The sequence below is a fragment of the Benincasa hispida genome, chromosome 12 (genome assembly GCF_027475165.1).
Source record: "Benincasa hispida cultivar pf3 chromosome 12, pf3_genome.v1.1, whole genome shotgun sequence".
NCBI classification, from domain to species: Eukaryota; Viridiplantae; Streptophyta; class Magnoliopsida; order Cucurbitales; family Cucurbitaceae; genus Benincasa; species Benincasa hispida.
The window spans coordinates 30,451,765-30,523,853 of NC_143489.1; the positions used below are offsets into that span (position 1 = coordinate 30,451,765).

General features: G+C 35.7%; 2 protein-coding genes across 7 annotated transcripts; one reads left to right on the top strand and one right to left on the bottom strand.

Annotated features, from left to right (window-relative positions):
- The first annotated feature begins 36,748 nt into the window (after window positions 1–36,748).
- LOC120067331 (Ankyrin repeat family protein) lies at window positions 36,749–40,848 on the top strand. Its single transcript, XM_039018896.2, has 3 exons — window positions 36,749–37,540; window positions 38,990–39,399; window positions 39,645–40,848. The coding sequence occupies exons 1-3, from the start codon at window positions 37,228–37,230 to the stop codon at window positions 40,515–40,517; spliced, it is 1,596 nt and encodes a 531-aa protein (XP_038874824.1). The 5' UTR covers window positions 36,749–37,227; the 3' UTR covers window positions 40,518–40,848.
- Window positions 40,849–43,751: 2,903 nt separating this feature from the next.
- Window positions 43,752–53,939, bottom strand: LOC120067287 (Zinc finger, C3HC4 type (RING finger) family protein). 6 transcript variants are annotated; one of them, XM_039018826.2, is made up of 6 exons: window positions 53,135–53,922; window positions 52,185–52,304; window positions 50,818–50,950; window positions 50,556–50,705; window positions 50,418–50,462; window positions 43,752–44,199 (listed from the first exon to the last, which is right to left on the bottom strand). In XM_039018826.2, exons 1-5 carry the CDS (start codon window positions 53,635–53,637, stop codon window positions 50,457–50,459), a joined length of 912 nt encoding a protein of 303 aa, XP_038874754.1. In that variant the 5' UTR covers window positions 53,638–53,922; the 3' UTR covers window positions 43,752–44,199; window positions 50,418–50,456. The 6 variants fall into 6 exon arrangements, with proteins under 6 accessions (XP_038874754.1, XP_038874755.1, XP_090164112.1 ...); XM_039018827.2 differs by having other exon boundaries at window positions 50,414–50,462; XM_090307986.1 differs by having other exon boundaries at window positions 52,185–52,292; window positions 53,135–53,913.
- Window positions 53,940–72,089: the final 18,150 nt, after the last annotated feature.

Below are 72,089 nucleotides of genomic sequence, written 5' to 3' on the forward strand. Positions count from 1 at the left end.
TTGTTGGATTGTATACAAATACATCCTTGACCTATTTGTCATGTTGATCTTCTTGTTGGTCAATCACCTTGAGTAACCATGCTACATCATGTTCTATTCCGTCCACCTTGGCTTCCAACTCGTCATATTTGTCCTTCGCGGGCTACTTTTCTAATTGAGGTCGAAGAGCCTTTTCCTTTCGGACTCGCCAATGGTGGCATTCTTGGTTCGACTCATCTACATGAAATTTATGTTTGTGAACCTCTGACTCATTTTGAAAAGATTTTCTAGGCTTGCTTTTGAGTATTCTTCCCCACAGATGGCACCAACTATCAATGCCAAATTTTTTACCAAGTGAGTGTACCTGATCTCCACGGGGTAACAATGGTAAATTTGTTATTTTAGGGAAGAGAGCTCACTTACAAACAAAGAAGAACCTGGACACTGGTGTGGTGTAAGCCACAGCTACTCCGATGCTTAAGTCAGAAGGAGAAGAAAGAATTTGATACTGGTTTTTTAGAACTTCCCCCTTGTTTATGTTCTTTTCTATGTTATTTATAGGTTTTGTCCCTCCCACTATTCCTAATCCGATTAGGGTTTTTTATTGGGCTGCCTGTCTAGGAATTCCCTTTGGGCTGAGACTGACCAATCCAACATTCTTATCTGGTATTTTTAGGGTTTCATCCCTTTATGGCCAAGCATATGCTGGGCCAAACATCCTTAGGTTGTTCCTAATTGGCTTAGCCTTGGCTGCGATGAGGCTGACTAGACCCATTTAGTCTTATTCTTCTCCTCTTCATTTGTTGTATGTTGAGTATCCATGGTTCTAGAATCCACCCACAACACTGGCTCAACCAAATTTTTATATGTCTTAAGTGGGATCTCTCTTTAGATTAGATTAGATTAAAGATTGGGTGCATATTGTTTTGATATTTTTGAGAACCATAGCTCTAAGGTCTCTTTATGTTGGGGTTGATGTCCTAAATCTCGTAGGGTTCTATAGTTTGTAATTATATTGTACAAACATTTTATTTATATAATAAAATATATGATGTTTTATTTCAAAATTAGTTGCATTAACCAAAATCAATAAACTAACATCCAAGGTTATCTTGTAGCTTAAACATATATGTAGAGACATACGGGTGGATCATGTTTAAGTGATAAGCTAAATGGTTTGTAGTAAATGGAGAAGGTTGGATACCTTATTTTGGTGACACTACGGTATGACCCGCTTTGTAGATGTTACAATTGTAGTAAAGTGCTACAAATAATTTGATTCTGATCATTCATGTGAAGACATGTGAGTGGGAATATTCTATACAAAGGAGTTCGTATAAGACTGGACCATGAAATGTTTAGTCTCATTATATAACACCGTTCATAATAGAGACTTACATTTCACCAGGATGGTCATAGGTAGCATGACCTGAATCCTGAGTGAGTTGTGAACTCCTGTCTATAAAGATGGTCCTTTGATTTGTATGGGTAAGAGTGACCAGATCGTCGACTCAATAAGCCTACCATTTCGGGGATCGTTTGATTGGGGAGATAAAACTATAAGGGCAAACGGTAATTTTGGCCCAGCTATACTTATGAGCAATTTGTAAAGGGTTGTTGTACTGTTGATTGGTTATATCCAATGGACATAGAAATATATCTGTAGTGCGTAAAGTGCAGTTGTCGGTCTTTAGTGGAATGTCCGACAGTTAACAGATGGCGAATAATTTAATTAAAGAGTTTAATTAATTATTCACGTACCGTTGGAGCTTTAAGCTACAGGTCCATGAGGTCTCTTTGACAGCTCAACGAGATTTAATGAGAATTAGTTTTTGGATTAATTTGAATTGTTCAAATTAAATGAGGGAATTAATTAAATTTTAATTATATATGATATAATTACTACAATGTATTTGATGCATTATAATATTAACTATTTATTTCAGAGAAATTACATATTTGAATATGATTCAAATATTAATTACGTGAATTGGATTCATATAATTAAATTTAACATAAATGAGATTTATATTAAATATCGTTGTTGAGAGAATTGAACTATAGGTTATATTGTATGAGATACAATATCAAACTATAGGTTATATGTTATATTTGATATAACATATAGTTTAATATATATTATATGATAAACTAGTTATCATATATATATATATTAAAGATTTTTTATTAAAATTAATTTTACTAATTTTATTTTCATAAAAAAAAAAACTAATTATGGGAGGGAGTTGTAACTCCCTTTCCACCTTTTACTCTCTCAGACGTGAGAGTGGGGGAATCCTTCATTCTCTGCAGTTTTTGTGAAAACTGAATACAGAGGTTTTCTTGAAACGCAGAAAAGTTTTGTGATAATCTCCTTCCTTCTTCCTCTAGATTCTCTCAATCAATCCTTTCCTTCTCTAAATCTAACATAGCCAGAGCCATCTCCTCTTGGGTTCTCATCCCAGAGAATATCGCGGAAACCTTTGTGGTGGTGTTCTTCAGTTCGAGTGTTTTTCAATGGAATAATCATTCTTCAAAGGTAAGGTTTTGAACCCAATTTATTTTATGTAATTTTGTTAAAGGCATGCTGTAATTTCTGTTAAATGCATATTTTTGTTTCTGTCTTTGTAAAATTTTACGTTATGTAGAATTTGAAAAAAATTGGGAAGATGCGCTTCCGTTTATGGTCCCTTCACAGGGTTTCTTCAATTGGTATTAGACCGGCGTTTTAATGGCCCATTTTTCCAAAATTTTCAGAATTAATTTTACAGTTTGTGTGGGTTACTACATTCATCATGTTCATGTGATATACTCTGTTGAATGTGGCATGAAATTGTTGGATAATTTTAGAATTGACACTTTTTATTTACTTTGCTATCTTTTGGTATATAAAGGCCCATGTTTCTTGGTATTTTTTTGTTATCGAGCCTGTATTTTTCTATCCTTGTGTCGTTCATGATGTCTCTGCCCGGATTCTGGAGAAAACGGGTGAAAATGGTGGAGTTTCGAAGCTGTTTGAAACTATACAATGGGTGACGAAGGAAGACTTTGACGCTAGAGCATGATGTCTCAGCCCCGATTCGCGCATGGTTCGTGGTCTGCTGGTCCGATTCGGTTCATGGGTTCTCTAGTTCGAGTGGTTTCGGTTAATTTGGATTGGTTCCTGGTTTGGTTCGAGCGGTTCAAGGCCTGGTTCACTTGTTTCGAACCGGATAGATATTATTCTTGTAATAGTTAGATTCTTTGGTTAATTAAATTAATATCAGAGTTATATTAATTTAATTACTCTTTTTAGTATCCAATCTCGGTCTAATAATTTCTGTTTATGAATTATGCATGTAATGTATGATTTTTATTTATATTATTATATGTCATATAGTATAAAAATACCACCATAGGCTATGCATTTAATTTTATGATTCATATTATAAATGTTATAATTTTATATGCATGATTTAATTTTACAGCCTGCTCATGCATCATATAATATAAATGTTATAATATATGCATGGATGAACTAATAGAATATTCATGCATCATTTATATTATAATTGTTATAATATATGGTTCAATGAATGTATAGATGTATGCTATAGCATGTTTCATTACATTATTATATAAATGTTATATATGTTAGTAATGAAATAAAATTGCATGAAGCATGACACTACCTCAGTTAATTTATAGATGTTATAATTTACTGAAGTATGGCAAAGCATGTAATGTATGTTTTGATTTTTTTTTTTTTTATAATTGTTATAACATAATGAAATTAGAAATTAAAATCTATAATGTAGAGTTGCATGCAAACCTTAGGTTAAAATATCTTTTAAAATAATTTTAAAACATGATTCAGATAGACCTAAGATCACATTTCTAATGAGATTAGAAATATAAGTTAATCTTTTAATCGGTTTAATAGGATTAAATTGATTCTTAATAAAAGATTCTCTATATAACAAATGTATCTATAAGGTGTTGGAATAAGGAAGCATGCAACGAAAGAAAACAGGATCATTAAACATTCTAATTCATTAATTTTGGCTTCAAATTCAGCATGCTCATAAACTAAAAATAGAGTTTCAACACTAACCTTTGAAGTATGTCTTGAATCACGATCTTCAGCTGCAATCTCCTTTTGCTTTGGTAGTGAACTATCACAAGGACTTCTCTACTATTCTCTTAGAGCTTTAGATTGTATTGTGGGACTCAAAACAAGCTTAAATTGGGGAAAATTGAGGTGAAGAACTGGTTTTTCAGCAGTATGAAGAACACTTCTTCAAATAGATTTTTCGATAAAAATATCTTCAATGCATCATCAATTTCCACTTCAAAACTGAAGTTTATATTGCATTACATTCAAGCAACAAACCTTCTGCATGAATTCCAGCTCAAGCTTGAGAATTTGAGCTGTAAAACTAGTGGAACCATGAATGAACTGCTAGGTTGAAGAAGTGGAAAATTCCCATTTTTCCAATTTTCTAATTTTTCAATTTTTATTTCAATTTTGAAACTTTTTCAAAATTAAAATTAAAAATTAACTTTTCAATTTTAATTCTTTAACTAAAATTGAGTTTTTATTAATTTTACAAAAATTAATTCAATAATTAATTTTTCTAATAAAATTAATCATTATTAATTAATTAAAAATTTTAATTAATTATAATTAATTTAATATCAAATATCAAATTAATTAATCATCAATTCCACTATCATGAATCCCTATTCATGAATTTAATATTTAAATCATATTTAAATATTAACCAATTCTCTAATTTCGTTTAATTCCGATATTAAACATGTAATTATATCACATATAATTACTAATTCTCTTAATCGTATTTGAACGATTCAAATCAACTTATCACGCTACTTTAAGGCTAATCCGTTTGTGAGCTAGTAAGGAGACATAATGGACCTACAAATCATGGGCTCCAACAATCTGAGATTAATCGGTTAAATTCTTTACACCGAATTAACCCCCATTCGTTAACCACTGGGTCACTCCACTAAAGCCTAGAGTTGAACTCCCCTCACTGTAGATATATTATGTCCACTCGATATAACCATGATTAGTAAGTTAACCCTTCACAGGTTGTTCGTAATAACAGTTAGGTCAAAAGGTTGTTTTACCCTCGAGATTACCTCTTATTCCTTAAGTCCCACTAATCCTCTAACGAATAATTGGTTTATGATCCGATCATCAAACTGAGTCCCTCTCAGGCCAATGAGAGGATGGGGCTCCTTGTTCAAGACCCGAAGTCAGCATTTAAGGGAACAACCTCTCTACTATCCCTTAAATCAGGTAGGTGTGAATTCCATCTTGCACCCTATATCCACAGCTATCTATCGGGTCTTACCCTTGAAATGGGAGGCTTATTGAGCCAGCGCTATTAAGCCAACCTTCACCTATGCAAATCTAAGGATAATCCTGAATAAACAGGAGTTCATAGTTAGCTCAGGATTAAGGTCAAGTTACCTTGGTCATTGTTTTGAAATAGTCAGTCTTAAACAGTAAACAACATTATAAAGTAAGATTGACTTACTTCTTGGTCCGATCTTGTGCAAACTTATTGCACAGGACGCCTCCACTCCTCAGGTCATTACATATACGAATCAGGATCAATTCGTCTGTAGCACTTTACAACTCCTTATAACAACTACAGAGTGGGCCATATCCGATAGTGTTACCAGAATAAAGCACCCAACCTTGTTCATATACTATAGATCATTTAGACTATTTACTCGAACCTGATCCACTCTTATGTCTCGACATAAAGTTCAAGTATTCATGTAATAGTAACGGATCTTTTAGTTTATTGGATTTATTTCTAAAACGAAATAAGCAATTCATATATTCAATACAACTTTATTGAATCAAACTTCAATAACAACTTTATTGATTTACAAAATGAGTTTATTGTTTACAAACCACGAGTTTTAGGACATAAAACCCAACAAACTCCTACTTGGACTAAAACTCCAGTGGTAACATACATATGAATATATAATACTGAGTATTGAGATTTACGAAGAAATGCAGTAAATTAGGGCATCAAATACCCACGGTTTTTATTTTAGGTATCACATACCCATGGGTTTTTCTCCCACTTTCCCTGGGTTATTTTAACTCGTAATCCCAGTCACACTAGGTATCCTCAAATACTTTAGCCGAGAGGATTGCTATAAACACTTTAGTATGATATGGATTTTTCATTAAACTATATAGGGAATGCATCTTATTTTCACAACTCTTTGTTTCTCGATACCGTCACCGAGATTTGATGACTGGAGTTTCCACTCAAATTATGGCTAGGCTGTCATACATTCCTCCTACTACATCAAGGTACCCTAAACTCTTTGAGTAAGATGCATCTAACCTGTCTAAACAGCTTTTGTTACAATATCAACTTTGATCAATAACGCTTATTGATATATACTTGCTTTTATGGAATACAAATAATACATGGTAATCTCGTATATTTTTCTAGAAATTTTAGTATTTTGTCAACACAAATACTTGATTTTCATCTTCTTGAAAAAATATACTACTTTTGGGTTGCCTACAAACAGACATGCTATTTGAACAATATTCCAATACTTAAGGTTTCGACACTAACACATGTGTCGATCTCTTTCAGATTTCTGAACTATGTAAACATTTTTTACATATCATAAACAAATTTTATGAGCTTTCCATATCTTATATGGAGTTTCAAAGAAAGCCTTAAAATTGGAACGATGTTCAAAACAATTAAGGCAACTAGGTGTAGAGATTTTTCACTGGATTTCATGTTCTATTAAAATAGCCCTATAAATCTCAAACTATTTATTTTCTCTACTTTGCTCCAATCGAAGTATTTCAAATTTATTTTACCTAACAAGTTTTTTACACCTTGAACTCCTCAAGTGTTCTAAACTTATTACTTAGGTTAAATAACTATTAACTTGGTTGGTTTCTAGTCGGTTTTTAAATTTCTAAATATTTGCAAATGACTTTTAACTTGGTTGGTTTTAACAGGAGTTTCTTTAGAATGGAACAAATACAACTTTTGCTAATGAACATTTCATTTATAAAAAAAAAAAAAAAAAAAATTATACAATATATTCTTTACAACAGATAAAATAACCTTCATTACAATAACAAAAGTAAACAAATTTATCTTTCAACAGCAATTTCATCTCTCCGAAGCAAGTTTTCAAGAAACAGCTCGAGTTTTAGCAAAAGCCGCTGCTCTGGTGCTCAATCTTGGGTCTTAGATGTGGGTCGGATCATGATAAAGAAAGATCAGTCTATTGCAACTCGAAGACTGACTTCCCTTCCAACAAGCCTATTGTGCCGATGTCTGCCCTTTAGAGAAAGACGAAGGGCCCTAGTTGTTCTGAGAAATTATCCTCCGTTCAAAACTTGGAGTTTACAAGGAACTAGTTTCCTTGTCTTGCTTTCTCTGCTCTTTTCTCCGCAAGGTATTGTGGGCAGTTTCTCTTCTAGTGCCCTTCTTCACTACAGTGAAAACATTTTCCTTTATCTGCAATATCTGCCTTGCCCTCTCTACTAGTAAGTTTCTTTTTCCCTTTCTCTTTGTTCTTATTTACTGGAAAGTTTCTTTTTCCCTTTCTCTTTGTTCTTATTTACTGGAATACTCTTATTCTTTTAAGAAGAAGCAATATCAGGCCCTTTAAAGGATGATCCTCTTTTTTCTGTAGTAGTAACATTTACCTCTGATTCCAATCCTTTTGCTCTCATCATGGTCTGGTAAGCCTAAAGCTCATTGAGAAGCATAGTCAAGTTATACTCTATTTTATTCATCAGTGTGTTCGTACATAACTATAGGAAACTCTTTGGAAGAGATTCAAGAATAAAACCAACTTGACTCTTCTCATCAACGATAGCACCGTTTACTTCTACCACGTTGAAATTGACCATCATGTCCAGGACATGTTCTCTGACAGAGGCCTTTTCTTTCATACGGCAGTTGTAAACATATTTGATAGCATCATGCCTCAGGGAGAATAACGATTGGTAGGTAGTACTCATGCTCTCATGTTTCTTGGCCAATACATCAGATATACTGGCAAGAATATAGCTATATGCTTTCTCGTTAGCCCTGATCCATCTATCGTATGCATCCCGAACATTTTGGTTTACATTAAAGCTATGAACGGGAGAACACTCCTCTGTTAAAAGGAACCTTAGGTCATCTATCACCGTATTGTATTTAAGTTTGATTTCCACGTAGCATAGTTATCCCCAGTAATTTTATCAGAAGCCAATAGTTGTACTAAAGAACTCGTCACTATGAAAATATAAACAAACTTTATCAGTGAATTGCTTTTAAACTCAATCATGTTTTAGCAGAGTAATAATGTACCCAAAATTCATTATTTTTGCAATGATACTATAGCGAGTCAGAATAAGTGCTACTGAGGGGCAATCAAATACTCTTCCACTAAAGCAAGACATTCTTGACTAAATACTATCTCTAGAATAACTCATATTCTGATAGTCATTTAACTACCGTTTTTTGTCAGAACTTACTAACACTTCCGTAATTCCATAAGTATATCCCTTCATTTCTAGACCTCAGAGGTCAGCCCCAATGATGCTACCGAATTGGAAAGTCAAGGTTAGAAAACGACCTAAGAAATCCTATCCATTTCTGGAGTTTGAGTTGTTCCAAATCCTATGTTACAACCCTCCGAGGGGATAGCTATCGTTAAATGACTAGCAAGGCTGACTTAAAGACGACAAGTAGGTGCAACATAGGAATCTCATGGTCTAAACAAATGGAAGAGACTGAAAGACATGTTGACACATATCCTTCACCCACTTACTATAAACTACTTCCCCCATTCACCTAGATCATGACCCATACAAACACTTTCCAAATGGAAGTCACTCCTAGGGTGACACGAAGCGTCATATGAATCTCACGATGTGAACTTTCTAGCGACGTGAGAGTTGAAATCAATATATCGTATATTTGATTTTACATTGAACAACTTCCTTTCATTCGCCTTGATCTTGACTCATGCAAACATTTCCAAATGGAGGTCACTCTCAGGGTGACACGAAGCGTCACAAGAATCTCATGGTGTGAAACTCTTAGGACATGAGAATGAAAATCAAAACATCACTTTTGATTTTACTGTGAACTGTTGGGATTGGTATCAAAACTCTTAGGACATGAGAATGAAAATCAAAACATCATTTTGTAAACATTTTGTAAACATGTTGTTATTAATAAAATAAATGTTATTTTATAAGCATTTACTCGAATCTAATAAACTAAGATCCGTGGTTATTTCATGTAACTTAAGCATGTATGTAGAGACATACAAGTGGATCATGCCTTAAGTAATAACCTAAATGGTCTGTAGTAGATGGATAAAGGAGGGATACCTTATCCTGATGACACTATAGATACGGTCCGCTTTGTAGATGTTACAAGTGTTGTAAAGTGCTACAAATGGTCTGATCCTAACTATTCATGTGGATACATGCGAGCAGGGGTATCCTATACAAAGAGTTTGTATAAGACTAGACCACGAGATGATTAGTCTCTTTATGTAATGTCGTTGATAATTAAGACTTACATCTCACTAAAATGACCATTGGCGACATGACCTTAATCCTAAGTGAGCTGGAAACTCTTGCCTATGAGGGCGGTCCTTTGATTTGTATGGATGAGAGTGGCCAGATTGCCAACTCAACAAGCCTATCGTTTTGGGGATTCGTCTAATTGGGGAGTTGGGAACTCAGCTACACAAGACAAAATTCACTCCTTCCCCAAAGTAGGGGAAGTAGATAAATTGCTCCCTTTGATTCCGGGTCTTGAACATAGTGGCCACACCCTCTCCTGACTCAAGAGGACTTAGTCATAGTAAGACTATGATTTATTGTTCATTAGAGGAATCAGTGGTACTTAAGGAGTTAGATGTAACTACACTGGGCAAAAAGGTGATTTGGCCTAGTTGTACTTACGAGCGATTTACGAAGGGTCATCGCACTGTTGATTGGTCATATGGACACAGAAATATATCTATAATGTGAAGAGTGCAGCTGTCGGTCTTTAGTGGAGTGACCAACAGTTAACGGATGGTGGATCTCGTAATTAAAGAGTTTAATCAGTTATTCACATATCGTTGAAGCTTCAAGCTATAGGTCCATTATGTCCCCTTGGTAGCTCAATGAGTTCATGTTGAGAATCAGATTTTGGGTTAATTTGAAGTGCTCAAATTAACAAGAGAAAATTCAATTATATCAAATACATTGAATCAATTATATGTGATATAATTGATTCAATGTATTTGATACATTATCATTGGAGGAATTAATATAAATATGATTTATATTAAATACCATAAAATCGAAAAAGAACTATGGTTTATATGTTTCATATGATGAAATATTAAAACTATAGGTTATAAATATAATATGATAAGTTGGTTGTTATATTTATTTATAACATATTAATTATATGATAATTAATTGTTCTTTTTATCTAATAACCGAATTGAGTTGGAGGTTATTGAAAGTTTTATGGTAACTGTGAGATTAAAAGGAAAATAGTTTTCCAAAATTCAATGGATGAATCATTCGGAATAATCTCACAAAAAGGCTATCAAGTAAAAGTGTTTTACTAACGATAGCGTAGAGACCATACACAATTGAAATATGAGTTTACAATACGATAGTTACTCATTTATGATGGCACACGAGACGTACGTAGCAGAATTAGGACCTAATTACACTCTAATTACTTTTAATTTAAAGGAAAAAATGCATGCAATTGAAGGAAAATAGTAATTAAAAATTACCTTTGAAGCTCCCGAAACCCGCTTTTCCTCGCTGAATCTCGACCCGAACACGAACGGACCACCATTAGAGTTGACCTACTATCCTCTGGACTCAGAACCGGGTTGTGGGACCCGTTGGATGAAGAAAACCGAGAAAGAGAAAGAGATGGAAATTTGGGTTAGGTTTGGGTTTTGGACTTCATTCAAAAAAATGATTTTTCCAACCCAAATTTAGAAAAAAAAAATTTGCAAAAAAATGGCCAAAATTTTTTAATCTAAAATTGAAAGCCCAATTTATAGAAAAAAGTCATGCAACAATTGCATAAAACAAATCCATAAAAATCCAACACCTATAATCCTCTATCTTAGTGGGCTTAATGTCTCTACTATAAGCCAACACCTAGCCCACTATTTTGTTAGTAGAATTATCCAACAAAAGTTTGGATTTTCCCACTAACTTTAATCAAAAGGCAAAATAGTCATTTTGTCAAAGTCAAACTTTGACCAAAAAGTCAACATTTTGACTTTTTATGATTTTTTCCCTGTTGACTAATTTTGACCTCCCGAGCATGAATCCGCATTCATTTTCTCAAAATTCAAATCACATTTGAATATAAGTTCGGTCAAAGTTTGACTTTTCAAAGTCAAAAGTCAACTCTTTGACTTTTTACATCTTTGACCATTTCCATTATTTCCGAGCTTCCGAATATGAATGTATTCATATTATTGATATTTAAATCACATTTAAATATTAAAGCTGTATCTCTTAACTGAAAAACCCGACCACTATATCACATATACTTGTCAGTTTCTCTCTATTCACCGAATTCAAACAATTCGAATTATTCTATCAAACTGTTCTAAGTTTATTCCATATGAGCTAGTAGGGGAACCTAATAGACCTATAGATCATGGGCTCCAATGATCCGAGATTAGCTGGCTAAACTCTTTAGACGAAGCTAATCAACATTCGTTAACTAACGGGTCATTCCACTATAGTCCCGTAGTTGAACTCCCCTCACTATAGATATATTTGTGTCCATTTGATATAACCATGGTTAGTAAGCTAATCCTTCACAGGTTGTTCATAAAAACCATTTTACCCCCAAGACTACATCTTGTTCCTTAAGTTTCACTGATCCTCTAATGAACAATTGGTTTAAGGTCTAACCTATAAACCGAATCCCTCTCGGGCCAAGGAGAGGGTGGGGCCCCTTGTTCAATACCTGGATTCAGTACTAAAGAGAACAACCTATCTACTATCCCTATAATGGGTAGGAGTGAATTCCATCTTGCACCCTATGTTCCCAGCTATCCACCTGATCTTACCCCTGAAATGGGAGTCTTATTGGGCTAGCGATGATGAGTTGCCCTCACCTATGCAGATCTAAGGATAATTCTGAGTGAACAGGAGTTCATAGTTAGCTCAGGATTAAGATTAAGTTACCTAGGTCTTCAATTAAAGAATAGTCAGTTTTATACATAAAACGGCATTTAGAACGTAAAAAGTGACTATTTTATGGTCATCCATAGTGTCCCCAGAATAAGGCACCCAACCTCATTCATATACTATAGACCATTTTGGCTATATATTTGAACTTTATGTCACTACATAAAGTTCAAACTACATTAAATAGCCTCAGGACCTTAGTTTATTGGATTCAAGATTACAATTTCAAAAACAGCTTTATCGAAAAAAAAACAGAATATGTTTATTAATTTACAAACTACGAGTTTTAGGACATAAAATCCAACAGTTTACTCGTTGCTACTCGATCGAGTAAAGTCTATACGATAGGCTTCATCTTTCTAAACGATCGAGTATTTCGTCTATACGATAGACAACATTCATCTCTCACTTACTCGATCGTGTACCTCCTGCTTTTCTCAATCCAAAACCATATAGAGCCTACAGCTCATGGATTCTCACACCAAGAATACCATGGTAACCATTATAGTGGTGTTTCTATTCCGTTTGAGGATCGAAATGGATCGACTGGGATCGAGGTTCATTCAGACGTTCGTTGAGATCGTGTTCTGATTGTTGTGTTCAAGTTCATGTTGGTTGAATGAGTTGCTGAACGATCGAGGGATACTTAAAGAAGTGTTCTTCAAAGGTTTGCATACTCAATCCCTTGTATCTTCATATTAAGTAGCATGTTGTAATTTCTGATTATGCATAATCGTTTTTGTGTGGACTGTACTTGTTGTGTTCTTTCTCAATGGGATTTAGAACGATTTGCTTCTGCTCATTGGATATCTATTATTAGATTTCCTTCATAAACAACTTCCCTAATTCACCAAGATCTTGATTCATGTAAACACTTTCCGAATGGAGGCCACTCCCAAGGTGACACGAAGCGAAATATGAATCTCGATTGTAAACTCTTAGGAATGTGAAAGCTAAAAATAACATATCGTATATGTTATTAATCTCTCACTGAAGCATTCTTAAATTCCCACTGAAGTGTTCTAATAACATATCATATATGCTATTAAACTCCCACTGAAGTGTCCTAACACTTGTTTTGGGTATATTCTTTACCCAGGTTTGTTTAGACTAATTAAACAACCTAAGTCTAGGTGTTCATCCAAGTATAACATTTATATTTGGATTTAACCTATGATGTCCAGGTGATAAATCAGTTTTAAAACCTCACACCGCCCACGTATTGCTCATAAAACTGTTTAACAACGCTCAATTATTCGGCCATAATCCCCAAGTAGGAGGTGTTCTGTAGACCATCAACTTAAATACCTCTAGCCTTAGATAGGATTATATACTGGTTGAGTTTGTAACCCTAGTTTTACAAGATGTCAACCTATTTTAACTATTAAAACATGTGGTTAACCTATGTGAGCATGCAACTTATCTTTATTATGGATTTTAAACGTCTAACCTAATTTTATAACAACTTAAAAAATTTTAGACATGCTAAGCATCCATAACATACATCAAAGGCATCAACATTTAATGTAACATTTATATTAAAACATTTGAAATCTTATACATGCATACTGTATATTATAACACTTTTATAACATACTTCATGCATAAATAATTAAACACAAACTGATATGGTTTTAGTTTTGGCATTTTCAAGCAAACGAAGACCTAATTATTAAAAAATTTCGCAAAAATCGGCTCCAAAACACTTTTGGATAGCTTGAATCATTTTGAACTGGACTCGAACCTCTCGAATCAGACCTCCAATGCTCAAAATTGGGCTGCACTGGGAAAAAACCATCGAGTACCATCAAACATCTAGTATGTCATCAAGCATGGAGTATGCCCTCAAGCATCGAGTATGCTATCGTGCATCGAGTATTTCACTAAATACCATCGAGTATGGCATCGTGTACCATCGAGTATGAGCATCGAGTACCATCGAGTATGAGCATCAAGTATTTCAATAAATACCATTGAGTATGAGCATCAAGTACCATCGAGTATGGCATCGTGCATTGAGTATTTCATAAAATACAATCGAGTACCATCAAGTATGGTATCGTGCATCGAGTATTTCACAAAATACAATCGAGTATGAGCATCGAGTACTATCAAGTATGGTATCGTGCATCGAGTATTTCACAAAATACCATCGAGTTGCTCATCAAGTATGGCACCATGCATCGAGTATGAGGCATCGAGCATCGAGTATTGGGCAGTGATTGAAAATCCAATTTCAGCTGCTCGATCTTTTTCACTTCTTTCTTCAATTACATCTTAATTGCAACTCTAATGACTCCAAATGAATTGTAGACACTAAATCACACATTAAGGCCCATCAAACAAGAGCCAATTACAAGAATTACAACATAATTAAAAAAAAAACAATGCCAAAACTCAGAAAAACTATATCAGTTCATCGTTTTCATACAACTTAGGAACAACACCCACCAAGCCAAAATTAAACTGAATTGATTGCTTAAATGATGCTCTAATACCAATTATTGGAATAAGGAAGCATGTAGCGGAAGAAAATAGGATCATTAAACATTCTAATTCATTAATTTTTGCTTCAAATTCAACATGCTCATAAACTAAAAACAAAGTTTCAACACTAACCTTTGAAGTACCTCTTGAATCACGCTTCAGCTACAATCTCCTTTTCCTTTGGTTGTGAACCACCATAAGGTCTTCCCTACTAGGAGCCTTATATTGAGTTGTGGGACTCAAAACAAGCTTGAATTAGGGAAATTGAAGGTGAATAACTAGTTTTTTAGCAGTGTGAAGAACACTTCTTCGAATAGATTTTTTTAACAAAAATCTCTTCAATGCATCATCGATTTCCACTTCAAAACTGAAGTTTATATTGCATGACATTCAAGCAACAAATCTTCTGCATGAATTCCTGCTCAAGCTTGAGAATTTGAGCTGTAAAAATAGTGGAACCACGAATGAGCAGCTAGGTTGAAGAAGTGGGAAATTCCCACTTTTCCAATTTTTATTTCAATTTTGAAACTTTTTCAAAATTAAAATTAAAAATTAAGTTTTCAATTTTAATTCTTTTATTAAAATTGAGTTTTTATTAATTTTACAAAAATTAATTCAATAATTAATTTTTCTAATAAAACTAATAATTAATAATTAATTAAACAATTTAATTAATTCTAACTAATTTAATATAAAATATCAAATTAATTAATCATCAATTCCACTATCATGAATCCCTATTCGTGAGTTTAATATTTAAAGCATATTTAAATATTAACCAAATCTCTAATTTCATTTAATTCCAAAATTAAACGTGTAGTTATATCACATATAATTACTAATTCTTTTAATTCGTATTTGAACTATTCAAATCAACTTATAATGCTACGCTAAAACTAATCTATTTGTGAGCTAGTAGGTGGATCTAATAGACCAACAGATCATGTGCTCCAACAATCCGAGATTAATCGACTAAACTCTTTACACCAAATTAACCCTCATTCGTTAACTACTGGGTCATTCCACTAAAGCTTAGTGTTGCACTCCCCTCACTGTAGATATATTGTGTCCACTTGATATAACAATGATTAGTAAGTCAACCCTTCACAGGTTGTTCGTAATAACAACTGGGTCAAAAGGTTGTTTTACCTCTGAGATTACATTTTGTTTCTTAATTCCCACTAATCCTCTAATAAACAATTAGTTTGTGATCCGATCATCAAACTGAGTCCCTCATGGGCCAATGAAAGGGTGGGGCCCTTTGTTCAAGATCCAGAGTCAGCAATTAAGGGAACAACCTCTCTACTATCCCTAAAAGAGGGTAGGAGTGAGTTTCATCTTGCACCTTATGTCCCCAGCTATCTATCCAGTCTTATCCCTGAAATGGGAGGTTTATTGAACCGGCATTGTTAAGTCAACCCTCACCTATGCAAATCTAAGGATAATTCCGAATAAACAGAAGTTTATAGTTAGCTCTAGATTAAGGTCAAGTTACCTAAGTCATTGTTTTGAAGTAGTCAGTCTTAAACAATAAATAACATTATAAAGTAAGAATGACTTATTTCTTGGTCCAATCTTGCACAAACTCATTGCACAGGACGCCCCTCACTCCTCATGTCATTACATGTACGAATCAGGATCACTTCGTCTGTAGCACTTTACAACTCCTTGTAACAACTACAGAGTGGGCTGCATTCGATAGTGTTACCAGAATAAGGCAACCAACTTGTTCATATACTATAGATCATTTAGACTATTTACTCGAACCTGATCCTCTCTTATGTCTCCAGATAAAGTTCAAGTATTCATGTAATAGTCATGGATCTTTAAGTTTATTGGATTTATTTCTAAAACGAAATATGCAATTCATATATTCAATACAACTTTATTGAATCAAACTTCAATAACAACTTTATTGATTTACAGAATGAGTTTCTTGTTTACAAACCACGATTTTTATGACATAAAATCCGACATAAGGGATCTTTTATCTAAGGTGAGTTTTGTTTAGGTTGGGGTATTTAAGTTGATGAAAACGTAACATCCCTACCTGGGAACTTACCTAGAAAGGTGAATTAGATAGATTTGTTACATGCATGCAAGTATGATTAAAGTTTGTTAAAGAGTTTAATAAACCCTAATCAAAATTGTTTAACTATCCAAAGGCATGTGTTGATTTTGGGCAAGTTAAATATTCACTTAGTTAAAATCAGTAGTCGAATTTTTCTAAGTTAATTAACCCTAGGTAAAATGCTCAGTGGAAGGAAAATGGAGTATATGATACTTAATTTTATCCTCTTCATGTTTCTCCCTTAAAGTTCACACCGTGATATCTATACTCGATCTCGAGGCACCTTGAGTGTCCCTCTACAGATGCCATTTGTATAGGTCAAAATCAATGTGAATGGAGAGAGTGTTTATAGTAAGTGGGAACAGGACGTGTGAGAACACATCCTTCAATCTCTCTCATTAGTTTGAAGTAAAGTTTCATGCATGGCCTTGTGGCACCTTGAGTGTCTCCATATAAGATGACATTTTTGCATGACGCTTTATTCAAACTTCAGCAATGGATGGGGTTACTTTAGTTTCATGTCCCAATTGGTTTTTTCCTACAGTTGGATCATTGGGGCGGAACTTTAGAACTTAAAATGAAGGGTTTCACTTACATTACAAGAGTTGTTAAGTAAGTTCAACAAATTTTGGACTGAACTGTGGTGACTAATAGTGACAGTAACAAGGAGTTGTTATGTCTATTAGTTAAGATTGTCTCATTTCAGTGAAAGGGCACCCGATCACCCTACGGTGACTTTTGTCTTGCCTTACTGAAACATCATTGCAAAATAGATGTCACTTAGGGTACATCAGATTATTTTCCTAAAAATTGATTGGTTGTCTTAATGGTTTAATGCAAATAGACTAATTATAAAAAATTTGTATGGTTTCAGCAATCTTTTCAATATGACTTCAGTTACACTTAATTTACTCGCCGCTGATAAATTAACGGGCGAAAATTACACTTCGTGGAAAAATACAATCAACACAATCCTTATCATCGATGACCTATGTTTTTTCCTTATGGAGGACTATCCTCCCATTCCGGCTCTCAATGCTACTCGAAATGTTCGAGAAGTATACGAGCAATAGACACAGGCAAATGAGAAGGCCCAAGCGTACATCGTGGCAAGCCTTTCTGAAGTCTTGGCCAAGAAGCATGAGCCTATACTCACGGCCCATGAGATTATGGAGTCCCTGAAGGAAATGTTCGGACAACCGTCCACACAGCTCAGGCACGACGCTCTCAAACACATCTTCAATGCCTGTATGCAAGAATGGGCATCTGTTCGAGAATATACTCTCAACATGATGATACACTTCAACGTGGTGAAGATGAATGAGTCCCTCATTGATGAAGCCATCAAGGTTAGATTCATTATGAAATCTTTACCTGAAAGTTTCCTACAGTTCCATAGCAATGTTGTTATGAACAAGATTGACTACAACCTAACCACCTTGCTCAACGAGTTACAGACTTTTCAGTCCTTGATGAAAAACAAGGAATGGAAGGGTGAAGCAAATGTTGCTTCATCTTCTAAAAAGTTCCACGGAGGTTCAACCTCTAGGACAAAATTTGTGTCTTCTTCTTCCGACACCTAAAAGTAGAAAAATAAGAAAAGGGAAAAGAGGAAAGCTACCTACTACCCAAAAGGGTAAGAAAGCCAAGGTTGCAAAGGAAATTTGTTTCCATTGTAACTAAGAGGGACATTGGAAGAGGAACTATCCCAAATAATTGGCAGAAAAAAAGAAGACCAAGCAAGGTAAATATGATTTGCTTATTTTGGAAACCTATTTAGTGGAGAAAAATGATTCAACCAGGATACTTGATTTGGATGCCACTAACCACGTTTGTTCTTCATTTAAGGGAATTAGTTCCTAATGGCAACTGAGAGCTGGGGAGATGATGATGCGAGTTGGAACTGGGCACGTCGTCTCAGCTATGACAATGGGAGGTCTCCAGTTAACTTTACAGAATAGATATATTTTGTTTGAAAATATATATGTAGTTCCTGGTTTGAAGAGAAACTTAATTTCTGTAAAATGTTTACTTGAACAATCATATTGTATAAATTTCTTTGTAAATAATATGTTTATTTCAAAGAATGGTGTCAATATTTGTTCAGCTGAACTGAAAAATAATTTATATGTGCTAAGGCCATTAGCAACTAAATCCCTCCATAACATTAAAATGTGTAAAACTGCGGTAACTCAACATAAAAGACTTAAAATTTCTCCTAAAGAAAATGACCAACTTTGGCACATGAGATTAGGACATATCAATCTTAATAGGATTGAGAGGTTGGTGAAGAATGGACTTCTAAGCGAGTTAGAAGAAAATTCTTTACCTATGTGTGAGTTATGCCTTGAAGGCAAAATTACTAAAAGACCTTTTACTGGAAAAAGTTACAGGGCCAAAGAACCTCTAGAGTTGTTACATTCAGACCTCTGTGGTACGATGAATGTCAAAGCAGTGGGAGGTTTTGAATATTTCATCACCTTTACTGATGATTAGTTCAAGATATGGGTATGTTTATTTAATGCAACATAAGTTTTGATCTTTTGAAAAGTTCAAAGAATTCAAGTCTGAAGTTGAAAATGCATTAAATAGAATGATTAAGACATTTCGTTCTGATCGAGGTGGAGAGTTTTTGGATCTAACATTCCAGAACTATTTGATAGAGCATAGAATTGTATCCCAACTCTCAGCACTTGGTACACCTCAACAAAATGGTGTATAAGAAAGGAAAAATTGAACCCTGTTGGACATGGTTCAGACCATGATGAGTTATGCTTCCTTCCCTGATTCGTTTTGGGGTTTTGCAGTGCAGACTACAACATATATTTTGAACTATGTTCCATCCAAAAGTGTCACCAGAACACCTTTGAAATTATGGAATGGTCGTAAAGCTAGCTTACGTCATTTCAGAATTTTAGGTTGCCCAACTATAAACCCCAAACTCTAAGTTTCCTAGATAAGCATGTTTAACAAAAGGAATGTTATATTAAATATTTGATAAGTGGAAATCCATGTTTATTTACAGGAGTTATGGAGGAAGGGAAGGAAAAACACATTAAATGAGAGAGCTCACTAATTGGTTTTGGCTAGAAGCATTAAGTGTTGGGTGATGTGGCGGTTTAATAATTGAACTTGGGAGGCGGCAGGAAGAATAAAAGGAAGTAGAACTTCAAAAGTTTGGTTTTGGCAAATGGCATGAGCAAATTAAGTGAAATTGGTACCATTTGAAAGTTGGGAGAATCTAGTTTTTGAGGTTGTCTTGCCAGAGAAAGATTTCAGGAGGAGAAGAATAAAAAGTGAAGAATTTGCAGAAGGGGAGAATTTTCGGATTAATCAGGGCCCGAGGTGAATATTAGAAGCTCCAGGCCAAACTACAAGGAATTTTCGGTTGATATTTTAAGGTAAGAAAGTAACTCAATTTTAAATAAGTTTGTAGAAGAAAGTTTCTTGAAATGAGTTCTGGATTTTGAGTTATGAATTTTTTAAATTGAAATAGAAAATTCGTGTGTAAGCAGGCAGCTGCTTGGGAAGATCAAGCAAACAGCTCACTGTAGAGAGCGAGAGCGAGATAAGGAGGATGAGGATCTTGCTCAGGATGATAATCTCGTTGATTTTTGTGCTAAATCTCGCTCAAGAAGGAAATGTCGCTGGAACTTTGGGCTGAATCTCATTGGTGAGGAAGCAAATCTAGCTAGAGGTGGTAAGTCTCATTAGGTTGAAGTTTTGCTAGTGAAATGTTTGATCTCGCTCATGAGGATCTCGCTCATGATGGTTATCTCGCTAGTAATGTTGATTTTGTTTATGAAAGTTTCATTAGTAAACGAACTATCTAAGATTTTTTTGCTGAGAATTCTAAGGAATTTAACCGGGAATTATGTCCTTTCAGGACAAGAAGTGCTAGGAGAGGAGTATAAACCATTAAGAGCCCCGACGAGCTATGAGTGACTAAATGAACTTAATGCTTTCAATACTTATGCATATAAGACCATGTAAATTATGGTGATGTTGATGATGAATTTATACTTCCTCAAGCAACAAATGTCTAATGAATAGCTTAGCGTATCTTCTCCAGCTTGTATATGTTTTAACGCAGGCCAAGGTATGTTGTGAATTTATTACAAAAGTTAAAGTTTTTAATATTGAAGCATGCGTTCTGGAGGAAGGCTATGATAGAATGAGTCCTTATGTAAATGGCATGCAATGGAACTTAATTTGATGCTAGGAAATAACCTGGTACTGAAGGACACAGAGGAGGTATCTAGGTAATAGTACCTAAGGTATTGACGGTACTTAGAAAACTCCACGTGCACGTAGGTAGTTCTAAATGAGAGGCCGAAGTATGGGTCTTCTAGGCCATATACCACCAAAGGGAGGCCGAAGTATGGGTCTCTTGGCCTGTAACAGACGTTGGGAGCTAGAGCGATGTAGGCTCGTTCTCAACTAAGGAATAATGTTGTTTAATGATGTCTAAGAATGGTTATCAATGGTTATGTTTAGAGGAAGTTGTTTAAGATGCTCATCGGCATATTTACTTGTTTATAGTGATATAATGCATGGTGTAATATGATTCTATAGTCACACACTGGGCTATTAGCTCACAGATTTTCTATGTTTTTCTTTTCCAGGTAGCGGTCAGATTCCTCAAGGTTGATCCTGCTGCTGATTGCCACTGAAAGGCCCGGCTTGTTAAGAAGAACTTAGGTTGATGGTATGTTTATGTACACATGTTTTGTGAGAGACTAGGGCTTTGTTAGTGATGTTTGGGCTCAACTGTAAATATTTTCCTGTAGATGTTACGTCATGGCTGTTTACATGTGTTTATATAATCTTATGTAGAACCTTAAGAAGGCATGTTGTATGCGTACATTATTACTGTTTAACAGGTTGGTATTTAGGTTAAAAGGCTAAGGTGGAGAATGCTGGCAATAGGGCTAGTAACTACCACCATCATATCCTCTTCCAGATTAAGAGGGTAGTCTGGGAGGGGGTGTGACACCAACACAGGTGCTTGATGCAAATCCTAAGAAACCGGAACCTCATTCAAAATTGTGCCTGTTTATAGGCTACCACAAAGGAACGAGAAATGGTTACTTCTTCAACTCTAAGAAAAATAAAGTGTTTGTATCGACAAACACTACTTTTTTGGAAGAAGGCAACATAAGGGAGCACAAGCCCCGCAATAAGGTTGTGTTGAATGAACTTTCCAAGGAATCTACTAAACCTTCAACAAGAATGGTATAGAACCTAACACCTCAACAAGAGTTTTTGAAGTTGGATCAATTAATAGGTCAAATCCATCTCAAGTGTTGAGGGAGCCTCGACGCAGTGGGAGGGTTGCGAACCCACTTATTTGTTATATGGGTTTAACAATAATCCTAGCTATGGTAGTTGATGAAGATATTGAGGATCCATTATCTTATAAGAAGGCAATGAAGGATGTTGACAAAGGTGAGTGGATCAAAGCTATGGATCTCGAAATGAAGTCGATGTACTTCAATTCAGTTTGGGGTTTTGTAGATCTACCTGATGGGATTAACCTATAGGTTGCAAATGGATGTACAAGAAAAAATTGGGTGCTAATAGGAAGGTGCAAACCTTCAAGGCTAGACTAGTGGCAAAGGGTTATACTCAAGTTGAGGGAGTTGACTATGAGGAGACTTTCTCACCAGTTTTCATGCTTAAGTCTATAGGATCCTCCTGTCCATTACCTCATATTATGACTATGAGATATGGAAAATGGATGTCAAGACTACCTTTCTGAATGGCAATCTTGAGAAGAATGTTTATATGGAGCAGCTCGAGGGATTCATAACCTAAGGTCAAGAGCAAAAGGTTTGTAGGCTTAATCGGTCCATTTATGGACTAAAGCAAGCTTCTCAATCGTGGAACATAAGATTTGATACTGCGATCAAATCTTATGGCTTTGATCAAAATGTTGATGAGCCTTGTGTATAAACGAGGATCATCAACAATTCAGTAGTTTTCCTAGTGTTATATGTAGACGATATCCTAGGTCTACTAACTAAAGTTAAAAAATGGCTAGCGACCCAATTCCAAACGAAAGATTTGGGAGATGCTTAGTTTGTTCTAGGAATTCAGATCTTTAAAGATCAAATGAACAAAACGCTAGCTTTGTCTCAAGCATCATACATTGACAAGATGCTTGTTAAGTATTTGATGCAGAACTCCAAGAGAGTCTTACTACCTTTCAGGCATGCAGTAATATTTTTTAAGGAACAGTGTCCAAACACATCTCAATAGGTTAAGGAAATGAGACAAATCTCCTATGCATCGATTGTTGGCAGCCTAATGTATGCGATGTTATGTACTCAACCTGACATTTTCTATGCAATGAGGATAGCCAGTAGATATCAGTTTAATCCAAGATATGATCACTAGATCGCCGTTAAGATTATCCTCAAGTATCTAAGAAAACGAGGGGCTACATGCTCATATATGGTCCTAAGGATCTGATCCTTACAGGATACACAGATTCTGATTTTTAGACTGATAAGAATTCTAGGAAATCTACAAAGATCGGTGTTCACTTTTAACGAAGGAGCAGTAGTCAGGAAAAGCACCAAACAAGGGTGCATCGCTGACTCCCCCATGGAGGCTGAGTATATAGCAGCTTGTGAAGCTGCTAAGGAAGCTGTGGCTCAGAAAATTCTTGACTGATTTAGAAGTCGTTCCAGAAATGTCCAAGCCCATCACACTTTATTGTAATAATAGTGGTGTTGTGGCTAATTCCTGAGAGCCTAGGAGTCACAAGCGTGATTATGGATTGAGGGGACGTGATCGTCACGCAGATAGCTTCGGAGCACAATGTTGCTGATTCATTTTCAAAGGCCCTCATGGCTAAGGTGTTTGAAGGTCACTTGCAGAATATGGGTCTATGGGACAGGCCATGTTTAGATTAAGCCAAGTGGGAGATTTGTACTGGGTGCATGTTATGCCCTGATTTATTGTTTTGTGTACTTTGTATTTTAGTTTGACTTTTACATTGTACACCCCACTAGCTTTAGGTCAAGTGGGAGATTATTGCTAAATCTCATAGGGTCCTATAGTTTGTAATTGTATTGTACAAACATTTTATTTATGTAATAAATATATGATATTTTATTTTAAAATTAGTTGCATTAACCAAAAACCAATAAACTAACATCCAAGGTTATCTTGTAGCTTAAACATGTATGTAGAGACATATGGGTGGATCATGTTTAAGTGATAGCCTAAATGGCCTGTAGTAAATAGATAAGGCTGGATACATTATCCTAGTGACACTACGAGTATGGCCGCTTTGTAGATATTACAATTGTAGTAAAGTGCTACAAATGATTTGATTCTGATCATTCATGTGAAGAAATGTTTAGTCTCATCATATAACGCTGTTCATAATGTAGATTTACATTTCACCAGGGATGACCATAGGTAACATGACCTGAATCTTGAATGAGTTGTGAACTCCTGCCTATGAAGGTGGTGCTTTGATTTGTATGGGTGAGAGTGGCCAGATCGCCGACTCAACAAGCTTACCACTTTGGTTATTTGTTTGATTAGGGAGCTGGGAACAGAGCCACACAAGAAGGAATGTACTCCTTCCCTAATGTTGGGGCAAGTAGATAAATTGTTCCCTTAAAGGCTAATTTTAGGGCTTGAACAATGTGGCACCACACCCTCTCCTGGCCCAGGAGGGGTTTGGTCATAGTTAGACTATGATTTATTGTTCATTAGAAGGATCGATGGTACTTAAGGAGTTAGATATAACTATAGAGGCAAAACAGTAATTTTGGCCCAGTTGTACTTACAAGTTACAAGCAATTTGTGAAAGGTCATTGCACTGTTGATTGGTTATATCCAATGGACATTGAAATATATCTATAGTGCGAAGAGTGCAGTTGTCGGTCTTTAATGGAGTACCAGACAATTAACGGATAGTGAATAAATTAATTAAAAAATTTAATTAATTATTCACGTATCATTGGAGCTTCAAGCTACAGATCCATAAAGTCCCCTCGGTAGCTCCACGGGATTTAATGAGAATCAGTTTTTGGATTAATTTTAAATGTTCAAATTAATTGAGGAAATTAATAATATATGACATAATTAATTAAATTTTAATTATATATGATATAATTAGTACAACGTATTTGATGCATTATAATATTAACTATTTATTTGAGAGAAATTACATATTTGAATATGATTCAAATATTAATTATGTGAATTGGATTCATAATTAAATTTAATATAATTGAGATTTATATTAAATATCGTCGTTGAGAGAATTAAATTATAGGTTATATTGTATGGGATACAATATCAAACTATAGGTTATGTGTTATATTTGATATAACATATAGTTTAATATATATTATATGATAAAGTAGTTATCATTTATATATATATTAAAGTTTTTTATTAAAATTAATTTTATTAATTTTATTTTAATAAAAAAAACTAATTATGGGAGGGAACTCCCTCCCCACCTTTTACTCTCTCAAATGTGAGATCAGATGTAAGAGTGGGGGAATCCCTTAATCTCTTCAATTTTTGTGAAAACTAAATACAAAGGTTTTCCTGAAACGTAGAAAGGTTCTGTGATAATCTCCTTCATTCTTCCTCTAGATTTTCTCAATCAATCATTACTTTCTCTGAATCCAAAATAGCCAGAGCCCCCACTCTTCATGGGTTCTCATCCCAGAGAATATCGCAGAAACCATTGTGGTGGTGTTCTTCAGTTCGAGGGTTTTTCAATTGAAGAATCGTTCTTCAAAGGTAAAGTTTTGAACCCTATTTGTTTTTATGTAATTTTGTTAAAGGCATGTTATAATTTCTGTTAAATGCATATTTTTGTTTCTGTCTTTGTAAAATTTTACGTTCTGTAAAATTTGAAAAAAAAAATGGGACAATCCGCTTCCGCTTATAGTCCTTTCACAGGGTTCCTTCACTTTATATACTAATTCAATTAGGGTTCCCATTAAACCATAATTAATTAGGAATGTGCTTTTACCCATTAAGTTCATACTCAATTAGGAATCTAGGATCTTAATTAAATAGATCACATAAAAGAGCCCAAACTAATAAATAACCCAATGTGATAAAATACTAAACCACATATATAGCTTGTACTTTAACTATACGTGTTATAATAAAACACATTTAACACTAAATTACAATCATATTAACTTAGAGTTTAACAATTGACACAAGTTTCAAAGTTTAGCGGTGTAAATTAATATTTTTTTAATTTATTTAAAAAAGTTGATTCAGTGCTTGCCTCTTTTTTCAATAAGGGGGTGTTTAACAACCAAGAAGAGTTAGGTTGAGCTAGTATTTTTTACCAACTCAATGTTTGACAACCAACTTTAAATATTGGTGGGATTGAGTTAGTTATTTTACCAACTCACCCCAACTCTCCCCAATTCTCTCTCCCTCCAATGTTTTTAATAGTTCCGCTCATCGGTCTTCATTGGCAATTACCACTACCACACTCTAGCGACATACTCCAATGACTACCTTTGGTGTCTAACTCTGATGACCAACTCCAAGCACCGGCAACCACCTCCGACGACACTCTGGCAACCAATTCCGACAACCACCTTGGTACAGAAAAACTCTGACTTCCACATTTGCACGACCAACTTCGACGAAGAACTTCGGGTTCCACCAACCACCGACAACTCTAGCGACTAACTCCAAAAACTACCTTCGCTAACTTCGGTGACGTACTCCGCCTACCACCTTTGTGTGCCCCAACTTTGACGACCACCGATAAAAATAAAAAGGTGGGTTTAATTACCCACCATTTTATCACTCTCACTCTCACCCGTTTTCCATGCGTTTTCATTACTCTCCCAACTCCCTCAATTACTTTGTCGTTACTCTCTCTCATGCTCTCTTCACATTTACTCCCCTTCTCTCATCTTCTCTCTCGTCGTCTGGTTCATCTTTCATTTTCTCCCTTCTTTCTCTATCTGATTCGTATGGGTTTTTTTTTCCTTTCCTTTCTCAACTCCTCCTTTCTCTTTTTTTATTTTTTTCTATGGTCATTCTTTTAGATCTAATTATTCTTCTTCAATTTCTTCTTTTTTCTTAGATCTAAAAAATATTACATATGATGTCCTATTATTGTTTCACTAAACAAAAGTTCAACGATATATTTTAAGCAACATATTCCTTGATGTTTTCAAATATTATATAATTATAATGAAATAGTAGAATTTAAAATTATGTTAAATAATCCTTTCAGTTGTAGAGAATTTGTTATGTTTTGAGAATGGAAAATAATTAGAAGTTTTTTTGTTTTTATCTTAGAAAAGTTAGAAAAATATATGTATAGTTGAAAATTAAAATCAACAATAGCAAAAAAAAAAAAAAAAAAAAAAAAGGAAAAAATCAATTTCATTTACAAAAATAGTATCAGACCCCAACTCAACTCAACTTTGCATCCAAACACAGACAATAATTACCAACTCAACTCAGCTCTGCACACCAAACACAGACAATGTAACTCTCTAGATAATTTAACTCTGCAGATAATAATTACTGACTCGACTCAACTCAACTCTCTACTTTTATCGTGCGTCAAACGCCCTTTGATAAATTTTTACTCTATTTTTGCAAGTTGTTTCAAAAGTTCCTACATTTTTTTTTCAATGTTTTAAGGTCCCTATTTTAACAATTAAATCTTTTTAATCTCCTACAACTCACATTTTTAATTAACTAAAAGTTAATAGTTAACTATAAATTAATTAATTAAAATTTTGAATATGTCAATAGCCTATTAACTATAATTAATTTAATGTATTATATTAAGAATATAAATTTTAAATTTATAAAAAACATGAAAAGTTATAATGTTGTTTCATTATTTTAGATATAATTAATCTATTTAGTATATATTTAAATATTGGTAAAACAAATAGGCATCTAACTCTAGACATAAATTATCATACATATCTAAAAAAAAATACAAACATCAATTATCACCTCTATATTTAAATTTCATATATCTAATATTTATACTCATGAAATAATATAACAAATGTACAGGAGGAAAGATTTCAGTTTGGACTTAAATGAAAGGAATTGATATTTTCAAATTAAGATATGCTCATGCATTTGTTTTGAATTATTCTTTTCTACTAATCTTCTTCTTCTTATTATTATTATTATTTATCTTTAATGGATTATGAATGCTTAAATTTTGTATAATTCATCTTTAGGTTATACCTTTCTATATTTAATTAAATTTGTATGAACGCAACATTTAATTTCAAATTAGAGAATCAATGCCTTCTATATTTATGATTTATGAGTCTCTCCCATATAACAAAATTTTGCTAACTTGAAGTGTGAGCTCGAATGAGATTAAGGTTAAGGTACCTTCCTAGAAGATGAGACATATCTTATCTTATCACTATCAAGAGGATGGAACACGAAAATTTCTTCTGTGTGAAAAGTGCTCATAAGATTGAAATTGAGTTTGACGTTAGACCACGTGGATTCTCATTTGGTGAAAAAATAGTTATCTAATATGTGAAAGAGTCTCTAGACAACAAAGTTATCCGTGAAGATCAAAATTTGCAGTTGTAGGATTCTTAATCATGATCTATGATCTAGTTCTAACCCGTGTAAATCTTTTTTTGGAAATGGGTTATCTCTCATCACTTGAGTCATTTTTTCACAAAGCTCCTGAGAGAATACTTCATAGTACAAGTTATTTAAAAATACATATTTTATGTCAATTGAGCTATATTCATGTTAGCGTAAGTTTACTATTTTTGACTCATCTTTATTTGATTTTATTTAAAAAGAATGGAAATGTGGTATTAATAGATTGATGAACCAACAAAAAGAAAACATTTGATGGAAAACATGTTGAAAAAACACCACCTATGATTAATGAAGTATGTCGAATGCAATTAGATTGATTGATTCTCTCGACAAGTTCGGTACTATATGTTGGAAAAGGTTTTGGCTTATGCAAACTTTTCCTTTTTCTCCTCCCTAACACAAAACGATATGTGTGTGTATGTTTTTTTTTTTGGCACATTTCGCATTAACACAAGACAAAATACAATTTTCAATCACTAGTGGGGTGAGATAAAAAGGGGAAAAAAGGAGGAGAAAAAGAAGAAAATAAGTCAACTATTTATGATTACATTTCTCCCTTTGAGAGCTTTTAACTTTTGTAGCTAATAGGCAATTGACATATTCAAAAGTTTTAAAAATTTAATATGTCTTGTTTTATGTTTAATAGAGATTCATGAATTAAGTGGTAAGGACAACGACTCTCCAATCTATACAATGGTATGATATTGTTCACTGGAAATTACCCCAAAAAATCTCATACCAATGGAGATAGTTGTCTTGCTTTATATACCCATGATTTTCCCTTCATCTAACCAATGTAGAATTTTGGTCATTCTCAACATTAAGCAACTTTAATAACTTTTTTTAAAAAAACAAACTTTAATAATTTTAATGACGTAGTAGAAAAAATAAAAGTTTAAATAACTATTACACATTTTTTCAAAAATTTTTGTGATCCATTAGATACAAAATTAAAGATTTTAAAACTAAATTTAACCGTAAAATATTAACCACTATTTATTTTGATTCATAGTTTTTAACACTTTAAACTTTTACTCCCTACCATTTTCGATAAACTCTATAGTAGTTCCTAGGAAATGAGTGGAAATATAGTTGGATTTATTTATATTATATGTCTTCTTTTTTTAATTATAATGCATCACACATAGAGGAACTTTTAAGAGTATTGAAAAGAAATATTAAAAAAGATAATGTTATGAGTAACCTTAGACCAAAGAGTATAGTTGGTATTTAGGAACAACAAAGGTCTCAAAAAGATGCACCATATGAGCCAAAAGTGAAAACTTGAAGACCAAGATGGGCCAAGAAAAAGAGAGCTGACTTGGACCTGGCCTAAGCCAGCATGCTCGGCCTTGGCCAAGGTTGAGGCTGAGCCTTGCTAAATACCTAATGGAGTATGCATTACGCATGTCCCGGCTCGAGAGAATGCTTTGGGCCTGAGATATGGCCCAAACAAGATTCTCGATCAAGGCCGACCCGAGTAGAACATAAAAAAAGACCAGCCTCTTGGCTCGATAGGTCATCAAATTATAGGCGATTCTGAAACCCTAGAGAATAACTTAAGTCAACTTTCCCTATAAATACATCCTTTATGTCTCCATATGAGGTATCTTAAACTTCTGAATTCTTCTCCCTTATATAGTTCTCTTACTGGCTTAGGTATCATAGCCCTTTTTCTTTATTTTGTAGGTTCTTTCCTCCCTGAATTATAAATTTACCATTGTTGTCATATGAAGATCAGGTGCGTTTTCCCTTGGCCAAAACTTGGCATCAACAAAGCATGAGTAAGGGAGACAATAGCAGGACCAATGGAAGGGACACGATAGCAGGACCAATGGACCAAAATTAGTAGTGCAAATTGTGTCGAGGAGTTCGACTCGAAGCCAAGATGACCTTAGTCGAGGTCGATGCCAAGGAGATTAAGCTGAAGCGAAGGGAAAAGGCCGAGACTACCAAGGTCGAAGTCAAGGAGACTAAGTTGAAGCAAAGAGTAAAGGCCGAGACAACCAATTATAAGGCCAAGGATACCAAGTTAGAGTGAAGAGTAGAGGCCGAGGCCAAGGAGAACAAGTTGAAGCAAAGAGCCAAGATCGAGGTTTAGTTCAAAATTGTTAATGAAATGTGAATTTGTGATCAGAATTTCATAAAAGATAGACCGAGACTGACCCTAAGTGCATCAAGATAAAATATTTTTCATCATCCATATGCGTCCAAATACACCATATGCACTATGGAAAGTAGCAAAGGCCGAGGTCGACCTTAAGCACATCTGGGTCAAAGATCTCTACTAGCCTCATCCTAACGTCTAGAAGGTTGTGAGAACCCTAAATGTTCAAGGCTGAGACTGAGACTCAACCTTACTAATGGAAAGTTGAGTTCTAGAGATAATCCAAGGTTGAGGTTGTAGCCAAGGAACATCACCAGAAACCAAAAATCAATTAAAACCTTCAAAGATAAAGGGACAACCAAAAGACAAACATGTGAAGCTTGATCGAAAAAAAAAACCTACCACCCAAAGTTGACCAGCTTCGGTCGAGGCCGAGGCCGAGCCGACCAACCAAGCTTCAGACCAACTTCATCTTAGGAGGATTGTTTTCTTCAAGATATTAAAACTTCATACTCAATCAAACATTTTCTTTAAGTAAATTATTTCTTGGGTAGAAGGCTACACAGGGGACATGCTTCTCTATTAAACAAAAAGCAGATTTATAAGGGATATGCTTCCCTATCAAACAAAAAATGGAAATTACAGGGGATATGCTTCCCTATCAAACCAAAAGCAAGCGTTATAGGGAGTATGCTTCCCTATTGAACAAGATCTCTAAGGAAAGCATCAAATTAATTTCATAAGGCGACTTCAAATCTGACAAAAAGCTAGAGGCTTCTAAGAAAAATAAGCTAAAGCCAAAGTCATCCAAAGATTGATAAATTGAAGTAACAGCAAGCTACTCGACCAATATATGAGTAGCTAAAGCCGAACTCACCTGAGGTCGTACACTAGATGGCCAAGGTTGAGCCTAAGATGTTGAGTCCGAGGAAAAGATTGATCATCCTCTTTTAGAAGTTACACATGCATCATGCATTCAGATGTTTCGGTTACAATCTTAAAGCTCATCCTTGACAAAGAATAACAAATCATTGAACAGACATTGAACTGAGTTCTTTGAGATAATCTTAAGCTTGACAAAAAACTAGGGGCTATTAAGATCAGTGTTACCCAGAAAATAATAACAGGAAGAAACAATAAACGTTAGATCTGAGATGGACAGGTCCGAGGCTAACCACAAGATGGTCGAGACCGAAGTTGACCGCAGCGAAATTTCTCCTTCAGGTAATATGTGCTCAATGAATTCCACTATTGTTTGATCGTTATATGCACCCATAAAAGGCATAAAAAGCTATATGAGAAGTCAATTCACCTCTCAGAAATCAATTTTCATCTTTTTCGAGACGGTGCACAAATCTTAAAGAAATTGATTTTCATCTTTCCAACAAGATCATCACCCCACCTCTCAGGAATCTATTTTCATCTTTCTCGAGACGGTGTACAAATCTTAAAGAAATTGATTTTCATCTTTCCAACAAGAATACCACATCACCTCTCAGAAATCGATTTTCATTTTTTTTCAAGAAGATGCACAAATCTTAAATAAATCGATTTTCATCTCTCTGATAAGACTGCCTTCTCACCTCTTAAGAATTGATTCTCATCTTTCTCGAGATAGTCCACAAATCTTAAAGAAATCGATTTTCATCTTTCTGACAAGATTTAAAGAAGTATCCAATATCAACCTTATAAGATTGATTGGTCAATCTACGGGTATCTCATACAAACATTGATGAGAAGCTTAACCTGGTAGGTTCATGGAAACAACACAAGATAGAAGACATTGTACTCCCAAGTCGAGCCTAGAATATTTAACTCATAATAAATAGTCAAACCTCCCAATTTTTCAAATTTGCAAAAGAATAATTTTACAAAGAAAAATATTCAGATCATGCATTTAATTCAGAATATAGAATGCTTCTAATACAAGAAGAGAGAAATAAGAAGGATTTCAAAAATCTTATCTTTAAAGAACCATTTTTTACGTAATTCCTTTTCTCTATGCAAATCACGTACAACTCCAAATGAGCACTACCAAGAAAGAGACTTTGGTATATCTGGGATGAGAATCCAATAGTGTGTGGTGCTCTAGTGATTTTGGATTGAGAGGGATGGATTGATTGAGAAAAAAGAGGAGAAACAATGGGGATTAATTTCTTCTAAAAAAACACAGAAAACACAGAGAACTCTACTGTCAGTTTTTCAGGAAGAAGATGAAGTTATTTTTAAAAACTGATTCCCACTCACGTAAAATAAAAAAAAAAAAGAGGGGGAGGGAGCTACAACTCCCTCCCATTATTTAATTTAAAAGATTAATTAAAAAATAATTAAATAAAATTAATTTATTTATTTAATTCAATAATTTAATATATATTAATATGATAACTACCTTATCATATAATATATATTAAACTATACATTATATCAAATATAATATATAACCTATAGTTTTAATATCGTATCATATACAGTATAACCTATAGTTTCTTTTCTCTCACTAATAGCTTTTAATATAAATCACATTTATATTAAATTCAACTATATGAATCCAATTCATATAATTAGTTCAAATATTTATTTCCTCTCATAAATACTTAATATATAATGTATCAAATACATTATAGTAAGTATATCACATATAATTAAAATTAAATTAATTATATCATATGTAATTAATTCTCTCAATTAATTTGAACAATTCAAATTAATACAAAAACTGATTTCCATTAATTCCCGTTGAGCTACCGAAAGGACCTCATGGACCTGTAGCTTGAAGCTTCAACGGTACATGAATAATTAATTAAACGCTTTGATTGGTTAAATTCAACGGACCTCACATATCGTAGAAACTTCAAGTTACAGGTTCATGAATAATTAATTAAACTTTTTAATTAGATTATTCACCATTCGTTAACTGTCGGGCATTCCACTAAAGACCGACAACTGCACTCTTCGCACTATAGATATATTTCTATGTCCATTGTGATATAACCAATTAACAGTACGATGACCTTTCACAAATTGCTCGTAAGTACAATCGGACCAAAATTACCGTTTTGTCCCTGTAGTTACATCTAACTCCTTAAGCACTACTGATCCCTCTAATGAATAATAAATCATAGTCCAGTTATGACTAAACCCCTATCGGACTAGGAGATGGTGTGACGCCACATTGTTCAAACCTCGGAATCAGACCTTAATGGAGTAATTTATCTACTTGCCCTGAAATTGGTGAAGGAGTGAATTTCTTCTTGTGTAGCTATGTTCCCAGCTCTCCAATCAAACGAATCCCCAAAATGATAGGCTTATTGAGTTGGCGATCTGGCCACTCTCACCCATACAAATCAAAAGACTACCCTCATAGGCAAAAGTTCACAATTCACTCAGGATTCAGGTCATGTTACCTATGGTCATCCTGATGATATGTAAATCTCTATTATGAATAGCGTTATACAATGAGACTAAGTATTTCGTGGTCCGGTCTTATACAAACTTTTTTGTATAGAATATCTCTGCTCACATGTCTCCACATGAATGATCAAGATCATATCATTTGTAGTATTTTACAATAATTGTAACATCTACAAAGTGGGTCATACTCGTAGTGTCACCAGGATAAGGTATCCAACCTTATCCATCTACTACAGACCATTTAGATTATCATTTAAACATGATCCACTCGTATATCTCTACGTATATATTTAAGCTATAAGATAACCCTAGATGTTAGTTTATTGGTTTGTGGTTAATACAATTTATTTTGAAATAAAACATCACATATTTTATTACATGAATAAAATGTTTGTATATTAAAATTGTAAACTATGGGATCCTACGAGATTTAGAGCATCAACTCCAACAGGCCCAAGTTAGCGTACTCGACCTCGGCCAAGGCCGAGGTCAAGCCTTGCCAAATGCCTCATGGGGCATGCATAACACATGCCCTGGCTCAAGAGAACGCTTTGGGTTCAAGATATGGCACAAAAAAAATGCTCGATCAAGGTCGACCCGAGTCGAATATAAAACCAGACCCGCCTCTTGGTCCCATGGGTCATCAAATTATCCTAAGGCGATTCTGAAACCTTAGAGAACAATCTAGGTCAACTTTTCCTATAAATACACCCCTTATGTCTCCATATGAGGTATCTTAAACTTATAACTTCTTCTCCATTTAATTCTCTTACTGACTTGGGTATTGGAACCTCTTTTTTTTGTTTTGCAGGTTTTCTCTTCCCTTAATTACAAATTTACTCTTGTTGTCACGTGGAGGTTAGGTGCTCTTTTCCTTGGTCGAATTTTGGCATCAGCAGATACAACATTCTAAGGAATTATTAATATCTTTTGAAAAGTCGATAGTAGATAAAAATATGGAAAAATGTCAATTTATACCCTTAAACTTTAGGAGTTGCATCAATTTACTTTTGTAAATATATCAATTTTCACCCTTCATTATATTTTGTTTGAAAAAACCTGATGTGAAAATTATATAAATTAAACCTCTCAACTATCATAAATGAATCAATTTAGCCTCTTAGTCACACATTTGAAAATCAATGAATAGATGATTTTCAAAGATAATTGTAGTGAAAGGTCTAAATTGATTGATTTATGAAGATTTTGGAGTTTAATTGACTCAAATCATTAGTTTAACACGATATTAGTCGAACAAAATTTGGAAGTTGATGTAAATTGATACACTGATAGAAGTTTAAAATTCAAATTTATACAATTATTAGTTTAGAGTTTTAACTAATACAACTGCAAAGTTTAGAACTATAAATTGATATTGATTCCAAAAATATTAAAGATTCGAACCCACATACAATAATAGATAGAATTAGCGAGACGCAAATTCTAGACCACCTCTTCTATAATGTAATTAATATCATACAAATAAGTAATGGAATTGTGAAAATAAGTTTAACTCATCGGAAATTGACATGATTTTATTCATTAAAAGTTGAAGGTTTGATCTCTTTCTATGTAATTGTTGTACTAAAAAGAAAGGGATGAAATTGTCTTTAATCTGCAAATTATACTTTTAGAGAGAGTTACTTTTAACCAGTTGGACTATCCTACTAATGCATAGCCACTAAATATGGTAACCATGATTAAGAAACCACTTTTCTTCCAACATGTGATTGCATTCCCGATTCTACCTAGTATCGGTTTGGTTTTTATTTTTGGTCTTTAAAAATTATGCATTTTTTTAATAATTTTTTAATCATGATTTTTTAATATATTTTTTTTTTATGTATTCATTTGAATTCTTAACAAAATTACACAAACAAAAACAAATTTTTCAAGAGTTTTTAAATTTTACCTTGAATTTTGATAATATTCCTAAAATGAAGGCAACGACATAGTAGGAACCAATGAGTTGAAATGGTTCTTATAGGCTTGATTTTCAAAAAAAAAAAAAAAAAAAAAAAATGATTATCAAATGTGACCTAACGTTTTGGTCGATGATATAATGTCTTAATCAATTAAATCATATTCAAATGGATTGTTTTTATAAATTAAAATTAAAATAATATTTTCATTGTAGGAACTTAATTTAAATACTAAAGCGCCCATAGCTCAGTCGGTATGAGATATATCTTAGCTACTAAAAGATATGTGGTTCGAATTCCCACATAATATTAAAAAATTTAATTTAAATTTAAAAAAAAAGGACGAATTACAAATTTACAATTTTGAAAATTAGAAGAAAATTAATAAATAAAGTCTAAGAACAATATTCATGGAATAAAAAATGATCAAAAGATTCAAAACCATATTTAAATCTAGGTTAAATTACAAGTTTAAACTCAAATCTTGTTATCTATGTCAGTTTGGTCCAAATTTTCAACATGTCGAAATAGATCCCTAACAAATTTAAATTTTCAAAAAATTAATTGATTTATGAGATATAAATTTGAATTTTATATCTAATAAAACCTTCTTACTTTATAATAATAATAAAAAAAACTTTAATATTTTAATTGTGTAACGAGTAGATCTATAATTTTTTTAAAAAAAATCGAAAGCTAAATGACTAAATTTGTTATTCTAAAAGAATTTAAATACTATTTTAATCATTTTACTTTCTAACATCCATTTTATGTCATATACTTGGTGAGAATTGATTTTGAGAACACAAAGAACAAAGAGCAAAATGAATTAAACTACTAAGAGCAAAGTAATACCGGAAGCTCTTACAAAGTTTAAAAACAGACACAGCTCCTTAAAATCTAGGGAGTCAATGCGTAATTTAACCTTAAATCTATATATAGGTTTTTTTCTCTCAAAAATTAAAAGAGAATCCTTTCTTCATGTTTAAGTAAACAGATGATAGCGAGAAAGAAGAAGAATTTGAGCATGAGAGAGCGAGAAGAGAACGACACGGTTTAATAATTTCAATGAACCAAATCAGCAGCTCACATGGAGACTTGCTTTATCTTTTCCACCATAATCCAATATTATAATCTCATCAATTTTCCAAGCGATGAAGACGAAATTCCCAAGAAACAAACAAAAACATTCTCCCCTTTCACTTTCATCTGTACTACTTTACTGTACATAATGGGTCGCTGTAGTCATGATCATAAATTATCACTTCCCCTTCAAATTGGGATTTCTTCTCTCTTCCAATCCACTCGCTCAAACCCAATTTAGTTTTCGAGTTCTTGGCGGGTTTTTTTTTTCTAAAGATTGAAATTCAGGAGGGTTTCAATGATGGAATCAAAGGCTCTGCGATTCATTACCCATCAATCGTTCTTCTCTGTTGTCCGATCTGGGGACCTTGAGGCTGTCAAACAGGTTTTGGATAAGCTGGCTGGTGATGAACAGCCTGAGAGTTCTTCGATTACCGATCTGATGGCGATGCAGAACGATGCTGGGGAGACGGCTTTGTATGTGGCTGCTGACAATAATCTTGAGGATGTTTTTAGCTATTTGCTTCAATTTTCCACTGTCCAGATCTTGAAGATTAGGTCTAAATCTGATTTGCACCCTTTTCATGTTGCTGCTAAGCGTGGCCATCTAGGTACTGCTCTGAACTTCTTTTACTTTTTTGCTTTGACTCTGTTTAATTTCCAATTGGGGGGTTTGGACAATTGGTTGATTTTTCGTCTTTCTGGGTCTTGACCTGATGATGCGAGATTGTAATTTGCTGTAACTGGTGTCAATCATTGCTTGATCGTTACTGGGACGCTTTTCTTCAAATTTTAGTTTGAAGTGGTGAAAGCCATACTTGGTTTCTCCTTTGTGGGTGGGGTGGGGGAAAGAGGGAAAGAAGAAAGAGGAAGGAACTTTAAAGTTTGAGCCATTTACCAGATTGAGGAAACGTGTATTTCTGCTTTTGTATGGCTACTTTAGTTGATTTTAGTCAAATCTGAGTCAGTGAGTTTCTTGAGTGGGTTAAATCCGACTTTGGTTACAGAACTTAGAACTTTCAATGACAGTATCTGAACTTTGTGGAAACTATTCACTCATCTTTTAGAAGTCTAAATCTATTAAGAAACTCAGACAACTGAAGCACTTGCTGCTACTCAACAAAATCAGTGAACAAAACATAAAAATATCCCTATATCTATTATTAGGTATAAATAATTTATAGAAAATTAACAGTAATGGAAAGTTTAAGGGCAAGATAGAATATTTGAAAATTTAGGAGTTGAAATGAAATAAGGACATTCAGGGAACAAATTTAAACCCTTTTTGGTTGATGCTTCTATTTTTCTGAAAAGTGTGGCAGAACTAAAGTTGCCATAGTTTCTCCTTTCCTTTTTAGGACATTTGGATTTTTGCTTCTCACATGGGTTTTTTAATACAATTATCTGGGCAAAAGAAGTCTGAATTTCACCTAACCCTAACCTTTTCATATGTTCAAAAGATTTTAGAAGTTTTCCTCTAATTTGCCCTCCAAAATTTTCAGAATTCATATATTAATGTTAGAAGATACAATTTTTCATGGCTTAGCTCCTTTCTGCTAGGAAGATGTGCACATGATACTTTTGTAGGCCGTAGTTTGACCTTGATCATTAAAGTCCTTCAAATAAAATAAAACGGTAAACATTGGGCGATGACTTGATGGTGGATTAATCTCTGGTTTATGTTATATTTACCTTAGATTCTCAGAACTTAAATTCTGGTGTCAGCTGAAAACAATTCCAAACAAGGATATCTTCCAAATTTCGTTTGTTTTATGAATTTTGTTTCCTTTATATAAAATAATACTCAAGTTCATGCCGGGCAATGTTTTGAACAAGAAATAAATTTTAATGATTGGCTGTAGATCTCTTTTAGTCATTCTAATATGCGTGGCCTATAAAGTTCGAGATTATCACAGATTGTAATGGTATATGATAATTGAAGTAGCAAACATGATTATCATACATCAAAAGTTGAAAATTTTGACCTTCTACTAATGCATCTTGATCTAATTATTATCCATTGGAGGGTTGTTGAGAGTTGAACGTTCTCCTTATTTCAGGTATTGTAAAGGAGCTTTTGGGCATTTGGCCGGAGCTTTGCAGGTCATGTGACTCTTCAAACACAAGCCCCCTCTATTCAGCTGCTGTACAAGACCATTTGGAAGTAGTTAATGCTATCTTAGATGCTGATGTTAGTACAATGAGAATTGTAAGAAAGAATGGAAAGACAGCTCTGCATAATGTAGCTAGGTATGGCCTCTTACGAATCGTTAAAACACTTATTGATCATGATCCTGGAATAGTTGCGATTAAAGACAAAAAGTCCCAGACTGCACTTCACATGGCTGTGAAAGGTCAGAGCACTGCAGCGGTCGAGGAGCTATTGCAGATCGATGCATCTATACTGAATGAAAGAGACAAGATGGGAAATACTGCTTTGCATATAGCAACTAGAAAGTGTCGATCTGAGGTATGATACATTCTAGAAAAATGAAAGTAGCTCAAAATTTACATCGCTACTTTAGATATAAGTTGTTAAGTTTATAGAACTGGCTAGCACATATATGAGAACCAATCCACTGCTTCAGCATTTCCCAGTTCTACATTAACAATTCATTTGTTGATTGTTCGTGAATCCTTTTAGTGATTAAATCCTTCTTCTGAAACAATTAGTTGTTTTTATTGCTGATTCATGCCTTGTTTGTTGTTTCACAGATTGTAAGCCTTTTGCTGAGCTTTACATCGCTTGATGTCAATGCAATCAATAGTCAACGCGAAACTGCTATGGACTTGGCTGACAAACTGCAATACAGTGAATCTTCACTGGAGATTAAAGAAGCGTTAGCTGAAGCTGGTGCCAAATATGCAAGGCATGTTGGCCAAGTTGATGAAGCAATGGAGCTCAAACGAACAGTCAGTGATATAAAGCATGAGGTTCACTCGCAACTTATCCAAAATGAAAAAACGCGTCGGAGAGTTTCTGGCATTGTCAAAGAACTGAAGAAGCTCCACAGAGAGGCTGTTCAGAATACTACAAATTCCATCACGGTCGTGGCTGTTCTTTTTGCATCCATTGCGTTCTTGGCCATCTTCAATTTGCCGGGTCAGTACATACAAAATGGAAAAGACATTGGAAAGGCAAATATAGCTGATCACATGGGTTTCCAAGTATTCTGCCTTTTAAACACTACATCTCTGTTTATATCTTTAGCTGTTGTGGTGGTTCAAATTACTTTGGTAGCATGGGACACGACAGCTCAAAAACAGGTCGTATCAGTTGTAAACAAGCTAATGTGGGCTGCCTGCGCTTGCACCTCTGGGGCTTTCATATCAATAGCTTATGTTGTCGTAGGTCACGAGACATGGATGGCTCTTGCCATTACCCTTGTCGGAGTTCCGATTCTTGTTGCAACTCTTGCAAGCATGTGCTACTTGGTTTTTCGGCAACATTTTGGTATCTTTAGCAGTGACTCTCAAAGACGAATCAGGCGGGCAAGTGGAAGTAAGTCTTTCTCGTGGCCTCACTCGGTTAACATTTCTGATGACGAAGATTACAACTCCGACCTTGAGAAGATTTATGCCCTATAGATAACCTTTCAGCAGTTTCGAGCTTGAAATGATGGTTTTCTTGCACATAAGTATATAGATATGTTGTAATGTAGATCTGGAGGGCTACCTCGTCATGTTCCGTAGGACTCGATGCAAGTTCAAGTACAATAACGGAGGTCAAATTTTCCACGGTTTCTAGTGGGAAGAGTAAATATGAGTGTATATGCTGTATATTTATTAGAAAAGCTGCAGAAGTTTGAACACTTGGTTCAGTGAAGTCTCTTTAACTGTGTATTTTCCGTCTCTTTCTTCTTTAAATCTGATACTAAAACATCAATTCACCCATTTATAAAACAATGTTGTTCTGAAATTCAGTACAGTAAGGAAATCCTAATGTTTTTTTTGTTCCTCAACTTTGAATCTTTTTCTATTTTGGTTAATAAACTTTAAAAAACATCTATTTTGGCCCCTAAATTTTTTAGAAACTACCTACCTTGGTCCTTACAATTGAGATTTTGTTAAAACTAAGATTCTATTAATTGTTTAAAAGAATGTTAACAAAATGATGAGATAACTTGTATTTGTCAAAGAAGTTAGCTACCCTGAAAATCTGAGGGTTTTAATTTTTTGCATAGTAACTTCACATTTTCTTGCACAAAAAGGCTCTCCTTAAATCACCCTTCAGTGTCTTCAAATCCCAAAATCAACCATCTCAAATATACTTGATCCCTCTTCAACTGGATTCGAAAACCCACTATGGTTTCTTGAAATTTGTTCATCAAGTGCTACATCGAGAATCAATGCTTGAATGATGCTATTGTAGTGTTTTGCAAATTGCTCTGTGAGTTTATGCTTGATTCTTTGACATTGCCTTAGGGAGTGTTTGTTTTAAGGGTAGGGATTGGATGGGTTAGGCATCCTAAGCCCAATCCTTGTTTGGAGCATGGATTAAGAAGCCTTGACTTCTTATATCTTTTTCTCATGGATTTGAATAGTGTTTAATATTGAAACCCACGGATTACACCCTCTTTTTTTTTCTTCTAATTTAATCTAGGAAGTACGTCAGCCAACCTCCAGACACCACATTTGGTGACCACCGTAGCCAACTTCGGCCGCTTCCCTCCGACGATCGGCACTGGCCAATTCCGACCATCACCCTTCGGCGAATGCCAGTGGCCAACTCCGACACCACCTCCGGCGACCGCCGCCGACCAGCTCTGGCTGCCACTTCTGGCAACCGCCACCAACCAACTCCGATCGTCACCTCCTGCGACCGTCATCAACCAACTCTAGTTGTCACCTCAGCGACCGCCACTGGACAACTCTGGTCACCACCTTGATGACCGTCGTCGGACAATCTCCAGTCGCCACTAGCCAGCTCCGACCACCATTGATCAACCTCTAATAACCTCCCTTCCCCCACACCAGCAAAATTCCGACCACCAGCTTCATTAGCCACCTTCGACGACTGTCACCTACCAACCTTGAAAAATATTAATAAAAATACTCTTAATATATAACAAATTGGACACATTTGTATTAAAAAAAACACTTTTAAAAAAGAATTGAAATACATGTATGTTTTTTTTATTTTAATGAGTTTTTATCAAAAGTGTTTAATTAAAAATGAATTTTTTAAAGATATTTTTTTTTTCTAAGTCATTCCAAACATGTCAAGCAATTGTATAGTTATATTTATTTAGGTTATGTGTGTAGAACTATATATGTTTGAAAGCTCTAATTTAATTTAATAACATTTTAATTTCTTTTATTGGTTAATTTAACTAGCTCAAAGATTTCGAATATTTTCTAAACGTAAAGATTTAAAATGTAACTTAGCAACCAAATAAAAACTAAAACTTGAAATTTATGATTTTTTGTTCCACAAATGTAATTTGAAAAGAAAAAAAGTATAGTTTTTCGATCATTGAATTCAATATTAAAATACTAGTTTATTCAATTTTAAGTCGGCATATTATAGTAAAAAAAAATTATCATTTTCAAATTAGTTAAAGTGACAAAAGTCTATGAAATTTTATTTCAAAATCTAATAAGATTAAAATATCAAATTATTAAAATAATAGATTAAATAAAATTATAATTTTAGTCCAAATCTCTATTTCAAAATTTTGTAAAAAAATATTCTTCTAATTTTTTTAGTTTATTTTAAACTTAACCATATTAAAATAATTAAGATGACAAATTTAAACTAATCTAAAATCTAACCGGTGATTACATACAAGAAAATATTTCACGAACTAAATATTTATAAATCTCCACTTCATTCTAACCTGCACTTCAAACACAGTCTTCTTAAACCCATACTTCCAAAAACTGCACTCCAAATACAGTTTTCTACGTTTTCTTAGATTCAAGCTACCTAAACCTCCCAACCTAATCGACTTAACATTCCCAGACTTAAAATTCCAGGCTTGCACACCAAACGCCCCTTAAATGATTGTGCTCGATTGAGTGCACTACATAAAAGGAATCAGATTCATGGGTTGAGATGGAGTAAGAAAGCAAGAGCTTGTACCAATGGTGGATTAGGTGTTCCCCGCACCTCAAAATCAACCGATGTATGAGGTAGCTACTAAGGAAGATAAAGAGGCCTAGACCATGGAGGAGCAAGAAGTTGGGTATTAAATTTTTTTGGGGTTGAATAATAGAAATTGTTCAACCCAACTAACAAGAAATTAGAACCCTAGAACAACTTAAAGTTAACCAACTTATTTATATTTGGCATCCCAGTCAAGCCATCTAAAGTCTAGTCATCTAAAAATACAAGTCATCTTACATTTTTGCTAAAAAGATAAAAATCTTAACCACAAATACAAAAATAAATACTTTTTAAAAATTTAGAGACTAAAATGGACATTTTTAAAAATTTAAGGACCAAAATAAAACAAGATTCAAAGTTCAAAGACCAAAAATAGGATAACTTTTTTTTTCTCATTTTAATAAATAAATTGTGTTACCTGGGGGAAGATGTTAGAAATTAAAGGTTATCAACCAACTATTTCAAAAACTTAAATAGCTTCTTGCACCAAACTTGAAATTATCTCAATCAAGATGAACTCATTAATTTTAAAAATCGGGTCAAATTACCCACAAATGATTCCTTCCATCTTTCCTTTTTAATCAACCTTTCGTTCTTCATTTTACCCTTCACTTTTCGATCTCTTCTTCTTAAACAAAAGAAAATCAACCGAAAAACACTCAAACATTAAACTAAATCACATGTTACCCAATAATAAATGGCAAAGACAGTGGTAGAAGTTGAATAATAAATGTTATTCTGAGCACATTGACCGGAAAGACATTCATAATTGTTGCTACAGATCAAACGAGTCGACTGATTAAGTACAACAGATATCGACCAGCATGAACACAATTTCAACGGCCTAGAGAACTAATTACTCCCCCCCATCAAAAAAGACAAAAAGAAAAAAAAAAGTGTAACATGTTTCAACCACAATGCAGCAGGATCACTATCTGATTTATATGTACAAGGACGGCAAACATACCAGGAACTCACTGCATCGTTTCATCTTCAGCATTACACGGGTTCACTATTTTTTAGAATGTTGTACTTGCACAGAGGACATGTTGCATTCATCTTCAGCCATTTTGTGATACACGCATAATGAAAATGGTGATTGCAGGGAAGAGCATGAAGCTCGGCTCCGTCCTCGTATTGACTAAGACATATACAGCACTCCTAAAACGAAGAGCAGAAAGATGAAAATTAAATGTTGGGATTTTAAAAGAAAATTAGTTCAAGCGAGAGGAGAAAGATCGTGTTGGTTATTCTAGTCCAATGCTCTTCCTCGTGCTTAATTATAAATTTAGCCTCAGCACTTGAAACCTTGTGTGTCTGCTAGGCATTTAAACTTCGGTAAAAGAAACTGTTTATTGATAAGTATAAAGGGAAGACTCCAATGAAAGAAATTACAATAGGAATTACCAATTATTGACTAAGAAAGATAAGCTGAAATGAGTGAAAGAGTGTTTTTAATTTACACCATGAAAAAGCAATAGACAAAGCTAACTCAAAAACCGAACAGTAGAAAAACAAGTATCATAAAAAAGTCGTCCGTTCCATTCACCCCTAAGCACCAAAAGAAAGCATGAATAAAAATAGATGAACCAACAATTCAACATGCTTGTGACACATATGACACCAAGAGGGAGAAAGAGACATATAAGGCATACGGTATTGCAAACGATCAGCAATATTGATGGCACCCCAGCTGAGTTCCCAAAGAAAGATTTTAATCTTCTTAGGATATCTATCATTCCAAATCACCAAGTAAAAATTAATCAAACCTGAATCTAGATCATCCATCATATCAGATATAAGAGACTTAACAATAAAGCCCAAAGAAAGACCAAGCGGCCACAACCAACTATCAGAGGAGGAACGCAATCGGATGGATGTCAGATAAAGGGATAATGAAGCCAATTCAATAATCTCCAATTCAGTACGATTACGACGTAAGTTCAAATTCCAAGCAGACATAGAAGAGATCCAAGCATTAGCAACAGTAACCTCAAGTTGTTGCACAAGACAAAAAAGTCGCAGATAAGTGGTGGAAAAGACACCACAACTAAGCCAAGAGTCAGTCCAGAAAGACGTAGAAGAACAATCACCAATACGGCGACTAACCCGATTAGCAATCAACTCAGTAAATTGACAAATGTACCTTCAAGGTGATCTAGAAGAAACACCAAAGATAGGAGAGGGCCAAACAAAATCAGAGGAATAATACTTAGTAACAATGAGCTTCCTCCAGCTCAGTTAAAAAACGCCAAGTCCATTTCACAAGAAGAGTAGAATTTTGATGTTTAAAATTGTCAATACCAAGGCCACCCAATAATTGAGGATGCTGAGAAACCACCCAATTCACATTACGCACACTACCATCACCACGAGAGCCCTCCCAAAAGAAATCACGGATCAACTTATCAAGACAATTAATAACAGAGGAAGAAGCCTAAAACAAAGACAAATAATCAGTTGGGAGTCTAGAAAGAGTAGCTTGAATGAGCGTGTGACGACCCCCTTTCGAAATATATGAATACTTCCAATTATGTAGCTTATGCTGAAATCTTTCAATCACGGGCTGCCAAAAGAAAACAGATTTAGAGTTATCACCCAAAGGAAGTCCTAAATAAGAAGTTGGCTAGAAACCTTGTTTGCAACCAAAAGAACGCAACAATCAATCAAAATCAGAGTCAGAGACATGTATCCCAAGAAGCTCACTCTTAGCGAGATTGATTTAAGGCCTGAAGCACATTAAAAAATATGGACAATGTCAAACAAGTTCTATATGGCAGATCTCTCAGCAGTAGAGAACAACAAAGTGTCACAAGCAAACTGTAAATGAGTTAGTATAAAATCTGAATGACCAATAGGATGAGCACCAATAAGACCCAATGTGGAGCTATGGTCAATAAGACAACTCAGACAATCAGCAACTAAAATAAATAAGAAGGGAGAGAGAGGATCCTCCTATCTTATGCCACGTGAGGGAATAATCTTACCACAGGGGCGGCCATTAATAATGATGGAATAATTCACACTAGTGATACATCCTCTGATCCAATTGCTTCAACGACAACCAAAACCTTTTATTTGGAGAATGGAATCAAGAAAATCCCAATCAACTGTGTCAAAGGCTTTTTCAAGGTCCAATTTTAAGACAACCCCTGGTTTATTCCTAAAAGTCCAATAATCAATGAGCTCATTCGCCCTCAAGGAAGCATCAAGAATCTATCTGTTAACCACAAATGCAAGCTGATTGGGCGAGATGGTAAAAGGAAGAATCTTCTTCAAACGATTCGATAAAACGCAGGCAAAAATCTTGTATGCACAAGGAATAAGACTAATAGGTCTATAATCAAAAACAGATCTCGAGTCAACTTTCTTAGGAATCAAGCAGATATAAGTCTCATTTAGTTTCACATTAATAACCCCAGAATTGTAGAAATCATTAATAACTAACATCATATCAGAATTAAGAGTAGTCTAGAAAAACTTGAAAAAATCCGTTGTAAAACCATCTAGACCAGGAGATTTACTAACACCAAGAGAGGAGACAGTAGCAAATACCTCATCATCAATAAAGGGACGCTCAAGGTCTATGGCTTGTGAGGAAGAAATAGGATTCCACTGAAGATTAGTTGGAAGAAAACACTGACCAATATATTTTTTGAAGAGGGATGAGTAAAAGACAAGAATTCAGCCTCAATATCAAGAGAAGTCAAAAGACTAGTACCTTCCTTGGAGAAAATTTTCGTAATAGAGGACTTACAATGTTGGGTAGCAACAATTCTATAGAAAAACCGTGTGTTTTCATCACCCTCAAAAAGCCGTTTCAGCTTGCAACACTGCTACCAATGAATGTGATCTTGAATAGTCAGGGTTTCAATCTATTCACGAAGAATACGTCGTCTATTAAGTTGTTCCTCATTAAGGGACTCTTTGTCTTCCAAGGCATCTAAATTGGTTAACTGCGAGATAAGAGAATGAAGATTAGTAACCTCACCGTGCCGATTGTTATTCCAATCACGAATGATAGTTTTTAAACCCTGAAGCTTCAACATAAGACCGTGCCTAGGCCAATCAGTAATCGGGTGGCAATTCCACCAATTCTCCACTAAGGGACAGAAAGAAGGCATTTGAAGCCAGGAGTTTTCAAATCTAAAAGGGCAAGGACCCCAATCAAGACTCCTAGAAGATAAGACCAATGGAAAATGGTCGATCCAAACGTTTGAGTGTAACCATGCCAAATTTACAGAGACAATTCTCTGTAAGCAGAAAACGATCAAGTAGAAAAAAATATTATGTAGGACTAGAGGTCAACCACATAAAGCAACCACTTGATAGAGGAATATCCCGTAATTGATAATTAGTAGTGCATTGATTGAAGGCACGCATACTAGAGGAAATTGTTCTGTCATGTGACTTTTCCCAAGACCATCTAGTGACATTAAAGTCACCACCAATGGCCCAATTTTCACCTCGCTAAATCATCAAGCTCTTGCCAGAAATCAAATCTAAAAGCTTTACCAGAAGGGCCATAAATGGCCCAAAGAATAAGAATACCCCCGACGAATCGATAATGTCCAAAGCAGTCCAACCTATGAATGAGGAACTCTACATGGATTTAATCAAAGAGGAATCAACAGATGACAGGTTTGTTTCTTGTATAAGAACAATACCAAGGTTATGTTGTTGAATTATCTTCTTAACCAAAGCACGTTTCTTCCACGAATTAAGACCTCGGACATTCAATGTGAGGAATATCATGGATTCTCGAAAGAGCTCTCCCTAATAGCCAAAGTGGCAGGTTTATCATAGTGGACTAAAGAAAAAAGTCCTTGCAATTCCCTTTGAAGCTTTGGTTTTTTACTAATGGTATTGGTGATTTTCTTGGTTGGTTTTGGAGGTAAGAGGAGGGATGGAAGGAGTAGCCATAACACATAAACCATGTAGGGACAATAGGGAAGCCAAATCATAAAGACTAATGGGTAAGGAGGGAGGAGAAGATGACGGTTGTTGGTTGAGTGGTTGATGGTGAAGGCAAGTAAAGGGAAATTGGACTCGTGGTTAATAAGAGAAGAAAGTGTGGGGTTTTAATTGTGACTTAGGTTTGATGGAAGAAGGGGAAGAGTTTGTATTGGCAGGTGGTTAGTGTCAATCGGCTGATCACCAAAGATGGCCATATCGAGGGGTTGAGCAGCGAATTCAATTTCTTTCGAGGGGCTGGAAAGGTAACCTTCAGTATCAGAACCAACAAAAGGAAGGTTTTGTTTGTTGGCTAAGGTGGAATGCAAAGTGGTGGGACCCGCGCTAAAAATAACTAAAAAAGAGAAGGTTGTGTGAAGGAGGGAGAAGATGAATTGGAAGGGTTGTTAGGTTGGTTTTGGAAACTAAATGGAGTTGACTCGAGTAAAGTATTGTGGCTAGGGTTTTCGGTTGAATTGGAAAGAGGTAAAGGGTCAGATGGTGGGCCCACAGTTTGGTCATTTAAGGAGAGCGAAGGAGGGAGAGAGAGGGAGGGGCCAATTGACTTGGTTCAAAAACTATAGACTTGCCTTTTTCATTTAACCTAGAATCAATGAGATCCATGTTTTCAACAACCCCTTTAATACTATTTCCTTGTGGAGAAAAGGAGGTGTCACTGTCCCTGAGCTCCGCCACCGGCTGATTGAATTCGAACCAATAATTCCTCACCAGCCAATTCCTTTGGTAACCGAACTTCGAACGGAATGAAGCCTCACGTATTTTCCTTGATCTTCAAGCGAGCAAAAGAAAGAACTAACCCATGTTCCGTTTGATTTGAGATTTGAACAAAACCACCACATATATCACCAATGTGCCTAAAGATCGCTTAAGTCCAATGAGTAATCGGGAGATGAAACACATCAATCCAGCCTCCATGAGTAATCGGGAGATGAAACACATCAATTCAGCCTCCACATGATGTTGACATTGATTGTTGGAAAGAAGATGTGGATGGGGAGAGAAACTTAAGTTTGAAAGGGCCAATGGTTGTCTAATCCGAATTAACACATAGTTTTTGAGAGATTGTCGAACTGTAGAGATGTAGCAACGATTTGTCATCAGAGATGGGGTTGATAGTACATCGAGATGATAGAGAGGTTTGGAAGGAAGCTCGAATACTCGGCCAAGAATCATAATAAGCAAACCTCTGAACAACCACCATATCTTGCTAGTATAAATGTGGTAGCAGGGGGGCTAGGGAGGAACTGGAACTGCCAGAGTTGATGGGGGAATATCATTGTTGGAAATTACAATGCCCATTGAATATAGCTTTTTTTAATTTTTTTTTTTTAATTATGATACCATGACACTTAATCGCCAAAGCCCATGAAGAAAATCTACATTAATACCCTCAAACGACTTCTATTTCTTCCTCGACGGCTGGTCAAACGGGCTTCTCATCTCAACTTTTGCGGCTTCTTCCAAGCTTCTATTCTTCTGCAAACAGCTTCTCTACGTTCTTCATGTGGGTTTTTCTTTTCGTGTGGGTGTGATTCTATATTCTAAATAAGATTTTAAATACTAAAATTAAATTTTAGTATTATATTCTTATCGGTCAGTGGGGGTATGATGGGTGATACCTTGAACAAGTTTTTAAGTGATAAAATTATATCTTAGCATTATATTCTTGTCGGTCAGCGGGGTTGTGATGAGTGAGGCCTGGTTTTGAATTCTTGAGCAAGTTTTTAAGAAATAAAATTATATTTTAGAATAATATTCTTCTCGGTCAATTTACACCATTTGAATTATTGAGCAAGCTTTTAAGTAATAAAATTATATTATAGTATTATGTTATAGTGGGTAGGATCAGATGTTTCTCAAGTTTAGTCTCTTTTTTTTCTTTTTTTTCTTTTTTTTCTTTCCTTTTGATCTAATTTCTATATTATAATAGTATTTTAAGCATTTTTGTCCATAATATTAATTTCTTTTGCATGTTGCTTCTTCCGCAGTAGCATCTTTAGAAGGTTTTATTTCTTTATTTTTTGTTCATTTACTTGATTGTTTTTGGATGTTATTTATATTTTGATATTCTTACTCTTTAGTATTACTTTTAAGGCTTTAACAATAAATATATTATTTACTTATTTATTGCGCCTCGCTTCACTCAAGCGACGCCTTTTTGTCGCCTCTCGCCTAGAGACAATCAAGGGACTTGTCGCCAAGATTTGAAAAAACTGGTTTCAACCAACAATAGCATAACTCAACTGACATAAAATATGTAATCTTGATCCAGAGGTTAGAGGTTCGATCCCCAACTCACATATTGTTAAACTCAAAATAATAATAATAATAATAAATAAATAAATAAACTAGTGTTTCATTTAAGACTACAGGAAGAAGTGACCGTGGGATTTCCTTTCACCTACTGTTCACACACAGAATATCTGAGCTCTATAGTTCAATCTCTATACCTACACATATATGTGTGAAACTGAAGCTGTGAGGATAACAGGAAAAGCATATTAAAGATTACTTGTAAAGAATGATAAAACAGTTGGCCTTACCGCATCCTCGCGTAATAGAACACGCTCAGTCGTCAAGTATCTACTGCTAGTCTCTACTGGAATCATCAACCCATCCCCCGGAGAAGGCTCATTGGACACTTGATATCTATACTTAGGAAGCAAACTTAAATCAGCATCTGTTGCACCTTCCTGTTGAGTTAAATGTGAGGGAAAAAAAGAAAGACAGAAGTTAGCAGATTTCATGGGCCCTCAATTTGCTTAACATCTCTGTGGCAGCCATGAAACAGGGATATCCTCTTACCTGGCCTGCAACAGCATAAAGAATAGCTATAATGCAAGGCAAGCAGCAACAGAGAGCAATTCCAATAAAACATGCCAAAACAACACAAAAGACGGCAAAGAACACATCAAATGCCAGGAATACGACAGCGAGCCTGCACAAATTCAGAATTAGAAACCAAGAAGTCCCTTATTTGAATTCCAAACAGATGAATGATATATTAAAATATGCATGTTCCCCACCCAACCAACTAAATAATAAAATGATAACAAGTTCTCTCAGTTTAATTAAATCCTTTCATTTTTTTAAGAACCACGGTATCAAGGTTCCACTTGTTCTATTATGTTAATGATCAACTCCAGTCTCCATTAAGCTCTTCAAAATGACTAAGAGTTTTATGTTAATAAGTTTTACACCAAGAGGTCTGAACCCAGACCTTAAAGGTTATCTCCAAACATTGCAACCTCTTATCACCGGAGTCACCGTTGGGTATACTTGCCAAAATGAGCTTAGTTCAACTAGCATAAAACTTGTGCTATCAGCTTCTGTCAGAAGTTCAATTCTCCAACTCACATGTCGTAAAAAAATTCAAACAAAAAAAAGAACAGGAACTAAAAAAACAAAACAAAACAAAAAAGCCCCTCTTAACACACACTTCTGTTATGCTCATTACTGATTTCCATGTTAAAATTTTTATTAGCTTATTTCTTAGATCGATGGCTCTTAATTTATAGTGCCTTTGAGGAAGGGACTAACTGAAGTATAATCAGAGACTAGGGGCACTATTATTACATTTTAAACCATATGTACCAAACGAAAACAATAACCGGGATAAGATGTGTATTTTCCCCCCCAAAGAGAAAGTGGAATTCATTGATCATTTATGCATTGTCAATATCGTAAAAGTTCATATTAAAATTATCATATAAAAGTTGGTTAGTTAAAGGGCACAGACCGAAGCTGGAAAAACTGTTGAAACCAGTTGAAACGAGTCAGTTCCTTTTTTTTTTTTTTTTTAATTTGAATGACTTATTAGGCAGTTTGGTTCACTAGCAAACCTGAAAATTAGTCAGATCAGGTCAATTTGAATCAATATTACCCGTCGTTTTGGGCCAAAAATCAACCTGCTTATCACCCCCAGTTTAGTTATAAAGGAATTTAAGACATTCGAGAATGAAGAAAACTGGACATCTAATGCAAGGATAACGATTCAGGGCATGACTAAAATAATTGGTCTCAATAATAGGAGGGAAGTACCCAAAATTTGGCAGAAATTTTCTTCAAGGAGAACCACATAACAAGCAATCAAAAGAAAAATTCACTCACAGACTTTACTTTTGACATATGAAGGGTGTGCGGCCACCATTCATGACGGTTCAAAATCATACCAGTATAAAGATGGAGCATTCTGCATGAGGATGTTACCACCAGCCACGACCCAGTAAAAGCCAAACAACCACCAAATTAACGATACCAGAGTGTTCACTGACTCACATCTTTTTGCAACACTGCCCATCGGTCAAGTCAATTACATGCTAACAACTTATAAAACATCAAATCAATAATCAATAATCTATAAGTATAACTGAAGCAACATATGATAAATACAATTGCAAATGGGACCATAAGTAGGTATTGGAAAGAATTGAGGTGTGAAAGTACAACAGCAAACTGAAGAAAGGAAATCTAATTTAATCTTTAGTTATGGAAAGGGAAGAAGATATTTTGTATTACATATGTGAACTAATAAAAGTATCTAGTGGCTTTTTCTTCACCCTTTTGTCTATCCCATCTATATATATAACCCCAGCATTATTTTCTTTTTCCTAAAATCATAATTATACGTTATCCTTAGAATCAACTTTTCTGTTCATAAAGAATCCAGGGTCAATCATTTAAGACGCCAGAAATGCATGGATATGAATGATTTTCACATTTTAACCAAAAATAAAAAATACAACACTAAAATAATTTGCATTAGAAGGTGCTCAAACAAAGAACTGAATCATATTACAATGCTACAAACATTGCCTTCCCCAAGGTTTTTCCAAAGTTTTATTTATCTAATGCTAATCATCATTCATCTCGGTGAAGTTGCTCTATCATTCATACAATCAATACAAAATTTAAAATCAGAAAAGCCATCTTGGTATCAAAAAAAAAAAAAAGAACTCCACACGAGGAGCTGATTTCCAATACAACCAGTCAATGATCGACGGCCTCGTAATTCAATCAAAACCGAGCACAACCCAATATCTAAATTCAGTAAAAAGATCCAATGTTTGAGTTCAAGACCGTCACAATTATATCTAGTAGAGAGAACTGAAATTTTACTCACCCGGACAGATTCCTGTGGCTACCATCTTCATCATCGCTTTCATTAGTTACATATCCGTCAGGCTGCTGCTGTTGCTGCGTCTCCATATCCCTAGCCCTCCTCGCATTTCTCCTTCTGAACTCAAACCACACAAGCACGGTGTGCAGCAAGCACTGAGCCGCATAAACTACAATCCAAAGGCGAATTGGCGTATTGGGTTTTTCATCAGCGGAGTGAATAAGCACACCCAGCGAAACGAAAACGAAAGTTAAATTCCACATAATGTCAAGGGCTACCACAGGCTTAGAATAGCCCCAATCGATGCGGCGCTCTTCAAGTTCACGAGCTGCCGTCTCCCGAACCAGCATAGAAGTTCCACGGCGGCCAGTGGCGCGACCCAAGAGAAGGGCGAGGGGGCCGATGGGGGAAGTGGAGCCGTCAGAGTTGGAGGGCTGACGAGAGGGTAAGAGAGGGATCTGTTGGGCGGGAGGGTCCATGGAAGGAGGGAAGGATGGGGAAGACATGATCGGCGCCGGCGGCGAGAAGGAGAGTGGGTGGGAGAAAGTCGGAATTGATTGAAGGAGATGGGGTTATAGATTGAGAAGGAAAATCTTCTTCTTCAGCTGGTTTGTCGGTCTAGAAAGTAATGGAAGAATCATCATCCATTCCATTCCATGGGAGTCTGATGTCCATTGTTCCCTTCCTTCGTTGCAAAAATTCAATCCCAAATTACGAGTTCCGTACAAGGCTGCCTAGTTCTTCTCCCCCGTCTCAGTCCGTTTTTTTGTTTCTTATTGAGTCGGGTCGTCATGAAATTAATCCCTATAACCTCATATAATTAAAAGAGAGTGAAATAAACTAAAATATTTAAAAATTGTTTTAAAATATAAGAAAATGAATCAAAATAGTTATAGATATAGCAAAATTTAATAGATCGTGATAGACTATCGGTACATATCTGTATCATAATAAACACAAATAGTAATCTATTGTAGATAGATGATAATATTTTATTATTATTTGTAAATATTTTCAGCAGTTTTGTATTTAAAATAATTTTCCATATTTATAAGTACATTAAAATGTTACTTATCCAAGTCGTTGAAAATTCAAGAAAAACACTGGTTTGGAGCTCACTGACGAAAACAGGGGATTGGAGTTTTAAGGACTAACTGAGGGAGAATTTCGAGCTTCCAAATTTGAGAGTAAGTGAGTTCTAAGGTTCCCTAAGTGTTTTATGGAAGTTATTTAGGCCAATCGTGGCTGGATTTGACACTTTGAAACTCTGAAAGTCTAGTCGGGAATAGAGGAAAACAGAGAGCTCGAGGTTGAAGACGACCGCCCAGCCCCCACTCGCCCTGCTGCCCACCTATACGTGCCCTATCACTCATCCCGTGCACACTTCGCGTGCGTAGCTGTCGTGGCTTCCTGCTCACCCTCGCAACTCGCATGTGCACGCGTCATGCGCGCACTACCTTACATGCTCGCAGCGCCCCGCGTGCACATGCTCTCCCTGTTGGGATTGGTGTCCTAATTCTCCCGGGGTCCTGTTGTTTGTAATGATACACATTGTTTGATAAATAAAATAATTGTTATTTCATTTTGGCATTTATTCATATCCAATAAACAAAGCTCCATGGTTATCTTATGTGAACTTAAGCATGTATATGTGATATACAAGTGGATCATGCCTTAAGTGATAACCTAAATAGGTCTGTAGTATAAGGATTAAGGTTGGATACCTGATCCTGGTGACACTACGGATATAACCCGCTTTGTAGAAGTTTGCAAGTGTTGTAAACTACTACAGATGGTAGATCCTGACCATTCATGTGGAGACGTATGAGCGAAGGTGTCCTATACAAAGAGTTTGTATAAGACCAGACCACGAGATGACTAGAGTTTGTATATAACGTCGTTGATACTAGAGACTTACATCTCACCTAAACGACCATAGGTGACACGACCTCAATCCTGAGTGTTTTGGGAACTCCTGCCTTTGAGAGCAGTCCTTTGATTAGTATAGGTGAGAGTGGTCAGATTGCCAACTCAATATGCCTACCTTTTTGGGGACTTGTCTGATATAGGAGCTGGGAACTCAATCCACAAGATGGAATTCACTCCTTTTCCGAAACAGGGATAATTAGAGAGATTGCTCCCTTAAGGGCTGATTCCGGAGCTTGAACATAGTGGCCACAACTTTTCTTTGGAAGAGAGAACTCAGTCATAGTAGGAAAATGACTTATGTTCATTAGAAGGATCAGTGGTACTTAAAGAGTTAGATGTAACTACAGAGGCATGATGGTTATTGGCCCAGTTGTACTTACGAGCGATCTGTGAAGGGTTGTCGCACTGTTGATTGGTTAAGATGGACACATAATATATCTATGGTAAGGAGAGTTTAGCTGTCAATCTTTAGTGGAGTGCCTAGCAGTTAACGAATGGTGGATCCCGTGACTAAATAATTTAGTCAGTTATTCACGTATCATTGGAGCTTCGAGCTACAGGTCCATAAGGTCCCCTTAGTAGCTCAATGGATTCAGTTGAGGATCAGTTATTGGTGTTGATTTGAAATGTTCAAATTGACAAGAGGTAATTCGATTATATATAATATGATCGATATGATGTATGAGATACATCTAGTGGAGGATTAATATAAATGAGATTTACATTAAGTGCTATGGAATAGAAAAAGAGTTATGGTTTACATGTTTCATGAGATGAAATATTAAAACTATAGGTTATAAATATAGTATGATAAGTTGGTTATAATTTATATTTATAATAATATTAATTATTGGATAATTAAATCTTTTTTTCTTATAACTAACTGAGTGGGAGGTTATTGGTGGTTTCATGGTAACCGTGAGATAAAAGGAAATTGTTTTCCTAATTTTAGTAATGATAAATTTTGTGAATTTGAGATTTTTTTCTCTCGGAAAATAATCTCACGGAAGTTGTTAAGTAAATAGGATTTACTAAGTGACAACTTGGAGTGAGCTAAACGATCGTATAGTGTGGGTAGGCGACAGACACGCAGCTAAGCGATGAGCTAAACTGTAATGACTCGAACCCCTAAGACTTAGGTTAGGTCGTTACTAAAATAAATGCATGTATAGGATTTGAAACGACGCTCAAATATGTTGAAATAAATGCTAAATAGATAAGAGAAGTTCAAAAGCCATTTATTAAATGTAATTATTAAAACAATAATAGGGTACCCATAATTTGTAAAGACTATTAAAAGTAATAAAAAAAAAACAATCCTTAATAATAAGTTTCAAACAGTAAACTAAACATTAAAGGAAAAATAAGGACTCTAAATTTCATGTTGCGGAAGCGTAAAACTAGTCCCAGTGGCACGATCACGAATTCCGCCGCGCCATCGCCGGTGCATCTCTACCCTTACCTGAAACATCAACATAAGAAAGAATGAGTATGAAATACTCAGTAAGTAACCCCACCACTGGGGTCATGCTAGGCATCTATGTCCTCTAGATACCCATCTATGGCACATATACACACATGAAACAGGTAAGAGACTAAGTCCTATCCTACTGTAGTTAAGTATGCCCACTACCTCTAGTGAATCCTGTAGGAGACACAAACTGGTGAATCCCGAAGGAAACACAAACTGGTGAATCCCGAAGGAAACAAAAACTAGTGAATCCCGTAGGAAACACAAAACTGGTGAATCTCGAAGGAAACACAAAACTGGTGAATCCCGAAGGAAACGCAAAACTGGTGAATCCTGAAAGAAACACAACCTGGTGAATCTCGAAGGAAACACAAACTGGTGAGCATCTAACTAATCAGTGACATTCACACAGTCTCAACATTCAAAGATCAACACCGTACGAATCTATGACATACATGTAATCCTCGATACCATGGCTCTACCACATACACATAATCTTCAACAACATATTCTACAACATTTATGTATACCTTAACATCATAGATCCACATCATACAAGTATGCCTCAACATTAGCAGATCAGATACCAACATATGGAAACACATACCACCTCATACTAACAATCAAGTGCCTAGGTGTATATTTAAACAAATCAGAACTCGTGCCAGAACATACTTTGATTCAGGTCGTACTATCAATCAACATGCTAACATTTACCATAACATACACTCATCATGCTAGCATACAACCAAAGCCTGACCCGTGGGCAGTTCCAGTGGTAAGATTACTTACCTCAAACGAAACTCTACCGATAACAAAAATCAGACGGCCAAACTATGGCGGCAACCCAAAGTAGTGGTCCCAATTCTGAAAACAACTCAAATAATTTCAGTTCAACCATAACAACGAAACTTCGGACCCAAGTTCAAAATATCCAAAAACTTACCCAAAGGATGAAGATCACTTCCAACCTCCCTTGATAATGCTTCCTCTAAGTCCAAGCTTCGCTAAAACTCACCTTCAAATAAAAACCCAACAATTGTGAATCAAAATGAAGAAACCTAACATTAATGGCTAAGAGATCGAACCGAACTACCTCAACCTTACCTAGAATAGATCCGACGGCGACAAGGGAAATGACCAACGACAGATCTGGGTCTGGCAAAGCATGAAGAGGCGGCAACTTATTGGGTCTGGGCTGCGAGGCGCGAGGGAGCGGCAGCTGGACGGATCGGACGAACGGCGAGCTAGGTTGAAGGCTTGAAACGATGGGTTTCCGGCAGAGGGGCGATAGACGAACGAAAACGATGCCCTCAGCTGGGCGACGCAGCCGCGAATGGAGGAGAAATCGGCTGGGCAAGCGGCGGCGATCTGATGAGTCAGTGAGTGGAGACGCGCCGTTCGTGGGTTTAGATAGTGAAGGGAGGCGGCGTGCGGCTGGGAGGAAAGAAGAAAGAAAATCGGGGGGGAGGGTGTTGTCATGCGAGGAAGAAGAAGGAGAAGGGTTGGTGGGTTTTTAAAAAATAATAATAATAATAAATATAATAACTAAAAATGAAGGTATAATTATAATTAATTTCTTTCCGTTTCGAAAGGAAATTAATTCCTGCTATAACTTTCACATTGAAATTCAAAATTGAATAATTTTCCGCCAAAACTTAAATTCCCGCATTTATACTTGAGATCCAAAATTCCAAAAATGCCCTCCGACTAAGCAATTATTGAATTTCCAAATAATAACGTTACTGAAATTACATTATTATATAAAAATGTGCGGGGTGTTACATAAACAATCGCTTAGCTTTTGCTAAACGATCGCTTAGTTTTTGCTAGACAATTGCTTAGTTTTTGCTAAACAATTGAACATCGACCTATACAATAGGTTCAACCTTCTCCTACTTGCTCAATCGTTTACACGATTGTTGTTTCCTCCGTCTTCTGCCTCAAATCAAGTCCACACAGAGCCCACCCTCTGGATTCTCACACCGAGAATACCAAGATAGTCTTATTGGTGGTGTCATACTCAACTCGACACCGTCGAGGTTCTGTGGAGGATTAGTCTTATTGGTGGTGTCATACTCAACTCGACACCGTCGAGGTTCTGTGGAGGCTGTTCGTGTTGTTGGGGTGTTCGTGACCGAGGCAATCACTGAGTTCGAGTGCGTGGTGTTCGTGCAGTGTAGTGGTCGTGTTGGACGAGTGTTCAAGGTTACTGTGTTTGAGCATTCGTGATCAAGGACCTTGGCAATGAGTCTACAAATGTGTGTAGCATTTCTCCTTGATTATGTGTAGTATCATGCTGTAATTTCTGTAATGATTGCATAATCGTATGTTTCTGTTTATGACTGTAATTGTAAAGTTCATATATGATTGTAATTTGGAATGATCTTTCCACTACTCATGGCAATCCTCTTGCACGATTTCCTTCACTTCCCTCACGCACACGTCGTGCGTACCATCTGTCCATCTGCTCTCGTGCACGTGCACACCATGCTCACCTGCTACCTTACCATGCGCCCTAGCGTTCACCTGTCACTTGATACATTTTTATAGATGCGATGAAATGATTTTGTGCTTGGTCTTCTTAATTATGTAAATGCATTATTTTGTCTAATCAAACCCAAGTGTAAGTTTAACTAAATCTTAGTGAGTCTAGGGTCGAACTCAGGGATTGCTTTCTAAAGATGCGATGAAATGCTTGTTTTGATCTTAATGCAATTTCTTGTCAATAATGCAAATGATTGGTTTTATTGTATCACTATTACTAAAATGCGTGAAAATGGGTGTGATGAGTACCATAGTTCAAGTGGAGAGAAATATAAGATTCCAATGAATGAAATAGGGTTGAGAAAAATATCTACTAACACTTCCTAAGCAATGTATATACTATGCGTTCGAGCAACCTACTCTTAATCACAAGCTACACTTCTCAACGCGTTCAACCACAATATTCTATTTCTAGGACGCATGCAATGAGTATTTAATGCAAAAGACGTATCTTTATGTCTAAAGGTGTTTCTTTTCTTATTTAATGAGATCTAAAATCCCTTGCTTTTTCAAACAATAATTAGTTCTATTTAAGGATGAACATGATAGACTGAAAAACCAGCCCGACCGACCCAAACCGATCGAAATCAAGTCAAACGGTCAAGAATCAACAAACTTCGGTCGGCATCAGTTTATGGTTTTTTTAACGAACTTTCGTGTTGGTCGGTGCAGATGGTCGGTCGGGTCTCGACCGACCTGATCGATTTAATATTTAAAAATTATTTGATGCTTGAGACAGCTGTGAAGTTTGAAAAGGCTTTTGATAGATTAGAAGATAAAGATGCTTCTTATAGACATGATTTGTCACCAAATAAGGAAGATTAGACAAATGTTAAGATGTTGATTAGTTTTTAAAAGTCTTTTATGATGTGACGTTGAAAATTTCAGGCTCTTTGTTCACCACTTCGGATATGGTTTTTCATCATATTACAATGGTTCAGAATTGTATACGTTTGAATGTTGGCAGTGTGAATGCAATGCTAGTTGGAATGGCTAATAGCATGAAGGCCAATTTGTGAAGTATTGGGGGAACAATGAAAAAAATAATTTATTGTTGTATGTTGGTGTTGTGCTAGATTCTCGAAAAAAGCTAAGGTTTGTATCTTTTTGCCTTAAAATTTTTTTTGGGCCAGAGGTTACCAAATCTATGGGAAATAGTGGAGCAATGTTGTAGACATCTCTTTCGTGAGTACAGTACTCATAGTGGGAGTGGGAGTGGAAGTGGGAGTGGGGGTGGGAGTACTATACTATTAATACACCAATTGTCCCAGCCTTAGAGACCATGATTGATTGTGATCCAACTAAAAAGGTGGGTGAAGATTTTGTCTATTATACAATTGATATTGATTTTGAAGGCGATGAGACTATACCTTTCGAACAGAGGTCAAAGATTGATATTTATTTGTTGGAAGCCAATGTCAATAATGAAGGTGATTTTGACATACTTCAATGGTGGAAGATGAACAGTCATCGGTTTGAGGTTCTTAGTCGTATGGCTAGAAATATTTTGGAAATTCTAGTATCTACTGTAGAGTCTAAGTCGACTTTTAGTAAAAAGGACGTGTTGTTGATTCATCACGTTGTTCATTGGCTCCAAAAACAGTGGAGGCTCTCATTTGTACTCAAAATTTTCAACATTCTGGTCTAATAGATCTTGAAGTTCAGCATGACTTGGAATAAGCTTCATTATTTTAATAAGGTATTTATTCAATTGTTTAACTTTACACTTTATTCATCTGTATTTTGTAGTTGTAGCTTATTAGTTTAAAATCTTAATGAGGTTGTCTTTCTCTTCTTAATCTTAATTATATAGGATTCATAGTGGTTATGGGTAATGAAAAAGAGATTCAAGATCTTCCAAATTTTGCAAAGTTGTCACTTATCATTTACTAGCAGTGATTTTGGTTGTATTCGACTATTTGTGACGTACTACTATTGTGTTTTATTGTAATTTGGTTGTATTTGACTTCATGTTGTAATTTCAATTTGAGTATATGTGTCATGTGACATTTGCGATGTGATGTACTATTTGTGTTTTCATTGTGTTTGATACTATTTGTGACGTATACTTTCAACTCTCATATTAGTTTTGTTTTCAAATATATATGTATTATGTGACAATTAAGCGAAGCGAACACAATCCCAAACAATGGACATGTTAAATATGAAGGATTGTCAAATCAAATCAAATCATATCAATATTTTATTTTTAATACCTCTATTCCATAAGTATTAAAATGTAAAATGGTATCTTGAATTTTGAATCACAATCACAAGTTAAGAGAGAAAACAAAACATGATTGATAAGGAAGAAAAATGAAGTCAACAAATAGTTAGACTTTTGATAGTTAATTTAATTTGTATTAAAAAATTGCTATTTATAACGATAATGATTTATAACTAAATATAATTTTTACCTAATAGCAATATTCAATCCAAATTGATTAACTAAATTGATAGGAAGAAAAAGGAAGTTAACAAATAGTTGACTTTTGATAGTTAATTTAATTTGTATTAAAAAATTGTTATTTCTAATGATAATGATTTATAACTAAATATAACTTTTACCTAATAGCAAATAGTACTAACTACTAAGTGGTAAAATGTAAATATTTAATTATTAAATATAGCATTTTTTCTAAGAATATTATTGAAAAAGGAAAAAGAAAAAAGAAAATACCAAACCGACTAAATCGATCGACTGATCGTGTTTTTGCTCGATCGACGGTTGAACCGGTTTGTTCAGGTTTAGAATCAATTTTGCTCGGTTCGGCATCAGTCTAGTCAGAAAATCGACCCCGACCGGCCGATGATCACCCTTAGTTCTATTTAGAGCAATATGTCGATTTGATTGAAATAGTTTATGAAGCACACATTAAAGAAGTTGAACGTCAACATATGATTTACTTGGTACATGTTAGTTTCATTTTCCTCAATCCATTATGAAATTAGTTGCTCATACTTGGTAAAAATAAGATGGATAGACAAGAAAATGTGATGTCATTCATATTGGTAATGGAAGTTTCTCAACGTACACAACAATACAAATGCTAATGAAAAAAAAAACAAAAGATAAGGATAGAGAGTACGGCCCCTGAGGCCCTGCGGGCTGCCTCAGGGCCCAATTTTTGTGCGCGAACCTTCTGGAGCGAAAAAGCGCGAAAACGGACCCAGTGGTTAAGAACGATGAAAAAAATCGTATGCCAGACGGTTTTGGGAACGGAACTTGTTTGGTGCCCTAAACGGCCCCCAGGGCCTCAGGGCCCAATTTTTGTGCACGAACCTTCCGACGCGAAAAAGCGCAAAAAAATGGACCCAAGGGTTAAGAACTATGAAAAAAAGTTGTGTGCCAGTTGGTTTTGGGAACGGAGCTCGTTTTGTGCCCCAAACGACCCTCGGGGCCCCACGGGGCCCAATTTTTGTGTGTGAACCTTCCAGCACGAAAAAGCGTGAAAACGAACCCAGTGGTTAAGAACTATGAAAAAAATTCGTGTGCCAGACGTTTTTGGGAACATAGCTCGTTTGATTGCATAATGTACTTAATTGCATGATTTCCTTGTTAAGCGAACACATTTTCTATGATTTTTTTTCTAATTGTTTTAGATAAAAGAAGTAAAATAACTTGTATTTTTACAAGTTATCACACCCCTAAATTTAAAACAATGTTTGTCCTCAATCATATATTTAAAGTTCTAATATATCTTAACTTACTTTGATGCGTTAGCTAGACCTCTCAAAGTGTTTTTCTATTCAAGATTTGCTAGACTGATATTTTTCCTTGGCTTTACTCATTTACCTATAGAAATCTTTCCAACCCTTAGATGCAACAAGCTTATTTCTTAAAAATCCTTTACTCATTTCCAACACCATCGTATATTTCTTTCTCAGAAATGGGCTTTTTGGTTCAAAGTTTAAACAAAAAGTTTCTCTTTGATGTGTTTATTTTAGTTAGGTTACGTGCTGATCCAGGCATCTCACCTTCTTTTTGGCTTGCCCCCATGGGTGTCATGTGGACATCCAACTACAACAAGGCACCCTTCTCATACTTAACTCATGTCTTGGCAAATTTTTGACATCCAACTACAAGCGAGTTCCAACCTCAATGCCCTATTTCTCTTTTATATATTTTTTTTAAGAAAATACAACAATGAGATATAAAAAATAACAAAAATTTGAACGCACTAAGCTCAAACTTTTCCCACCCCCCAATTTAGAGAGCAGAAGGGTTCTCATTGCTGAAAATTGAATTATGTGATGGCTTCAGAAAGTTATCGCAAAAAAAGGTTTGAGATAAAGCTTGCTCGCATACTATTTTCAAGAAACATTTCTTAAGGCAAAGTCCTAGAGTTAAGTACTAAAAACTAGTCAAAACTAATCATTGCATGGTTTAGCATAAGTATCATCATTGAGGTCATTTGTAAAACACACAAAGCACATAAGAATATTAAGAATACAATAAAGATATATGAGAGACAAACGTAAAGAAAAGGCAAAGAGAATTGAGAACTTGGCATGAATTTCAACTTTAATTAGTTACTGCGATTAAAGCATACAAAATGTGAAATTGAAATTTTTAAAATTAAAAAACACGCCCAAATTTAGCTTTCGCTCGGATCGTAGTGGTTTCAGACGGGGTACGTCATCGTCCTCCGGGAATTGTAAGGCATTCCAAAGATTTGAGGGAACCACTAGTCTAACTACAAGGCACGCAAGAAAATTTTGAAAATTTTGAATCATAAAGTGGAATTGTTCATGCTACCGCTACGTCTGTTGGCGGATAAAAGTTCGTGTGGTGATCTACTGGTTCTAAATCATCTGGACTTATTGCTGGACAAATCCTCGGAGCTCGTTTTGTTGGTTAATAAGCTCTTGTTGTTGTCGCCTTAAGTCATTGAGTTGACTTATAATCTCGCACTGTTGTTGCGACAGCTCATTGAAGCCTCCCATGAACGGCTCTTGAAGGTTATTGTAGAAGATCTACATCATTCATCATAATCCCAATTTGTTTCAGTGTGTTCAATTGCGTTGGGTTCATGGCGTTGACTGCTCTCACCAGCTGGATGTCCATTGACCTCACCAATGCTAGATCCACCGCATGTTTCATATGCTGGAGGCAGATGGCTTGGGTCATCAGTAGCAGGCTTTGTTGTGTGGACGCGTTGGACCTTAGGCTCCTCAGGATTCAGAGCCTTGCCTTTTTCGTTGGGTGGAGGTGGAGGCATTGATGGTCTGGGTGCTATCAGAAGAGGAGACAAAGATGTATCGTAAAAAAAGAGGAGGGCATTTATTTAGACCAATGCCTAACTTAGGGGACTCTCTTAGTGTTGGCAACGAAAGGGTTTCTACATCTGAGTCGTTCTGATGCGACAAAGTGTTTTATTCAAGTAGAGGCAAAGATAATTCATCGTGGCGGGGAAAAGGTGACCTCTCATCTTTACGTAGACCACCTTTGTTGGCATGGCGATCACTTTATCACCATCTTCAGTGCTAGACGTTGTAGTCACCTTTCTTCTCTTAGGCTTTGAGGGCTCGGCGGGAGACGGAGGCTATTTTTGCACTGGGCGCTTAGCTAACAACTTTGACTGACTTGTCTCAGTTTGAGGCGTTGATAATCTCATCAGGCGGCAGAGGGATTGATTGGTAAGAACTCCCTTCATCACCACCTCTGGCTCATCTTTGAAAAAACCTTAAGCATCGCGCAGCCTTGTTATGAGTAATGGGAAGAAGAGTTGCCCCTTTGGTTTCAATAGGAATTCCATATCCGCGTAGAGATGATGCAACCAACATCGATAAGGATGTGCTTCATCATGCAATAAATTTCCATCACACGATCTTTTGACATAGAATGGTCATGCGTCATTAGAAGCAGCTTTTTTTTTAAATGAAATTTAGCCACACGTTCGCTTCAGGTGTCAGGTTGTGCAACGATTATGTCTCCATTCCTTTAGTAGAAGTAATCCACTTCGTTCCAGGCCTGACTATCGACTTAAGCGCTTCCTTTTGTTCCTCGCTAGTTGGCTCCTCAATGATTCTATTACCTTATACGTCAAGAGCGTCTTCTCTACTTGGCTCCTTGATGATTCTATTACCCTCTGCGTCAGGAGCGTCTTTTAGCTTATAAATGGTGTTGATTTTCTTAACGCCAAAATTAACTGTCTCTTTGCCAATGTCTACCAAGTATTTCGTGGCATGCGGCTTCCCGTCATAAAATGTCCTCACTACGCTAGGCTTTACCACTTGGGAACCTTTGCAAAAGTCCCCCTACCACATCATGTCTGCTTCAGTGATGAAACTGGGTAAGGGTGCGCTCTTGGGGAAGAATCCCATTTCAAGCAAAATTAGTGGTCTTCTTTTTAGTGTCTTCTCCTCATTTTGCACCATGGGTGCTTTTCCTTTATCTTCTTTTCATCGCGCTACTTTTTTGGGCACCACGTCCTTCTTTATGGTCTTTGCCACTTCTTTTTCTGGTTGCTTCATTTTTTGTATTTCCTTCTCTTCTCTCAACTCTTTCTTTTCTTCTCTTATCTTTTTCAAGTTTCTACTGATGCATTAGGCCTTCTCTTTTTCTTTACTATTCTCTGCATCATTGTCTTCTCTCATCTCTTCCTCAAATGTTATTGCGACGCAATCTGCACTGTCCATTGATCCTTCTCTATTACGCATCGTAGTGCTAGCATCTTCAATCTCTTCATCGCATGTCTCATAATGGAATTTTGTTGTTGCGATGAGGTATTCGACTTCCTTTCTTTTCTTCCTGAAGCTTTTTCTAATCTTCTTTCTTTTTGTGGCCACCTTGGCCGCCAACCGCTCGCCAGATGAGGTGGTCAGAACCACTTCTTCATTTTAGGTCTATGCATGGTATCACCATCCTTTCTTCAACACCTTCTTTCGACCTTATCATAGCCTATTTTTGCTCAAATGCAGCGAACATCTTTTTTAAATGTCATTCCTTAAAGCTAGTTTGGCTTGGCGCATTAGAAGCCAACGCCTCAGAACTGCTTCCAGCCATCATCTTGCAGAGTTGGTTCACTACTCTATCGTCATCCAAAGACTCAAATAGGTTTAGATTCATCAAAAGTTCCCCCTAAATCTCGCACTCGTCTCTCCTTCTCGCTTCACCGACGCCCTCTCTCATGCTAGTGCATGAAGTTGGTTGCTACCTCTTTTCTTTTGAGGTCATCCAAAGACTCAAATAGGTTTAGATTCATCAAAAGTTCCCCCTAAATCTCGCACTCGTCTCTCCTTCTCGCTTCACCGACGCCCTCTCTCATGCTAGTGCATGAAGTTGGTTGCTACCTCTTTTCTTTTGAGGAAGACGATTAAGACAACGCTTGTTCTTAGGGGATTTTGTGATAGGCATGAGAAGGTTGGGGTTGAGCGGTGGAATTGCTCCGACCATGGGTAGTGGTGCATAGATAGGCGTGGCCACAAACGAAATTCCGATAATGTTGGGTTATATATCCTAAAACTCGCAGTTTATAATATTAAACATATTTTATTTGCAATAAAGAGATTATTGAGGTTTATTAAATAAATATATTATCGAATATGTAAATTGCAGTTGTAAAGTCTAAATCCAATAAACTAAGATCCATGGTTTTTACATGAGTACTTGGACTTTATGTGGAGACATGGATCAAGTTCGAGTAGATAGCCAAAACGGTCTATAGTATATGAATAAGGTTGGGTACCTTATTCTGGTAACACTATTGGATGTAGTCCAATTTGTATTTAGTACAAATGATGTGATCCTAAATATTTCATGTGGAGACGTGCGAATGAGGGACATCCTATGCAATGAGTTTGTGTAAGATCGGACCAAGAAACAAGTCACTCTTACTTATAATGTTGTTTACTGTTTAAGACTGACTATTTCAATGTGATGACTTAGGTAACTTGACCTAATCCTGAGCTAGCTATGAACTCCTGTTTGTTCGAGGTTATCCTTAGATTTGCATGGGTGAGGGTTGGCTCAACAGTGCCAGCTTCCATTTCAAGAGTAAGACGGGGTAAATAGTTGGGAACATAGGGTGCAAGAAGGAATTCACTCCTATCCACTTTTAGGGATAGTAGAGAGGTTATTCTCTTAAGTACTGATTTTAGGTCTTGAACAAGGGGCCCCACACTCTCACTGGCCCAAGAGGGATTCGATTTGGTGATTGGATCACAAGTCAATTGTTCATTAGAGGATCAATGAGACTTAAGAAGCAAGATGCAATCTTGGGAGTAAAACAACATTTGACCCAACCGTTATTACAAACAACCTGTGAAGGGTCGACTTACTGATTATGAATAAATCAAGTGGACAGAAATATATCTACAATGAGAGGAGTGCAACTACTGGGCTTTAGTGGAGTGACCCGATAGTTAATGAATATTGACTAATTTGGTTTAAAGAGTTTAGCCAATCAATCTCAAATTGTTTGAGCCCATGATCTGTAGGTCTATTAGGTCCCTCCACTAGCTCATAAACAGATTAAACCTTAAAATAGCGTGATGAGTAAATTTGAAACATTCAAATTCGAATTAAGGGAATTATTAATTATACGATATAATTACATGTTAAATTTTCGAATTAAACAGAATTGGAGAATTGGATAATATTTAAATTTATTTAAATATTCATGGTTATGGAATTGGTGTACTAATATTGAATATTGAATATTGAATTATTTTAATTAATTAAGTAAATTTTTATTTGAAATTAGTTGATTGAATTGATTTCAAATTTTTATTTGAAATTAGTTGATTGAATTGATTTCATTTACAATTGAGATTTTGAATATTATGAAAATCTCAAACAATAAATTCATTTGGAAATATTAAATTTTATTAAAAATGAATTTTGAATTCAATTTTGAAAATGAAATTAGAAATTATTTTTGAAAATCATTTTTAATTGGAAAAACCTTGAGTGGGTTTTCCAACAAAAACACCACAATTCCACTCAAAATTCCACCAATTTCTTAAATGAGGAGGTGTCTTGATTTGATGCATTCTGAATGCATGCTGGAGTTGAACAAAAGCCAGCTTCAACAACTTGGATTCCAGACCATGCAAAGTGATTTTTTGAGTTTTCAAAGCTGAAGAAGTGTTCTTCAACCTTTGAAGAAGAATCAGTCTTCTACTCTCAATATTCCCAGAATTCAGCTTATTTTGAATCCCACAATTCAATCTAAGGTCCTAGAAAATAGTAGGGAGGATCCAGTAGTGGTCTAAAAGGTTTTGGTATGGAGATTCAAGCTCAAAGTTGAAGAATTTGAAGTCTTCAAAGGTATATTTTTAGAAATCCTCTTTTTATCATATGAACATGCTTACTTAGATGCTAAAATTGATGAATTAGAGTGCTTAATAATCCTTATTTCTTCTACTGATTGCATACTATTGGGTTGTATGTCCTAAAACTCGCAGTTTGTAATGTTAAACGTATTCTATTATCAATTAAGATGTTATTGATGTTTATTCAATAAAACTATTATTGAATATGTGAATTGCACTTGTAAAGTCTAAATCTAATAAACTAAAGATCCATGGCTATTATTTGAATACATGAACTTTATGTGGAGACATAAGAGTGGATCAAGTTCAGTAAATAGTCAAAATGGTCTATAGTATATGAATAAGGTTGGGTACCTTATTCTGGTAACACTATCGGATGCGGCCCACTCTGTAGTTGTTACAATTTGTTGTAAAGTGCTACAAACGAAGTGATCCTGATTCATTCATGTATTTACATGAGGAACGGCGGTGTCCTATGCAATGAGTTTGTATAAGATCAGACCAAGAATTAAGTCACTCTTACTTAATAACATTATTTACTATTTAAGACTGACTATTTCAAAGCGATGACCTAGGTAACTTGACCTTAATCCTGAGCTAACTACGAACTTCTGTTTATTCGGGATTATCTTTAGATTTGCATGGGTGAAGGTTGACTCAACAGTGTTGGCTCAATAAGCCTCACATTTCAGGGGTAAGACCGGGTAGATAGTTGAGGACATAGAGTGTAAGATGGAATTCACTGCTACCCGCTTTTAGGAATAGTAGAGAGGTTGTTCCCTGCTGACTTCGGGTCTTGAACAAGGGGCCCCACTCTCTTATTGGCCCGAGAGGGACTTGATTTAGTGATTGGATAACAAATCAATTATTCATTAGAGGATCAGTGGGTTTGAGTTAGTACATTCTGACCATGGCGGTCCTATGAATGTGCGAGCTCGAGGTGGCTATGAGTATTTTATCAGTTTTACTGATGATTACTCTAAGTATAGGTATGTTTATCTTATGCAACAGAAGTCTGAATCCTTTGAAAATTTCAAAAAGTTCAAGCTTGAAGTTGAAAACGCATTGGATAGACTGATTAAAATACTTCAATCGGATCGAGGTGGAGAGTTTTTGGACTCAGGATTCCAGAACTATTTGATAGAACATGGAATCGTTTCCCAACTCTCAGCGTCGGGTACATCTCAGCAAAATGGTGTAGTGAAGAGGAGAAATAGAACTTTGTTGGACATGGTTCGATCGATGATGAGCTACGCTTCCTTACCAGACTCGTTTTGGGGTTTCGCAGTGGAGACTACGGTATACATACTCAACTGTATTCCCTTCAAGAGTGTTGCGAGAACACCTCTGGAGTTGTGGAACGGACGTAAAGCTAGTTTACGTCACTTCCGCATTTGGGGTTGCCCTGCACACGTGCTTGAGGCAAATCCCAAGAAGTTGGAACCACGGTCGAGGTTATGTCTTTTTGTAGGCTACCCCAAAAGTACACGAGAGGATTATTTTTATGATCCATCAGAAAATAGAGTGTTTGTTTCCATGAACGCTACTTTCCTGGAGGAGGATCATATAAGGGAGGAGCACAGTCCACAAAGTAAAGTCGTGTTGCGTGAGCTTTCCAATGAAACTACTAAAACTTCAACAAGAGTTGTTGAATAGCCTATTTCATCAGCAATAGTTGTTGATGGGAGTTCATCTAGTAGGTCGATTCCATATCAAGAGTTGAGGGAACCTCGACGTAGTGGGAGGGTTGTGAACCCGCCCGTTCGCTATCTGGGTTTCACGAAAATCCTTGCTATGGTAGGAGATGGCGACATTGAGGATCCGTTGTCTTATCAAAAGGCAATGAATGATGTAGACCGGGATGAATTGGTCAAGGCCATGGATCTCGAGATGGAGTCGATGTACTTCAGCTCAGTATGGGATCTTGTAGATCAACCTGATGGGGTAAGACCTATAGGTTGTAAATGAATCTACAAGCACAAATGGGGTGCTGATGGAAAGGTACGGACCTTCAAGGCTCGACTTGTGGCAAAGAATTATACCCAGGTAGAGGGAATCGACTATGAGAAGACTTTCTCACTTGTTGCCATGTTAAAGTTGATTCGCATCCTCCTGTCCATTGTAGCTTATTATAATTATGAGATTTGGCAAATAGACGTCAAGACGGCCTTTCTGAATGGAAATCTTGAGGAGACCATTTACATGGTGCAACCCGAGGGATTCATAGCCCAAGGTCAAGAGCAAAAGATTGCAAGATGAATCGGTCCATTTATGGGCTAAAACAGGTGTCTAGATCTTGGAACATATGGTTTGATACTGCGATCAAGTCGTATGGCTTTGACCAGAACGTTGATGAACCTTGTGTCTACAAGAAGATCATCAACGCAGTAGTCTTCTTAGTGTTCTATGTAGACGATATACTACTCATTGGGAATGATGTAGGTCTACTGACTGCAGTTAAGAACTGGCGAATGACCCAATTCCAAATGAAAGATTTAGGAGAGGCTCAGTTTGTTCTGGGTGCTGGGGTTTGTGCCCTAAAGTCTCGTGTCCTGTAGTTTGTAAACAACTTTGTACGAACATTTGTGATGTATAACATATATGATACTTACTTCACTTCATGACTTTGCATATTTAAATGGTTTTTATTTTACCACAAACCAATAAACTTAGTATCCCTGGTTGTCTTTATGTAACTTAAGCATGTATGTAGTGACATACAAGTGGATCATGTCTTATGTGACAACCAAAAATAGTCTGTAGTATATGGATATAGAAGGGAAACCTTATCCTGGTAACATTACGGATGCGACCTACTTTGTGGAATTGTTATAAATGTTGTGACTTGTCACAGATGGTCTGATCCTGATCATTCGTGTAATGGATATACAAGCGGGGGCATCCTATACAACGAGTTTGTATAAGACCTGACCTCGAAGTGTTAATGTCTTGTCATATAACTCCGTTCATGTCTGAGACTTCACTTCACTGACCTTAATCCTAAGTGAGTTGGGAACTTCTGCCATTGAGGGTGGTCCTTTGATTTGCATGGGTGCGAGTGGCCAGAGCGTCGACTTAAACCTATCATTTTGGGGATTCATTTGATTTGGGAGCTAGGAACTCAGCTTCACAAGATGGAGTTCACTCCTTCTCCAAAGTAGGGGTAAGTAGATAGATTGCTTTTTTAAGGGCTGATCCTAGGGCTTGGACGATGTGGCGCCACGCACCTTCTCATGGCTCGAGAAGTGTTCACACATAGTAAGACTATGTTGTATTGTTTATTAGAGGGATTAGTGGTACTTAAGGAGGAAGATGTAATTACAGGGGCAAAATGGTAAATTGGCCTACTGTAATTACGAACATCTGTGAAGGGTCATCGTACTGATGATTGGTTACATCCAATGGACATAGAAATATATCTATGGCAAGAAGAGTTCAACTGTCAGTCTTTAGTGGAATGTCTAGCAGTTAACGGATGGTGGATATCATGACTAAAGACTTTAGTCAGCTATTCACGTACTGTTGAAGCTTCGAGCCATAAGTCCATAAGGTCCCCTTGGTAGCTTGGATACAAGTTGAGAGTCAGTTTTTGGGTCAGTTTGAAATCATTTTTTGGGTCAGTTTGAAATGTTCAAATTGACAAGAGAGAGTTCGATTATATATGATATAATTGAATGAGTTAATTAAATATGATATAATTAACTTTATGTATGAGATACATTAATTTGGAGG

What these genes read in the sequence shown, in the direction of transcription:
- LOC120067331 (XM_039018896.2), top strand. Translation starts at nt 37,228, where the DNA reads ATGATGGAATCAAAGGCTCTGCGATTCATTACCCATCAATCGTTCTTC. An exon ending in TGCTAAGCGTGGCCATCTAG is followed by an intron (nt 37,541 to 38,989) that starts GTACTGCTCTGA and finishes TCCTTATTTCAG; the next exon opens with GTATTGTAAAGGAGCTTTTG. An exon ending in CTAGAAAGTGTCGATCTGAG is followed by an intron (nt 39,400 to 39,644) that starts GTATGATACATT and finishes GTTGTTTCACAG; the next exon opens with ATTGTAAGCCTTTTGCTGAG.
- LOC120067287 (XM_039018823.2), bottom strand. Translation starts at nt 53,637, where the DNA reads ATGTCTTCCCCATCCTTCCCTCCTTCCATGGACCCTCCCGCCCAACAG. An exon ending in AGCCACAGGAATCTGTCCGG is followed by an intron (nt 52,305 to 53,134) that starts GTGAGTAAAATT and finishes ACCGATGGGCAG; the next exon opens with TGTTGCAAAAAGATGTGAGT. An exon ending in AATGCTCCATCTTTATACTG is followed by an intron (nt 50,951 to 52,184) that starts GTATGATTTTGA and finishes GAATTTGTGCAG; the next exon opens with GCTCGCTGTCGTATTCCTGG.